This window comes from Spermophilus citellus (genome assembly GCF_964194105.1).
Source record: "Spermophilus citellus genome assembly, chromosome: X".
Taxonomy (NCBI): Eukaryota; Metazoa; Chordata; class Mammalia; order Rodentia; family Sciuridae; genus Spermophilus; species Spermophilus citellus.
Genome location: NC_138190.1, coordinates 122,468,730 through 122,540,818, shown reverse-complemented (window position 1 = coordinate 122,540,818; position 72,089 = coordinate 122,468,730).

Sequence of the window (72,089 nt, the reverse complement as noted above, 5' to 3'; positions counted from 1 at the left end):
GAATGTTTGGCATACGGTATTTGCTAATAAATATTTCTTGGGTTGATGTATACATGGGTAAATGCAAATATCTCTATATGAAGCCATTGTCATTCAAATCATGAAAATTATTCTCTTTTCCAATCACTAGCATTTCCAGCATCTCCAAATATAAGATATGGAGGCAAGGGTGTTCTTCAATCATGTAATGCCATTTCACAATACCTCAATCACATCTTAATTATTCTTATAGTATGCTTTTTTTGTGTGTTCCATTTTGCAGTTGTGTTCCCTTTACTCTTTATCTCTTCCAATCTATTGGCTTCTTTCCTTGGGAAACTATTCCCCTATTTTAACCCTCTAGTTTTTTTTGGTTCTTTTTTGATTATATGACAGTATAATCCATTTTACACCTTCTTTGCATATTCTTTTATAATCTGTCTACTGTATACTATATTTTGGAATACTGTATACTGCATTTTGAAATTCAAAATGGTAAATTGTTTGATAAATATTCAGTCAACCCCAACTGAATGGAAAGATTCTTAATAGCAAAAATCAGTCTACTTTTCTTTTTCTTGAGTTTTTTATTTTATTTGTTCCCTTTAGATATACTTGACAGTAGAATATATTTTGACATATTATACAGATATGGAGTATAACTTATTCTAAATTGAATCCTATTCTTGTGGTTTTACATGATGAAGTCATGTATGCCTTGGTCATGTATTCAAATACAAGTCTAGAAAAGTTGTGTCCAATTAATTCTACTGTCCTTTCTATTCCCCATACACCCTCCCTTCCCTGTTCCCCTTTGTCTAATCCAATGGACTTCTATTCTTCCCTTCCCCACCCTTACTTGTTGTGGGTTAGCATCCACATATGAGAGAGAACATTCAGCCTTTGTTTTCTGGGGGGAACTGGCTTATTTCACTTAGCATGGAATTCCAGTTCCATCCATTTACTGGCAAATGCCACAATTTCATTTTTCTTTATGACTGAATAATATCCACTGTGTATATCTACCATATTTTCTTTATCCATTCATCTTTTGAAGGACACCTAGATTGGTTCTAAAACTTGGCTATTGTGAATTGAGCTGCTATAAACATTGGTGCAATCACTACAGAAAGCAGTATGGAGATTCCTTAGAAAACTTGGAATGGAACCACCATTTGATCCAGCTATCTCACTCCTCGATTTTTCCTAAAGGATTTAAAATTATCATACTACAGTGATGCAGCCACATCAATGTTTATATCGATCTACTTTTCATAACACCTCCCTATTTTTCTTAATGACCTTCAATTTCCTTGTTGTCCTGGAGACATTCACAGAGAACTTAGCACCTGTAGCCCTTGCCTCTTGGAATTTCTATTACTTTGCATGTTTTTTTTCCTTCTCTCTTATTCCATAAGATCTGCACTTTCTTACTTTTTCATCTGTTTTCTACTTTTTATTTTATATTCCTCATGTCCCATTCTTTCACCAAAAACCAGCATTTTTTAAACATATCAAAAAATTAAATATACTTCAAAATTAAAATGTACTAATATTTTTCACTAAATATAGCAATACATGTTTTTATATAAAATTGAAAATAATATAAAATGTAAACATTATTCATAGTTTTATTTTGTAAAATATTATACATTATTTTTCCATATTCCAATCTGGTGTTAAAAGCAAGATCAGTTGAAGTTATATTTTGTCTATATAAATTTTACCTGAGAATGTGAAGATTTTTCAAATTAAAAATTATCATTCTTACAATTGCTTTATACCTTCTAAAGTGTGCATGTCTAAAGCTTCACTATTTATCTTAGAATATAAACTTAAAGATAGTATTTTTTCATCTTAAATAAAACCTAAACTAAGTGATCAAAACTTACATATTGTTTTATTGTGTTTTTGTGGCAATGAAGAAAGAAGGGAAATGTAATGGTATAAGTTACTTAATGCTGAACATTGAATTATGTCTTAAATTTTCTAGAAAAATGTTTGTTATTATATAATATTTTCTTTAGAATTAACGAATTTGTTCGAAAAAATAGTAAAATAATAGTATTATTCTCCACATCTAGAAACCTCTAGAACTTCAGCCTCAGAAAGGTACTGGATCATTGTTCCCTTTCTTTTGTTATGAGGCTTCAGTTTCTTAATCTGAGTACCTATTCATTTCTCTGGCTCTCCAGCCTGTGGGCAATCATCATAGGAATATCCAGCCTCTGGTCATGCAAGCCAATCTAAGACGTGTATATATACATATACATTGTGTGTGTGTATATATATATATATATATATATATATATATATATATATATATATAAAATGAGAGAGAGAGAGAGAGAGAGAGAGAGAGAGAGAGAGAGAGAGAGATGGACAGATACATATAATTTGTTTTGTTTTAGCTTTACATCGCTGTAACCAAAAGACCTGACAAAAGCAAGAAAACTTTAGAGGAAGAAACATTTATATTGGCTAGCAGTTTCAGAAGTCATAGCTAGGAGACAGCCAAGTCCATAACTCTAGGCCAAGGTGAGGCAGAACATAATGGTGGAAGAGTATGTCAGAAGAAATCAGCTTGGGACATGGCAACCAGGAAGCAAAAAAATTGCTCCCCCCAAGGGTACAATATAAACCCCAAAGGCACACTTCTAGTGACATTCTTCCTCTAGTCACACCCTAACTTCCTACAGTTACTATCCAGTTAACCCACTGATTGGTTTACAACTACCATAATCTAATCATTTTACCTCTTGCATTGTCTCACACATGATATTTGGGGGGACACAATATATCTAAACCATAACAATTTTCTATTGGTTCTTTTCCTCTAGAGAACCCTCATTAATTTACATGATTATTTACATAAATATGACAAAGAAAGGTTAATGTAAGGTAAGCTTCATATTTCATAATATTTTACTCTGTAAAGTTGACTGGAAAGTGACTAGTTGACTTTTAAAAGCAGAATACATGCCTATGTCAGCAGTGAGTTGATTCATTAAAGGAAAACTCGCTCTTAATCTTAGTTTAATGTCATATTTTGAAGCATTGTACCTCATTTGACCCCAATATTAGAATGCTTCTTCTATCAGAAGACTTGAACAGGTTTTGGGACATTATGATGGACTCTTCATTTCAGCCACTGGTTATAAAGCCTCTCCCTTAGTCTTTAACTTTAATCCTGTCTCCCATCTTCTATGTTTGGCTCAGTGTGTTGTTGAGCTTTATGCTCTTTTGCTCATTTCCTTTTTACAGATTTTTCTTTTCCTGAACAATGAGATAATAAAAATAGTTCTGGGATTTTTGCCAGACATTGCTTCCCACTTCCACATGGTTCAGAAAATATCTTTACTTTTGTTCTTTCCTATGTTTTGCTATTCTTCTGAACTCAGATTGCAATTTGGGATGTCTGCAGTACACGTAAAGCTTACTTCATAGACTAAGGATATTTAGAAAGCAGACTTTATTCTGGCTTTAAAAGATAATTGTAGATATAGGTCCAAGTTTGCCAAAATGATAGATTGTCTGAAGACTTACCAAACCAATAGGAAGGAGCCAATTTGTTTTATAACTTCTTGCAACAGAACCCCAACATCATCTGAAATTTCAGAATGAATATTTTCAAACACTTCTTTCTAAAACCTTCTCAGATATGAAAATTTATCTTCCACTCAAGCATTTTCTAGTCCATAATGAAAGACTTAAGATAAACCTAGTCTTAAATGTCCTAATAGTTCCAATTTCTTCTTGCTTTTCAGGAACTAATATTTCTGCCATCACATAATCTTTCAATACAGGTGTATAGATCAGGAAGAATGAAAATTAAAAGTTACCAATGAAATCCCTAAACATTTTAAAAGATCGCCCCTAGCTTTCACCATATATTTATCATCATGTTGACTGTAATTATTACAGAACTTGAGGAAATATTCTCATTTGAACTGCAGAGTACTGGTGGGTAATAAGGCTCTACAGAGCATGTAACTATAAATATTCTTATATGCCCATCTTAAAAATGAAATTAAACCCCTATCTCCCTCCAAGCAAAACACTCAACTCAAAGTGGATCTAGGACCTAGGAATTAAACCAGAGACTCTGCATCTAATAGAAGAAAAAGTAGGCTCTAATCTTCATCATGTGTAAGAATTAAAACCAAGAATCAATAAATGGGATGAATTCAAACTGAAAAGTTTCTTCTCAGCAAAAGAAACAATCAGTGAGATGAATAGAGAGCCTACACCCTAGAAGCAAATTTTTACCCCTCACACATCAGATAGAGCACTAATCTCTGGGGTATATAAAGAACTCAAAAAGCTAAGCACCAAAAAAAAAAAAAAAACAAATAACCCAATCAATAAATGGGCCAAGGACCTGAACAGACACTTTTCAGAAGAGGATATACAATCAATCAACAAATATATGAAAAAATGTTCATTATCTCTAGCAAGTAGAGAAATGCAAATCAAAACTACTCTATAATCTCACTCCAGTCAAAATGGCAGCTATTAAGAATACAGACAATAATAAGTGTTGGCAAGGATGTGGGGGAAAAGCTACACTCATACATTGCTGGTGGGACTGCAAATTAGTGCAGCCAATATGGAAAACAGTATGGATATTCCTTGGAAAACTGGGAATGGAACCACCATTTGACTCAGCTATCCCTCTCCTCCGTCTATACTCAAAAAAACTTAAAAACAGCATAGTACAGGGACAGAGCTACATCAATGTTTATAGCAGCACAATTCACAATAGCTAAACTGTGGAGCCAAACTAGATGGCCTTCAGTAGATGAATGGATAAAAAAATGTGGTATATATACACAATGGAATTTTACTCAGCAATAAAAGAGAATAAAATCATGGCATTTGTAGGTAAATAGATGGCATTGGAGAAGATAATGCTAACTGAAGTTAGCCCATTCCCAAAAATTGAATGCCGAATGTTTTCTCTGATTTAAGGAGGATGATTCATAGCAGGGTAGGGAGGGAGGGCATGGGAGGAATAGATGAACTATAGATAGGGCAGAGGGGTGGGAGTAAAAGGGAGGGGGCAAGGGGTTAGCAAGGATGGTGGAATGTGATGATCATTATTATCCAAAGTACATGTATGAAGACACTAATTGGTGTGAACATACAATCAGAGATATGAAAAAATGTGCTCTATATATGTAATAAGAATTGTAATGCATTCCACTGTCATTTATTTTTTAAAAAATCAATTACAAATATTTAAAAAAAATAGTAGTGGTGTAAGGAACCTATATAAATGAGATATAAAAATTTACCTACTTGATTTATGTTATTATGACAAATGAACCCAAATTATAAATAAAATTTAATTTAAATGACACTTATTTTTCTTATAGTTTGTAATACTTATGCCACTGAGTGCATTTTTCAAAAAAAACAAATATTCCTTCACAAACATGCTGAAAACTAATCAAAACATTTCTTCCTCTTATGAAATAATTGTATTCACCATGTCAATTTTTTTGATAATATAAAACATGGATCACTACTTTCAGTCTACTTTACTAGGATGAGTCAGGGTGAATTCACTATTTGTGCTACAAGCAAAGGGGAAAATTGCACCTAGGAGTTAATTTATTTATAGTCAGTCTGTGCTCCTTATGGATAGGAGCAATCCATTGAAATCTCTGTAACTGGTGCATTTTTCAGTAAATCACACCCTTTCTATTTTGCAGTTATTATCTTTATAATGCATTGGATTTTTAGTTCCAATTTAAGAAAAAAATCACACTTTCAAAATGTACTAATAACTAGTACTTGACATTACCCAGATTATATCAGATAATATTTAAAATATATTTCATATCAAAATTCCATTCAATGGAATATTTTGAAACATTTTCTGTGTACATTATAATTAATTTACCTTTTAGTCAAAAATTAATGTTCATTCTACTGTATAGTGTCTTCTCTCCAGACCCAACTTTGTTTAAGCTAATCTGCAACTTTAGATCAGAAAAGAAACATATGTAATTATTATATTAAAATTAATTCATTATTATTCATTTTTGTTTTTTCTTTTTAGTTACACTTATTAATATTTTAGTAAAATCATGAAGTTCAGAAATATAATTTTCAGGATTTTTCTCTCCTTTTAGAACTTTATCTGATTTACAAACCCTTTACACTCAAAGTGAACACATTTAAGCTATAATTAACACCCTTCTAACTCTGAGGATGCAAATCACTAGTGTCAGTTTTGATTAGTTGGAAACAGATTGTAAGTCCAATGCTTCAGCCTATCCTCGCAGTCCAGTCTAAGAAAACAATGAATTTTCAAAATTAGTCAATATCTCAAATTAGCATCCATTCACACTGGTTAAACAAGACTGCTATCCACCAAGGGATATGTACTGTTCCTTCTGCATACACGCATACAGACACACACACACACACACACACACACACACACACACACGCATTGCATTTTTTTCTGTACCCAAACTAATAACACAGAAGGATTAAATTAAAATAATTTTGAATATTTTATTTTAACATGAAATTGATAGTTTGTTTGCTAAGTGATTTTTCAAAAACAAAACAAAATAGAAAGCACCATAGGACAATTAGGGGGCCTTGGATTTTTATCCTAGGATTACGGGAGAAGGAAGGTAAGGGCAAGCTGTGTAGACATTTTGGCTTATTTAATAATTTTTCCTAAGATCATACTTTAGAAATGAGATACAGCTAGTGATATGTTCAGGCTATATCTTCTTTTGAATTCTATATTATTTTTCAGTCTACCAGACCATAATTAAAACCTGCAGTAAGCACTAGAATACAATACTTTAAACGAACCTTGAAGAGTTAATTTATTCCCTTTTATACAAGAAGATAGCAGATGCCATTCCACAATTCAAAATTTCTTTTTGTTGTTGTTCTAAGGAAAAGACTTTCTGACCTAATTGGAAATTTTCAGCTCTAATGTGTCCATGAGTTGAGCGTCAGCTAATAAAGAATGAAATATTAGCTTCGTTTTTGAATTTCTTTGCCTTCACTGATTTGTTTCTACTATAATGTCATTTTAAATGTACTTTTAGTATGTTAATTATCATTAAGATAACTGACCAGCTGTTAAAATTAGAACAGAGTGGAATAAAAAATTTAATGTATGATTATGTCAAGTATATTTATAATTCAGTCATCTAAACCTCAATAATGAGGTGTTATTGAGCAAAACTAAATATTGTTCCCAGTTTCAGGTTTTGTTGTATTTTCTTGTTTGTGTTGAAAAGTATCATTTTGTTCTTATTTTTACTCTAATAAGACTTAGATTATGTCCATGAAAGTACTATCTCTAGATATTTAATTCAACCCATTAAATATCAGAAGACCAGAAAATAGTAGCTATGTGGAAAAACACTATCATCTCATGGAGGAAAGCAAGTTATAAGGCACATTGGACAAAATAAAGGACTTTCCTTGCTCTGGTATTTCTCCAGAATCAGACAGTATTGTGTTTCAATCAGAAAATTTATTATACATCACATGATTTCAGGATATAGAGATTTAAAATAATTCAAACACATGGGCAAGGAACTTACACTAAGCATTTCCTTATCTGAAATTCTGTATTATATATCATATCTTTGGTATTATAATTAATATAATATATTACTCATGGATATATAATTACATTACATATATTACATTAAATTATAGTATTGTATATATGTATATTGTATAATGTATGTCTCAAATAAATTATTATTTTCACCACAATTTACAGTGATAGAACATTCCACAAACCTTCCAAAACTCCTATCATCTAAAATGTCCTTGAGGGGCTGGGGATGTGGCTCAAGTGGTAGCGCGCTCGCCTGGCATGCGTGCGGCCCGGGTTCGATCCTCAGCACCACATACCAACAAAGATGTTGTGTCCGCCGAGAACTAAAAAATAAATATTAAAAATTCTCTCTCTCTCTCCTCTCTCACTCTCCCTTAAAAAATAAATAAATAAATAAAGAAAGAAAGAAAGAAAGAAAGAAAATGTCCTTGAAATTAAATCACATCTCTCCACTGAAGATTTCATCATCCATAAGTCACAGTGTTTTCCACCAATATAGATACAGAAATCATGTAAGTCTCATCCCTTGAGTTTACCAGTAAAGAGGTTAAATTTTAAATTATCTTAAGTTAATAGCTACTTAAAGGTACTATAGTGGATCAAACCTGCATGTACTCAGTCTACCATATCATCTTGTCTTTCCTCATTTTCCTGCAGCTTTGCAAACTTTTAAATCTCTCTTACACCTTTGGTTACTGTTTAAGTAAAGAAAAAAACAGGAACTGTTTTGTCCTTAAGAATACCCAGTACCTCAATTTCCCAAATACTGAGAAGCACTGAAATGTTGCCTTGTTTGCCTATCTATTCTTTGCTCTACCAATATAATTCCTATCATTGAACTTAGATATATTACTTAGTAGAAAACTATTATCATCATCAATTAACATCCTAAATCAAAGCATCTCATCATATTAGGCAACTGGATTCGTTGTATATTGCTGTGTAATAATATTATTTCCAAGTCTTTAGCTTAAACCAACACAAATTTATTATCTTACAGTTCCCATAAATCAGGATTCCAGGTTAGTTGGGTTAGCTCTCCTTCCAGTCTTACTATGCTGAAATAAGGGTATTGGCAAGAGGTTACAATTCCACATGAATCCTAAGGTCCTCTTCCAAGCTTAAATGATTTGGAGCAGAATTATTTCTTAGGATTGTAGACTAAAATTCCCATTTTCTTGCTGTATGTCAGCTGGAAGTCATTTTAGTCTTCATTAAACCATCAACCATTCTCTATCAAAAGGATCTTTTCACATGATGGCATTTTATTTTTTCAAAGTCAGCAGAAGAACTTCTTATATATTTAAAAACTTTCAAGAAGCACACAGCTCCTTTCATAGGCTCACTTCATTGAACCAGTCCCACTCAGGAAAATCTATTTTTAATTCATTTTTCAACTGATTTGGGACCTTTACTTACATTAAGAAAAGCTTTTCCCCTTGTTATACACACATGCTCTAGTATGGAATCAGATAATATATTGTATATAAAATTATAGGCTATATATTACAAGAAAAAAATCTATCATATTTCCAATCCTTCCTGACTCCAGGAAAGGGGATTATATATACCATGAAGCAGGAATTTTTAATTTTTATTTCTTCTTTTTAGTTATATATGACAGTAGAATCTACCTTTATATATTTATTCAAGCATGGAATATATCTTATTTTAATTAGGATCCCAGTCTTGTGGATGTACACAATGGTGAGATTCACTGTAGTGTAATCATGTATGCACATAGGAAAGTTATGTCAGATTCATTCCACTCTTTCCTATTCCTAATCCCCCTATAGGGCAGTACATTTTATGTCTCAAGAATTCTAAGTACAACAAGTATTCACCTAGCAATGAGAAAGTAACTATTGGATGAGTAAAAGAGAAAAACAAATAGCACATATATGTTTAAGGAAGATGTGTATAAGACAAAGCCTAACCTGCTGATACTTCAAACTAAGATAAACCATTTTTTTAAATGATAGCTTTTTTTTATCTTAGCCTAATTGCAATAGATGAAAGCTTACTATAAGGATATTTATTAGCACTCATTATGTGCTTTTGCAAGTTTATTTCATTTAACCTCCACAAAGACCTAAAGAGAAATATGTTTTCTCATCATTCTGAGATTATGCTTATGAGTACTCAAAGTAGCACATAATTAGGGAAAGAGTTCAACTAGTCTTAACTCGGGTCTTCTCTTTCTTAGTCCACTACATTTCTATTAAAACATAGGTCTTTCAACTTATCTGCTCTCTACATTAGGCTTCACTACCATAGTTAAAGGTAGTATTAAAGCATGATGCAATCCTTGCCCTCATAGACTATAACATGTATTTGATCAGACAACCCTCTCATTAGAAAACATATGAAATAATTAAAAATACTAAGTGTTAATAGTAAAGTTTCAGACATATTCATAGTACTATACAATATAAAGCATACTTTTATTGTAGATTTCATCATTCTTCCATTCTCTGTTTCCATACTAGAGCATGAACTACTTGAGGTCAGGGACTGAACTGAATTCTATTTTGTATTCACAAAAACTAGCACAGAACATAGTATATAATAATATTATAGGCTATGAATTATGTTTTTAAAAAATTTTTTACACAAAGGGTAATTTTACTCTGTGATAATTGCAGTAAATCTTTTACTAAGCATGTTCTTTTATAGCAGAAGCACTAGATTATAACAAGAACTAGTACGAATTTTAAAGTTGATGATGAGATGGTATAAAGAAATGGGTTTTAAAACCTAGAATGAAGTTGCGTTCAAAAAGGAATACTAAAGAAAAATAAGAAAACAATATTCTATATATTAATGAACTGAGAATGATTAATATGACAGTTGTGTCTTTGAGAAGCTTGTAGTTTCATGGGAGAGAGCGCACTAAACAGAAATTGTGAAAGAGTATTAAGAATGTGCCAATAGAGTGTCTGTTATGATGGCATTGAAGAAGTGACTAGCTCTGATTGAAAGAGTATGAACAAATATAACTTTGCCAGTTCTATGTTAGTATTTAATAGAAAAAGACATAGTCACTTTAATTAAATTACTATGGGTAGAAGTTTATTCGGGAACAAAGAAAAATATGTCCCTTTGTGTTCAATTTCTAAGACAAGGGAACCATAATTAGAAATTAAATGCTGAATACACATAGGAAACATTCATTCTCTTAGTTTAAAATTACTTGAAATGTCTGCTTTATTACATCAGTTGAGAAGATAGTTGTCCAAAAGTAGTGAAAATTTTATATACCAATGTAAAACATTATATATGTACATATATATAATAACTGAATATATATTCTATATACCATGAGGAAATAGAGATTTTTATCAACTAAATATTTACTTCTTAAATAATTTTCAACATAAATGCTCAAGTTGTAAAACTTCAATCCTAATAACATTTTTAAAAATATCTATCATATAGAAAGGTCTTTAGTAAAAGAAGGTCATATAAATTGTATAATAAAAGGCAAATCAGATATTCTGCTATGAATATGACACAAGAGGTTTTACATGGAAATAAATCCATGCATTGTTACTGATCCTAATAAGCCATCTCTATTTTCATTCTGAAATGTTTTTAGTTTGTAATTAATCATTCTGTAAAGTGATTTTTTTTTCTTAAAGCCAAAAGAAAATGTTTCTTTTCATCTATCTGGCAATTCATCAATACCATCTGATCAAATCACTATTTCCATAAGATTCAGAGACATAGCAGCATATTTACATGCATTAAATGTAATTGCTATTGCTACAATATAAAAATAAATGTGTTTTTTCCTTACTATTTACAGGAAAAACATTTTTAAAATTATGTTTGGATATAATGAGCTTGGTTGGACCCAATAAATCTGTGAGTACAAGATATTTAATTCCTCCCTTGCATACAGCAAGGTAGCATTGGTTTAAATTATAACTGAACTCCAGATGGGCTTGTATATATAGTTTTTCTGCTGGTGTATTTTAACACCTTGCTGCTTTAGTTAACTTTGAACCACTGTAACAAAGATCTGACAAGAAAATGAAGAGAAAAACTATATTTTAGCTCACATATTAAGAGTGTCAGTCCATAGTCAGCTGACACTGCTCTGAACTCAAGGTGAGACAGAATATAATGTCAGAAGGGCATGCAGAGGAAATCTGCTCAGTTTATGAGATCCAGGAAGAGAAGGAACTCTGCACTCTAGGAACAAAATATTAATCCCAAAGTCATGCCCACAGTGACCTACTTTGTTAAGTCACACCCTACCTACCTCAGTTGCTGCCCAACTAATCCACATCAGTGGATTAATCCATTGATTAGGTTATAGTTTTCATAATCTAGTCATTTTGCTTCTGAACATTCCTGCTTGGTTTCACATATAAGTTTTCATCTCATATTCAAACCATAACATTTTTCCCCTGGCACCCAAAAGTTTATGAAAATCTCAAAATGCAAAATACATTTACTGCATTTCCAAGATCACCAAAATTTTAACAGTTCCAGGATTACCCAAATGTCTAAACCAAAATCTGTTCTGAAACTCAAGGAAAACTATTTTCTATGAGCCTCTGTGAATATCAAAAGCAAGTTACATATATATCCAATACATAATTGCACAGAGTAAACATTTCCATGCCAAAGGGGAAAGATAAGAACATAGAAAAAAGACATGGGACCAAAGCAAGACCAAAATCAAGCTTGGCACACAGTTCTGTAGGTCTACATCCAGCATCTGGACACAAGGCATTGTGATGTTCCCTCCAAAGGACTTATATAGATCTGTAGATAGAGAGATCCTCTCCATATCCTTTCTGGTAAACCACACATGGCCTCTCTCTTGGCTTGTTTTTGCTTGATTTATTCAGCTTTCCTCAGCAGACATTCCATGATACTGGCATATCTTAATCTCAAGTATCTTCACTGCAGCTTTGGATTGCTTCTCACATATCCATGCATTACCCCCTCAGGTGTACCTGCATGGATTTAAACTATTTTACTCTTTGCCTGGCCTCCCAACTCTTCCTTAGAAATCTAGGTGGAAGCCATGATGACCCCCTAATTCTATCAGTCAATTCTTACAGAACCAGCACAACCACATACATGACACCAAGTTCTGCCACCATCTCAAGCAGTAGCCAGACCTCCTGGGACCATGACTTCAGTGGCCTCTTAGAGCCTGCGTGGCTGAACATGGTGAAACAACTTCTTAGGCCCCCTAGTGCAAGTAGAGTGCCCTGCAGTCTCTTTGAAAAATAGTTTTTACTTTAATACCACTGAGCCTATGATCAGTGTGGACTTGCCAATCCTGAGATGCCCTCAAGCCAGCTTTATTATTTTCTCTGTATAACATACCTCCTTAGAGGTTATAATCTCTTCAACAAAATCTTACTTGGCCCCAGTTTTACATGCATTTTTCTGGCCAAAGTACAAGCTTTGCATATCTTTCTGCTCTGCTTTATGCTACTAAAAGCTGCCCACTATATCCATGCTGCTACCTGAATTCTTTGATGCCTTGAAATTTTCTAGACTAACTATTCCACCAGCTTTAAATTCAGTCTCACAAAACATCTTAGGACATGGACAAATTGTAGACAATGTCTTTGCCAGAATGTAACATGAATGGCCTCCAGTACAATTTCCAATAGAGTCCTTCACCTCTAAAACTTTATGAATGCAGTCTTTACTTCCACAGTAATGCGATTGGCATTCTGGTCTTTTGAACTCCTATCAGAATTGCCAAGTAAGCTCTGCTTTCAAAATTCTAAGGCTTCCCCAGCCTGACTCTCCAAACATTATCAAACTCCTTATGCAAACTGGTTCTGAATGCTTCCAAACCATGTAGTCAAGTTGGTCACAGCACAGACCCCTATTTCTTGGTACCAGTTTCTGTTTTAATCAACTTTGCTTTCCTGTGACCAAAAGACTCAACAAGAACAAGTTACAATAAAAGTTTATCTTACATTGAAGTTTCAGATTTTCAGTCCATGGTTGACTGACTCCACTATTCTTGTCCCTATGTGAGGCAGATTATCATGGTGGAAGTGTATGGTGGAAGAAAGCTGCTTGGTTCATGACAACCGGGACACAGAGAGAGCTCCAATCATCAAGAACAAAATATAAACCCAAAATGCATGCCACTAATGACCTATTCCTTCCAGTAAAACCTTACCTGCCTAGAGTTACCTCCCAATTTATCAACTCAAGTGGATTAATCCATTGATTGGTTTATAGCTTTCATAATCTAATCATACCACCTATGAACATTCTTGCATTGCCTCCTGTATGAGTTTGGGGGGAGCAATTCATATTCAAACCATAACACTCTAATACTACCTAAGTTTTCTCAATGAATATTTTGTTTAGTAAAGAATGAACAAATGTGTTCGTGGTTGACCAATCCATAATCAATTAGTCACAGATTAGATTTTTAAGAAGTCAGAGACATTTTAGATACACATATCTCTGAACTTGTAATTAAGAATATGGAAGATAATTACTTGCTCTAATACAAAATAGCAAACCATTATACTGACCCTTTTTTTTAAAAAAAAATTAGTTGTATATGAACTCAATGCCTTTTTTTAAAAAATGTGGTGCTAGGATTGAACTCAGTGCCTCACACTTGTGAGGCAAGTGTTCTACCACTGAGCTACAACTCCAGCCCCTGAACCATTTTTTTTCATTGTTCATTTCCTATATTCTTATCAAAATGTTTCTGAAACTTAAGAAGGAATAAAAGTGCATTGTATCAGAACTATGCTAGACCTTATCTCACAGTGCAGGAAATCAATGTCAGGGTTTTGCCATCTCCAAAGTATATACACTGTAATTATAAAATTACAGATCAAAGAGCTTGACCAGAGTAGTGTGTGGATACAGTAGGCACACTATTATTGAAAAATAAGAGAGAAATTTCTGTATAACTTGAATGCTATGTCCCACCCTAAGCAGTGATTTACAATAACTATTGAATCCTCAGTTACCAATGTCAACCTGTATCCTAGGTCCAAACTTGAAATGTTGGATATTCCCTTTTTCCTCATGTGCAACTACACAAGAAAATGGTTGTAGATTCCTTTGGATAAAGATTAAAGAGCAAATCCCTTATGCACTTGTCATTGTGTTACAGAGTTCTTCCTCATAAGCACCTAGAATCTTCAATCAATGGATCTGGACCTGTAAACGGTCTCACATTCCAAATTTAGGCATGAGGTCATGACTTTCTATTGAAGAAGTTAGTCTCACCTTCATAATCATTCATCCTTTATTATTTTTGATTGCATAGAATGAGCAATGTCTTTTTTGATTGCTTATCTGTATTGTCCTTGGGCATGGTAAATATTAAGCATTTCTATAGCTCTCTGCGGGCCAGGCTATACAAGGTACCTTTTATTTTCTTCCTTCTTTTTTGTGTAGTGGGGATTGAACTTAGGGACACTTTATCACTGAGCTATGGCCCCAGTTCTTTTCATTTTTTTGTTTCTTTCTTTCTTTATTACATACATGACAATAGTGGAGTGCATTACATTCATAATTATCCATTCACAGCACAGTTTTTGTAACTCTGTATATAAAGTATGTTCACACCAAATTATGCCATTATACATGAGCTCTCTTATTTTTTTTGCATTACAATCCTTAATACACCCTTATACCACCATTTATCATATCTTTGTTTGTATATAAGGTATGTTGACACCAAATTCACATCTTCATACATGTATTTTGTATAATGATGACTGTCTCCTTACACTTTCCTACATATTCCCCTTCTCCTTCCCTTTCCCTCTCACCCCTATTCCCTATCTAGAGGTAATTTTCCTCCCATGCTCTCCCTCCCTACCCCTCTTTGAGTCACTCCCCTTATATCAGAGAAGACATTCGGAATTTGTTTTTTGGGGAGGGGATTGGCTAACTTCACTTAGCATAATCTTCTCTAATGCCATCCATTTCCCTGCAAATGCCATGATCTTATTCTTTTTAATGCTGAGTAATATTCCATTGTGTATAAATTTTTCAATTTTTATTTCATAACTGTTGCTGACAGTTATGCTAAGTTCCTAAGGCTGGTCTCAAACTTGTGATCCTCCTGCTTCAGCCTGCAAGTTGTTGGAATTACAGGCAAGCCCTGCCACACCCAGCTACAGGCTACCATTTCTACCTTGACTCTTCCTTTTGTCTATTAGTATTACTATTATTACAGTTATTGGCTCTTATTACTTGTATAAATTATTGTATTTCACTGTGGCATTTCCATCTATGCATATAATGTCCTTTGAGCATATCCACCCTTTCTGATACCCTCATTACCTGACCCATTCTTCCCTTATAATTCCATTTCTACTTTCATGTCTTCTTTTTTTGCCCTAGATTTCACATTTTAGAGAAAATGTGCTCTACCTGTCTGAGTCTTGCTCATATCATGTAACATATTGATCTTGAGTCCACCTTGCTTGTATTTTTTTTTTTTGTGGTACTAGAGATTGAACCTAGGACCTCACCCATACTAAGCTAGTGTTATGCCATTTAGACACATCCCTAGGTACACCTTGCCTCTTCTTATTGTAATTGTGCCCACCACACTTCTGATAAAAAATATCTCTACTTTGCACTTATTAATTTGGAATTCTATATTTTTCACTGATATCACAGTAAGTTCTATAGTAATATCTCATATATTCAACATGTAATTTTAGAGGACAGCCATAACCGATCCTTAAAAAGATATTGTCACAACACCAATGCATTCCTTCTCTCTCTCTTATCAGTGGAGGATTTGCTCAGACATCCTACGAAATAGGGATACCTGGAGGGTTTTCTGGTCTTTCCTTAATATATCCACACAAGCATGCCCACTTTTCTGAGCCTCTGATTTCTTTTGTCTCCTGTTTGCCAGATAAGTTCTGCCATTTCTACTTTATTTTATGAAATCCAAAGATGTTTTCAAGCCTACAAGTGGCAATTTAATAATATATCAGCAGCATATCCTTTAGTCCTTACTCATTGCCAAGTTATTAAATCTGGTATCCAAGGACTGTGCCCTTATATTGATTCACTCTTCCTTATCTAACTTCATATTTTGTCTCATTTGAACCATAACTCATGAGCTTTTGATACACGCACACAGAGAAACACACACACACACACACACACACACACACACATACACACACACTTGTTTTACTCTGGTTGGTATGTGCTGGAAAGATCTTGCAGCAATTTCAGGGTACAGCAGACTTTTTTGTTTGGGGGACCCATCGATTTTTCAACTGGTTTATGTTGTAATTTGACTTTGACTCAAATTAATGTATTTTTACCCTGGGGCAATTAAATAGACATAGAAGGAACAGATCTTACCTTTAAGAAAAGAGTCCTGTGTATCTATTGAGATAATCATGTAATTCTGTCTTTAAGTCTATTGATGTAGTGAATTACATTTAATGATTTCCATATGTGGAACCAACTTTGCATTCCTGGACTGAAACCCATTTGATCATGGAGTATTATCTTTTTAATGTGTTTTTGTATGAGATTTTTCAGTATTTTATAAGAATTTTTGCATCTACATTCATCAGGTATATGGGCCTGAAGGTTTTTTTTCCTTGATGTGCCTTTTGTCTGGTTTTGGTACCAAGGTGATGCTAGTTTCATAGAATGAGTTTGGAAGGGTTCCCTCCATTTCTATTTTATGAAATAATTTGAGGAGGTTTGGCATTAATTCTTCTTTGAAAGTCTGGTAGAACTTTATTGAGACTCCCTGCAGTCCTGGGCTTTTATTTTTTGGGAGGCTTTTGATGATATATTCACTTTCATTGCTTGAAATTGATCTATTTAATTTTTTTATGTCCTCATGGTTCAATTTTGGTAGGTCATAAATCTCTAGAAATTTGTTGGTGTCTTCAAGATTTTCTGTTTTACTAGAGTATATGTTTTCAAAATAGTTTCTTTTTTTGAGAGAGAGAAAATTTTAATATTTATTTTTTAGTTCTCGGCGGACACAACATCTTTGTTTGTATGTGGTGCTGAGGATCGAACCCAGGCCGCACGCATGTCAAGCGAGTGCGCTACCACTTGAGCCACATCCCCAGCCCATCAAAATAGTTTCTTATTATCCTCTGTATTTCTTTTTTTATTTTTTAGTTTTTAATAGATCTTTATTTATTTACACATGGTGCTGAGAATCAAACTCAGTGCCTCACACTGTAAAGGTAAAATTTCTAAGCTGATTCTAAGCTGCAAAAGCCTGAGTTAAAGTGTAAAAGACTGGGCATTGTAAAGTTTCTAAATTGCAAGGCCTGGGCTAAAAAGTAAAAGACCAGGTATTGTTAAAATTCCTCTGCTACCCCCAGAACCTGTAATCCCTGTAGCTGTTAGGATAATACTGGAACTGCCCAGTAAATATTTCCATTGATTCCCTGGTTGTTTAATAGCACGTAAGCATCCAGGCCACAAAATCAATCAGTTTAAATGTGTACCCCGCTTAGGAGTGACCATCACCCCTGCTCAGACTGTTCCCGCCAATGAATGTACTAATCATGCCTCAGAGTTGTTGTTCAATTTTCCCGCACCTCATGATGATTTGTTCTGATGTATGCAAAGCCCCCCGCCCTCTCCAAAAAGTGTACTTAAGCTCTGCTTGACCTCTGCTCTGGGCTCTGGGCTGCTTTCCCTTCCTGAGTGAGCCTTGAGCCCCAGCATGCTGATTGAATAAAATTCCCCCCTGCTTATTGCATGAAGTTGGTCTCTTGTGGTCTCTTTCTCCGACGCTCCACCGGACCCTTACAACACATGGCAGACAAGTGTTCTACCACTGAGCCGTAGCCCCAACCCCTATCCTCTGAATTTCAATGGTGTTTGTAGTGATATTTCCTTTTTATCACAAATTTTAGAAATTTGAGTTTTTCATTCTTTCTCTTGGCTAACATAGCTATTTATCAGACATTTAATAAAACACAACCTCCATTCATGTCCCAAACATTAGAAAAGCTATAGATAGTAGAAAAATACCTCAATATTGCAGAAGCTATATGCATTAAATCAAAGGCCAACATTATTCTAAATGGAGAAAAACTGAAAGCATTCCTGCTAAAACCTGGAAAAATACAGGGATGTCCTATTTCACAATTTCCATTCAACATAGTTCTTAAATCTCTAGCCAGAGCAAATAGGAAAAAGAAAGAAATTAAACACTATACCTATTTGCTAATGACATGATCTTATATTTAGAAGGCCCAGAAAACTTCTAGAACTCATAAATGAATTCAGAAAAGTAGCAGGATATAAAATTAACACCCACAAATCAATTTTGTTTGTATACACCAATGATGAATCAGCCAAAAGAGAAATTAGGAAAACTACCCCACTCACAATAGCCTCAAAAAAATTAAATAAAATACTTGGGAATCAACTTAACAAAAGAGATGAAAGACATCTACAATGAAAACTACAGAACACTAAAGAGACAAATTGAAAAAGACCATAGAAGGTAGAAAGATCTCCCATATTCTTGGATAGGCAGAATTAATATTCTCAAAATGGCCATACTATCAAAAGCACTATACAGATGCAATTTCTGTTAAAATTTTAATAATATTATTCATAGAAATAGAAAAAGCAATCATGAAATTCATTTTGAAAAATAAGAGGACCAGAATAGCCAAAGCAATCCTGATCAAGAAAGGTCAAGGAAGAAGTATCACAGTACCAGACCTTAAATTGTACTACAGAGCTACGATATAAAGCTAACAAAAACAGCATGATTTTGGCACTGAAACAGACATGAAGTCCAATGGAATAGAATAAAAGACACAGAAACAAACTCACATAAATACAGTTTTCTGATACTAGAAAATGATGACATAAACATTTATTGGAGAAAAGATATCCTCTTCAACAATTGGTGGTGGGAACACTGGAAATCCATATGTAGTGGAATGAAATTTAAACCCCTATATGTCACCCTGCACTAAATTCAACTCAAAGCAAAGAAAAGGCCTAGACATTAGAACAGAAACCCTACATCTACTACCAGAATATGTAGGCCCAACACTCTATCATGTTGGCTTTGGAACTGACTTCTTCAACAAGACTCCTACAGCTCAAGAAATAAAATCAAGAATTAATAAGGGGCATCATGTCGAACTAAAAAGCTTCTTCACAGCAAAGGAAACGAGTGCAAATGGAGAGCCTACAGAATAGGTGAATATCTTTGCCACCTGCACTTCAAATAGAGCATTAATCTCCAGGATATATACAGTACTCAAAAAACTTAACATAAAAAAAACAATTAACAAATGGAAAAAGGAACTGAAGAGATAATTCAGGGAAGACAAAGTATGAATGGTGAACAAATATATGAAAAAGTGTTCAAGATTTCCAGCAATTAGAAAAATGAAAATTAAAACTACACTGAGAATTAATCTCACTCCAGTCAGAATTGCAAAAACCAAGAATACAAATAACAATGTTGGAGAGGATGGGGGGGGGGAGATCCATTCATACATGCTGGTGGGACTGCAAATTGGTGCAACCACTCTGGAAATCAATATGGAGATTCCTCAGAAAACTTGGCATGGAACCACCATTTGACCCAGCTATCCCACTCATTGGCATATACCCAAAGGACTTAAGGACAGAATACTATAGTGGCCTGGCCACATCAGTGTTTATACCAGCTTGTCGAGAGCCACAGCCAAGTCGGGGTGGCACCTGGCATTTTGCCAGAGGGAGCAGTTGAGAGGTGATGCCAGCGAGCCATTGAGATGATGATGGTTAAGTTAAGCTGTATATTCAGTTGTATATAGACCTTTGCTGTCCAGCAATAGGGTGGCTCCTGGTGCCTCGGGCACCCGCTACTTTGGAGTTCCCGTTGAGTTCTCGTGGGGTTCCCAAAGAGTTCACGCGGTGGAGGGTGAGAGTGTTCCCGGGGAGCATGTGTGGAGTGCTGGTGGAATTCAGGCAATAAAGGAGTTGCTGTTTGAACCTACAAGTGCTTCGTGGTGGCTCGGTTATTTGTGCCCAGCCAGACTGCAGCATCAGCTCAATTCACAATAGCTAGGCTATTGAACCAACCTAGGTTCCTTTCAACAGATGAATGAATGAAGAAAATATGGTATAGATACACAGTGGACTATTATTCATATATAAATAATAACTTTATGACATTTACATGAAATTGGAAGGATCTGGAGACTATTATGCTAAGTGAAATAAGTCAATTCCCCAAAATCAAAGGTCCATGTTCTATCTGATATGTGAATGCTAACACATAAAAAGGGAAGCAGGTAAGAATAGAAGTTCAGTGGATTAAATAAAAGGGAATGAAGGGAATGAGGTTATGAAATAGGAGAGTTAGTGGAATGAATCTGACTTAACTTTCCTATGTACATATATGAATACACCACAGTGAATCTCTATATCATGTACAACCACAGACTGGGATCCTAATTAGAATAAGACATAATCCATGTTTGTATAAATATGTCAACATATACTCTACTATCATGTATAACTAAAAAGAACAAATTAAACAAATGAAGAGTCATCTGCATTTTCTTTTAGAAAAGTAGTGAGCTAACCTTCAGAGGGGGCTATTTTAATACATGCAGAAGGTTGAAGATAACATGGTGATTTAAGATTTTTAAGGTCACAATGCAAATATCTCAATCCCAAATCCTAAGTCCCAAGATCACAACATTTCCCAATCAGGGTCCTGACTTTGGCATTTCAGATTTTCATTAGATGAGAATTCAACATTCTCTGGAGTGTTGATTCTATTATAATTAAGTACTAGGCCTGATCATCACCATTTTATATCCTCTAGCTTCAGGAGATGATCTTCTCTAGATGCTGCCAAGGAAACCCTCCAGCTTTCAAATTTAAATTTATACTGTTAATTAATCACCCTCAGCCTTTCATTGTCTTTCTCCAGTGCACAGATACAGCAATCTACTTCAAAAGTTCTTGTAATTACTCTTCCTCACTGCTTCCCCAAAACTTTTAAAATACCTGAAATATCACACCCTTCAGGTCATTTCTTTCCTTCAGTATTTAGTCACAATTAGTTCATTATCAACGGAAATTTTATTGTACAACAATCACAAGCCAGAGGCTGTCAGTCATTCATCTACTACCATTACCTATAACATTGGAGAATCTCTTCCTAGGACACTTCCAACTGTTATATGTTACATTCTTCAAGAAACAGATTCTAATATTCTCAGATCTGCATGTAGGAGTTTATTTCATAACAAAAATTATGAGTGGGGGAGGGAAGTAAGTTTGGGAAGAGGGAGATAAAGGATTGTGAGAAAGTTACAACAAAAACCTCAATTGATCCTATAATAGCAATTCATAGTTCTCCTTCCTTGAGACAAGGGAGCCAGGACTTTATGCCCCATTATTGATTAGTCATTGAATGTGGATTGATTCCATGTAGGAAACATGAACTTCAGTTAGACATTTTTTTTTTTTTTGCCTGAGAACATTTTTCAGAAAAGGATTCAGGTGAGAGCCATCAGTCACAAACACCCCAGACAACCAGGGTCATTGTTTTTTCATCCTAAAGGGGAGATAGGGGTGGATTAGCCTGAACCCGCTAAAACTTCCAAAAGATTTACCATATTACAGAGATGATAAGGAAGCTTTAGGATTTAACGCAATGAAATAGCTTACAATGGTGATTCTAAGAAATATGGTAACTTTAAAGGAAAGATAATTTTAGGGCAGGTGGTATATATGATCATCCTTGACCAGGATAGGGTGCCCTGCTCATATTTAAAACAGGCCAATGTTCCTGACAGCTTTGTTACATTGTAAAATCTTCAATATTGTGTAAAGTATAATATGAACCTATAGTTGTCATTTAAAGGGCTTGTACTGGATTTGACTTAGGTTTTTATAAAAGATTTTGCTGGGGAAAAATGTCCTTCTCCAGATTATCATATTCCAAACAGGCTCTTTGCTAGCCAGGCATTTAACAGCACTTAATGCTATGCTTCAGGCCCTCCTTAAAGTATTTCTTCAACCCTTTCTTCTTGCAGTTACCATATTTCAACTCACCATACAATACGCACTAGGTATATGTAATAATTTTCTGAGAAATGATTATTAAAATTCCTGAGAGAGGAGATTATAATATTTAAAAAGAAAAAAACTTAGATTAATAAACTGGGCAAACTTTGCTCTTTCTCAGGTGAATATATAATTAAGGAATTAGCCTTATTCTTTAATGTAGCAAGGTGGTCTACCATATCTTAAGAACAAGTAGAAAGAGGAAATAGAAGCTAATTTTAATCTGTGTGAATAATAGAATCCTAAATTGTTCCCATAAAACAAAAAAAATCCACTATTTGTCTTTATTTTTCCTTAGTTCAAATATCTCTCAAATATTAAGTAATTTGAAAAATCTCTGCAATGGCAATATGGTTATTCAAGTGAAAAATTAGCACTTTAAGGGACTTCCAAGCTCACAATGAAATGTTTCTTATAACAATCTCCTCACCGTTAAATTGGATTCACTTTCAAGTCAGTCTCCTTTCAGGCAAAATTACCACATGTAATTAGCTTACACAGAGACTTGCTCTAGCCAAATTAGGCTGTCACTTTATATACAAAGTATATTCTTACTGGAAGGGTCAGAAACCCTCATAATTATAATTGCAAAAGATTTCTCTAATGATAATAATACTCTTGTCTTTAATAGGACTGAGTTTTAGTTTCAACTAAGGTCTAGTCATGCAAGCTATAATGTATGGTTGGAAATGGGATAGGCAGAAATGAGTACCTTTGTGAAACAAACTACACCTGACCTACTCACATTCAGGATGGTTTGTTAAATTTGTTTTTTCTCTTCCTTCCTATACTTTGAATTATTTCCACAACCAATAAGTAATAACTACAAAAGTCCATAGCAGTTGAACATAAGTGTTCCTAAACTTCTGACTAGGACAAAAATTCCTTGGGATTAACTGACATCAATAAATTAAATATTTCATGATAAAAGAATACAAACCATGAAGAGAGAAGTGTAGGTCTAGAGGGAGAATAACACTGCTAAATGAAAACAATATTCTCAAGCAGGTTATACCTTAATTGGGATGTGTAAGACTTAAAATAAAATGATTCTATGAAGGCAGTAGAACCTATGCTTTTATAGGCAATAAAGAATATCTTCTAAATAGTTCCACTTTGGGAGACTTATAATTACTTTTAAAAATTAGCATCAATTTTAAATGAGACAGAGAAACAGAATCATCTGTACAATTTAAATGGGAGCAAACACATAAATATGAGAGTGATGATGTCATTCAATAGAAATAAGTACACCCTAAAAGAATGACATATTTACAAGGATAAATAATGGTGGTAAGTTAATGAAAAATCACACCTTCAATTTATTGCTGGAATGGCCCATGATGCCAAATCTACACAATATATTGATGGCCATGATGTCCCTGCTTGTTACAAAAGCACTTAGGCTGTTATGGTTTGGATGTGAGTTGTCCTCCCAAAAAGCTCATGTGTGAGACAATGCAAGATGGTTCACAGGAAAAATGGTTGGGTTGTGAGAGTATTAACCCAATCAGCGGAGTAATCCCCTAATAGGGATTAATTGAGTGGTAACTGAAGTAGTAGGGTGTCACTGGAGGAGGTGGGAATTGGGGCATTGTTTTGGGATATATATTTGTGTCTGGAGAGTGGAATCTCTCTGCTTCTTGATCACACTGTGAGCTGCTTCCCTCTGTCACACACTGTGCCATGATATTCACCCTCATCTCAAGATCCAAGAAATAGAGCCAGCTTTCTATGGACTAAGACCTCTGAAACTGTGAATCCTTAAATAAACTTCTCCTCCTCTATAATTGTGCTGGTTGGGTCCTTTAGTTACAGCAGCTTAAAAAGCTGGCTAAAACACATGTTAACACGTTTACTTCTACATTCCAAAACACATTCTGACACATCTTCTTAGTAGAAACTAGTTACATTATATATATAAAATTAATAAATACAACATTATTCATTATTATAGATAGATAGATAGATGATAGATAGATAGATTGATAGATTTTTCTCATTGTGAAAGGAAACTGAGAAACTCTTAGATTTGGAAAGGGCATTTAGAAAATATGTTGGATAGCCTAAAATTATAAAGTTCCTCTAGGGCAGAAAAGATGATTTTGAGGCCAATCATAAATTAAAGTTTCTCAACAAGATCTCAGCAGGAATCTTCAGAAAGTACGGTTTGTATAGGAAGAGGAGGATAGGGGATTTCAGGAAAAAGTTGTTCACTAAAAAAAAAAAAAAAAAAAAGAATAAAAAATTGAATAATGAGATTGATGCTTTTTTAGAAATGGGAGAAACTTTAAAATTTCTGTTGAATTATTTTACTGGAAGTAATAGGTATGCAGATAATTTAGAAAATGTGAAAAAATGAGATAATATTTAATATTGATGACATTTTCATTGTAGAATAAAAAGGTAAAATCATAATACAATATTTGGTTTTGCAGTAAATAACATTTAAATAGTTGCAACAATGTAAATATTGAATGATGACTTAACAAAATGTGATTATATATGGGGAGGATGGATGGAAGACAATTGATGAAAAATAAGTGAAATGATTTAAGAATAATAAGCTTTAATCATCTAAAAATGACATTATTGTATTTCTAATGAAGATATTAATAAATATAAGAAAATTGTATAATTTATAAATACAAATTTTTAGCCCATAGACAAAGTAGAAGATATGAGTAAAAGGTGGGACTACTGGCTTCAGGGATTCTTTTAAACTTTAGTGTATTATTTATCTTTTAAATCTAACTGCATGCAATTCTTTAGTAAAATTATGTTTATAGGACTCAAGTAGCAACATCACACACAATTTGTCACAATTTGATATAAAATATCATAAAACTACAATATTAGTTTAAGTAATTACTACTATTTTAGATCACGTGCTCTTCACAGCTTTTCCCCAAATGTATTTATTTATTTCATTGAATTAAAAATATACATTTAATATAATTCCATGCTTTTCATTTATTATTACAGCCCAAGAAGTAATCTGTTTAACCTGTCAATATTCAGAATATTTAATATCACTTCATTGAGCATATGTTCCCCAATCTATTTAAATATTACATTATCCATGATGAACAAATTTATACTCAATATGCATCACTATAAATAACAATTAAACAATTTTGTGTGCATGATTTTTATATTCTTTATATTTTACATTTATCTGAAATGATTATTAATATGTCTGAGAGAGGAAATTGTATTTTTAAAAATAAAAACTCAGAAATATTAATAAACTGGGCAAACTTTTCTCCTTCTTGGTTAAGTATTTAAGTTAAGAAATAACTGCTCCCTTCAATAGAGTAAGGTGGTCCATCTTACCTAAAGAACAATTGGAAAGAATAAAACAGAATTTTAATGTGTAGAAATAAGTCAATACTGAATTGAAACCTACATGATTTGATACATCGATTAATGAGAATTATGAGTAATAAACTTATTGTCTTATCTGACAAATTTTTAGAGATTGCTAAATATTTACTCACATTCATAACATTCATATATATTATGCACCAAACAACAGAGCCCTAAATAAATGAATAAAATATTGACAGAAGTAAATGGAGAAATATACAATTTTACAATAGTAATGGGATACTTTAATACCCTGCTTTCAATAATAAATGGAACATTCTGACAAAAGTTTGTAAGAAAAGAGGATACAAACAACACTATAAAACAATTAGAACTCATATACATCTGTGAAACACTTCATCTAAAAGGAGCAAAACGTTCTTCTCAAGTGCACACAGAACATTCTCCAAGAGAGATCAAAAGTTAAGTCAGAAGGCAGGGCATAATGACACATACCTATAATCCCAGCAGTTTATGAGGCTGAGGCAGGAGGATGGCGAGTTCAAAGCCAGACTCAGCAAAAGTGAGGCACTAAGCAACTCAGTGAGACCTTGTCTCTAAATAAAATACAAAATAGGCTCCTGAGTTCAGTTCTTGGTACCAAAAAAAAAAAAAAAAAATTAGTCACAGACTTGGTGAATATGAAAGAAGTGAAATTTTACACAATATCTTCTCTAACCACAATAGAATAAAGGAAGAAATCAGAAAAAAAGGAACCCTAGAAATTTCACTTACATGTAAGAAATAAACAAAATAATCTCACACAAACAATGGGTCAAAGAAGATATCAAAAGGAAATTTAGAAAACATTTAGAGGTATGAAAAAGAAAACAGCATACTAAAATATATGGGATGCACTGTAAACAATACTCAGAGAAAATTTCATAGCAGTAAAAAAGTTTTCACGACAATACCTTAAAGAAAAAGAAGAGTAAGCTAAAACCAAAGATAGCAGAATAAATAGAATAATAAATATAAGAACAAAGAAAATAAATAATATGAAAAATAGATAAAACAAAAACTGAGTTTATTCATTGAAATGTGATTAAAATTAATATTTACTGGACTAAGGAAAAGGAAAATAAATTTTTAAAATCAGAAATGAATGTGGGAATAAGTGTTGTGGACTTTACAGAAACCAAAAGAATTATAATAAAATACTATATACAATCCTAGGATAAAAAATTAGTTACCCTAGGTGAAATGAACAAATTCTAATAAACACATAAACTATTATATGTGACTCAGCAAGGAATGAAAAAACTGAACAGACCTACACCAAGATTTTACCAGTGATCAAAATACTTACAAGAAGGAAAATCTCATCAAAAGATGGTTTTCCTGGAAATTATACTGAATATTTGAAGAAAAATGAACATCTTTTTAATATATAAAAGAGGAGAGAATGCTTTCTAAGACATTCTATGAAGCCATTAATTACCATGATATCAAAGACAAACAAATATTTAAAAACTACAGATTAATATATTTTATGATCATAGATGCAAAAAGCCTTATCAAAATACAAGCAAATATCCAGCAGAATAGTATATAGATTTTATATCACAGTCAAAGTGGATTTACCCAAATGTTGAGGATGTGGAGAAAATGAAACTGTCATGAATTGCTAGTAGGAAAGTAAAGTGAGGAAAACAGTTTAGTTGTTTCTCAAAAAAAAAAAAAATGAACATAGAATTTCTTTATGCCCTAGCAATTTCACTCCTACAAATGTACTCAATAGAATTAAAAACAGGTACTCAAACAAAAGCATGCACATGCACATTTATAGCACTAATGTTCATAATATTCAAATGGTGAATAAAAGCCCAAAGTTCAGCAAAGTATGAATAAATTGTGATACATGCAATCTAACCTAAATGAATTTATCAAACAAATTTTGATACATAAAATGTAATAGCAATTCATCCACATAATGGGATAAAGTAATGCATGCTGCCTCATGTAGGATCCTTACAAGCATTTTTATAATTAAAACAGCTTTGATGCAAATATCAGAAATTATATAATTTCAGTCTTATGAATCATCTAGTATATGTAATAACATAGACACAATAGTATTCATTTTTAGGGAGTGAGAGAAGGGTGAACTAGGGAGTGATTACTTAAGGTTGTGTTTTGGGGTGATTAGAACATTTTGGAACCAGATATAAAGTGATGTTTACAGAGAATTGAACATTTTCAAATGATAAATGGTTAATTTTATGCAAAGTTAGTATATCAATTTAAAATATTCTGACATTTTTATTCTTTCAGATTAATTCAAAAGAGTTTTGCCAAAGTGCTTCCCCTAAATATATGACTAGGTTTTTTAGAAGTGAATTAAAATTATATGTTGGTTATGTAAATATTAATATATTTTCTCTTCCATAATAAGTTTTCCTATCCAAAAATATGGTATGTTCCTTTATTTTTCAAGTGTTCTTAATATTTTCATAAATTTTATTTTACTCACTACAACTAAAATTTATTTTTCTCATTGCAACTTTTCCAATATAAAGAGTTTAATTGGTAATTTGGTAATTTTTAAATTTGTTTATTATCCATAAATCAAAAAGGATGCCATACAATTTACTTATGCAAGGATCACAATGATGAATAACAGAAAAATAATAAGAAAAAATTTGTTGTTCAGATCATACTCACAGGAGAAAAAAATGTCTAATAGTAATTTAACCTGTCAGGATGTCTAAAGTATGGAGATGATGATTAGTGGTCCTAACCCACAGAGAAATGGCTTTTCACCAAATATTATTTTAAAAAATAACCTCATGACAATTTAAAGAAAAATACAAACTCTATTTCCCTGCATAATACAAAGTTTCAAAATACACTGAATATAGAAAGATTGACATATAATTCTATTATGTCATTAAAGCTCAAGTCCTTTTCCATATTTTTATTCTGTCATCTTGACTATTTTGGATTCTTTCTTTGGATAGTTACAGGATGCTATCAAAATATAAGACTTTATCAGAGAAACTACTCTATCCCTTTGGTTTCTGTAAGAATGAGTAAACTTTTCCAGGAATTAACACATATGTACATATTATCAGTACAATTTCTTTATACAGCTGGAATTGTGTGGTTTGCTAGATTTTTAAATGATCTCTGATTAGTGGAATGGAATTCACAATGATTGGCTTAGTTATTATGCATGGCCCTGTTGATAAAGGTAAATACTAAAAAAAAAAAAAAAAAGTGACACTGATAACCAAAAAAAAGTGTGGGAGCAGATTTCGAGTAACATTTAATGGTGTCTGCTACAGAAGAAGGCCCCTATTAGAAGAGAAAGAACCCATATTAGAAAATGAGTCAACCAAGATTCACATTATCAATTCCCATTAGAACTATATTCAACTAAAGGAATAAAATCTAAGGTAATACGCATTTTACATGTTTCTAAATTTCATCTATGTTGTGGGTAATTGTATTTCCTTTCTTTTCTCTGCTGTATGATATTTCATTTTATAGCTATATTATGACATATGTTTGTATAACATTGGAGAATGGTTAACTCATTCTCCTGATGAATTTTTTGGGTCACATCAAATTCTGGGCTATTAGAAACAATGCTGCTATGAACCTTTAGTACACATATAAGAATTTCCAATATTTAAATAGTAAGTTTCTGGGACATTGAGATGTGGATGTTCAAACTGATTACATAATATTGTATACCTGGAATACTGCTTTGCTATTTTTGTAAATTTCTGAAGCTAACAAAAGTGTATAATATATTTTAGGTTAATCTTTCACATATCATACATATAGTTTTAGAAAAAGTAATTAAAAGACATTTTCAAAATCTTAAATGGTGATTATCCCTGGTTGAGCATAGAAAAGTGAGCAGAAGGAAAGGGTAGAGGACAGATAGGTAGAAGTAATTGGTGATATTCTATTCTCGAGATTGGGTGATAAATTCACAGATGTTTATTATAAAATTGAGCATAATAACATCAAATAATACATATGCTTTATTATATATTTTAAATATTACACAGTTTAAAACTAGTTTTTCTAAAAAATCCAGTGATAAATGCGTCAAGAAGAAGCAAATTTAAAGACATGTTTCCAATTTGAAATTCACTAAATTTTAGAAAATTTGTTTTCAAAAATAGAAATACAGTGAGTCGTCCCAGAAACTTGAATGGACCAGCTCTGTTGAGTCAGACCCATCTATCTGTCAATACTAAGCCAGCCACGAGTAAATAAAGAGGTTATTTGGCCTCATCCATTCATGCTCCAGTCTCCTTTATGTTTTCCTTGCAAATAAGGTGTTGAGCATGAAAAGAGGAAGATGCAACTGTCAAAATTTAAAGCTCATTATTATTTCCTCTTATTTTATTTTTGACTAGAATTAGTTCAGAAATTTGTACTAAAAAGGAAAGTCAAAGAGCCTGAGTTAGAGCTTTAAATTTAAATCATGCATTCCTAATTTGTATTATCTGTACTCACTTGTTTTCTGTTTTTTATCTGTCCTTGCTATATCTTTGCATTGATTTTTCTAGGTTACATTTTATTTACTTATAAATCACACTAAGATGTATTTATACAACCTGTGTATCTATAGTATGTGTCTATCTACACTCCAGGATGTATATAGGTTATATTTCATGTACAGCTATTTCCCTCCCTTAGACTTTCTAGTCTGAAATATTGATGAAAATTCTATGAGTGATAATAATAAAGTTTTTCAAAGCACTGCTAAGCCTTTATATATAAAATTTTAAGACTGAAGTAATAACTCTTATTTCCCTTTTTTGGAAAATGAAAAATTTGTTATGCTTTCATTCCCTCCCTCCCCTGTTTTTACTAATTGAATAAGTGATTGGAGGTTCTGGGGATTTGACTCCGTGGTAGAATGCTTAGCTAGCATGTGTGAGGCACTGGGTTCAATCTCCAACACCTAAAATAAAGCAAAATAAAATAAAATAATGGTCAAAAACTCCCATAATTTAAAAGTGAGAATATACCACTGTTCTCTCTTCCTTCTTTTCAATTTCCTCCTTGCTACTTTATTTATTACAATACTATAATGCTTATTTAGCTATTTCAGTATGGACATATACTCGATGAGGTCAAGTGTTTTCATACAGTAGTTTATTAATTTTCAGTGTGTTTCAATGTTCAGTAAATCCCTCTCCTGAAATCTTATTTTGCCACTTTCATAGACCTAGTACACAATTTTATATTCTTTCTTATTTTTAAGTATTTGCAAAGTGGTGGACTATTTTCTGAGACCTCAGCTATTTTAAAATAGTCTTTGAAATAATTTTTGATTTTTGCATTGATTGTAAGCTGGTAGTCTTTAGAATGCTTCTGAAAATTATTCAAGTTTCTTTTTCTTTGTCTTTAAAGTAGGGATAATGTCTACCTTATAGTATTATCTGGAGGATCCTGTGAGATAATCACTGTAAATTGCTACTACATTACCTAAGGTATAGTTGTTTCTCAATAAGTACCTCATTTTTCATTCTCCTTTCCTTCTTTTATATTCACTCACACCTGAATGACCACAAGATGGAGAATTACAGTTTCTTTTTTTTTAAATGAAGAAGCATATTTATTTAATTTGTTAAGAGCCATATTTTTTTTCTTTTTTAAAGAGAGAGAGAGAGAGAGAGAGAGAGAGAGAGAGAGAGAGAGAGAGAGAGAGAGGAGAATTTTTTTAATATTTATTTTTTAGTTTTCGGCGAACACAACATCTTTGTATGTGGTGCTGAGGATCAAACCCAGGCCGCACGCATGCCAGGCGAGCGCACTACCGCTTGAGCCACCTCCCCAGCCCAGAATTAAAGTTTCTTGATCCATAATATTTTTCATGCACAAACTGTTCTGGCAGCATATTTGCCTCTTGATAAAAAAAGTTATAATACAGAATCCAGAGGCCAATTATATTTGTAGTTCTTATCATAATTTATGTTTTTTCCTTGATTTCTTAGAGAAGATTCCATTTTCCTCCACAATTAAACATTCTATTAGACTATATTTTGATGATTTTGGGGGAGGATATTGAATGTTGAACCCAGGGACACTCAACCACTGAGCTACATCCCCAGCCCTATTTTGTATTTTATCTTGAGACAGGGTCTCACTGAGTTGCTTAGAGCCTCACTTTTGCTGAGACTGGCTTTGAATTCGCCATCCTCCTGCCTCAGCCTCCGGAGCTGCTGGGATTTCAAGCATGCACCTCAGTGCCCAGATATTTTGATGCCTTTTAATCTTTGTCCAAACATAACATTTGGGAATAAATATCCAGGTGTCTTCAAGATTTCTGCTGTTATTCAGAGATAAAAGGAGGCCATTTCATCATTTCATTAAAAGCCATCATCCCTAATCATCAATATATTTAAATTAACTTAACTGTACTAAACCAAATATGGAAATGCCAAGTAATTCTCTAAAGATATCTAATAGCAGTATATTTAACTTTCTCATGTTTAGGGTAATCTGCTGATTTATCAACTCCCATTACTGCCCCAAAATCTTGGATATCAAGTATTTAAAAATCTATTCCTAAATAAGTATGGAAAGGAACTAGAATCTGTGCCCTTTACCTCAGCCACATGATTTATGTCGACTTATTTTTCTTTCTTTTTTTTAAATGTTTTTTTAGTCATTGATGGACCTTTATTTTATTTATTTAATTATACGTGGTGCTGAGAATCAAATCCAGTTCCTCACGCATGCTAGGCAAGCACTCTACCACTGAGCCACAATTCTAGCCCAACTTATTTTTGTTTTTGCAAGCTGAAATTCCTGGGGCTATTTCACTTTTATTTTTCCATGTTTCTTGTGGATTTCTTGGAATAGCCTTGACATAAGTATAATTTAAGTTACAAGTCATCATTTTCTTCTTACATCATCTTTATGTTCATACAACATTTCAGGAACATATTACGATAGCCTCAGGTTTTACTGTGAAATTCACATAGAATTCACCATTTTAAAGTGTAAATTTAGTGACATTTGTTATAGTCACAGTGTGGTTCAAAAATTATATCTATCTAGATCCTAAATATTCTTTTTATCCACATAGAAAATTCCATTCCCATTCACAGTTGTTCCCAATTTCCCCTTCTTCAGCCCATGATAAGTAATAAGTTACCCTATGTTGCTCATTCTGGATATTTCACATAATGAAGTCATATGATATGTGCCTTTTTTGCTTAATTTTTTTACTTAGTTTAATATTTTCAACATTAATTAATGTTGTAACATGTATCAGTATTTCTTTTCTTTTTTTTTTTTTTTTGCTGAAGAGTATTCTGCTGAGTATATGCTCTGAAATACACATCCACTGATAGACATTTGATCTGTTTCCACTTGTGGCTCTTGCTAATAGTGCTGTTAAGCTCATATATGCACATTTATTTGTTTAAATTAGAAATGATTATTTAATTAGAGCTTTGGGGGAAATCAAGTGTGCACATGTATACCATTGAACTTGTCTAATTATTGTGTTGAGGGGGGAAAGGTCCATATGATGTATTATGGTAACAAAATAAAATGACTTCTAAATGAGAGGAAAACATGAAGAATGACTTGGTTACCAAAATATAAACTTTTATAATATGTGCTAATAAGTTACAAAGAAATTTAATAGAATGCACAATTTCAGGTATAGCTATTAATACAAGAGAGCATATGTTTGTAAGCTCAATAGCTGGCTAAGATTCATTTTATACAATGACTCTTCAAGTAGGAAATTGACTTACAACGGTAATCAGTATAAGTTACCTTAGAATATTGGTATACAACATCAGGGTACAAAAATATCAGAGAAATACACAAAATAGGTACATACTGTATGACTTCATTTATATGAAATATCCGTGAATTGAATAATCTGTATGAATAATCAGTAGCAACAGAGGACAGATCAATGGTTCTCAGGGGCTGAGGTAGGGGAGAATTAGAAGTGACTGTTAAGGAAAATGGAATTTCCTTTGCAGATTTAAAAAACTAATATTTAGTAACTGTACAGATGTAATCATTGAAAAACATTGTGATAGTTTGGGGGGTAGTTTTGGGGGGCTAAAAATCCTTAAAATATAAAATAAAAATTATGAACTCAAATCCTAGAATGTTATTTACCCTGGAATATTTTCTGTTTCTTAAACCTTTCAGAGCTATTATTTAATATTGTCAGATTTACATAGTGCATTGGAGCAAAAATGCAGCTTAGCAGTCATGCACTAGAGAACAAGATGAATACTATCTCCATGGCCACCCTGACCTTCCTTTTGGTGTTGTAGCAGACACAGAAGAATGTGAGTCAGACACCACAGAACACCAACATGCAGAATGTCAGAAACTTGGCTTCACTGACTGTGTCAGAGACATAAATATACCAAGACACAGTAGAAGCCAGTGAGCAAGCCCTCACTGCACATGATGATATAACAACGTGTAAATTCTGTATGTCAAAGATGGGAGAAATTTCAAGCCAAATTCTACAGATAATCACTTGAATCAGGAAGCAGTTTGTAATGATAGTTAGAAGATCCTAATACCAACATCTGCTTCTATTTTTCCAGGTTTCACAGCCTTGAAAGCCAGAAACAGAGCAACAGTACAGGTGGAAATAGCCACTGTGAATCCAAGTTCAAATGTTATTTGGTGGAGGAATTAGGTGGTTGTATTATCCTCAGTAAAGAGTAAGGAGCAGAGAATTCATAGGGGGAGTGAGATAAACAGAATGTAGCTGAGAGTCTAGTAACTGGTCCTGAGTATGGGTATGTCTTTGTGCTTTACAAAGAGCCCCCAACCCACTGATGTCACAGTAGAGAAGCATGGCATCATGCAAGCCAGAGCCATCCCAAAATTTCCTCAAATGCAGAAAGGACATGACATTAGGGAGGCAGCAATTTCTCTCACTGTTTGGATACTTTTGCTCTGGACACTGGATACACTGAGATACATTTCAATTAAACATCTGCAGATAACATCAGGTGCTCAAAGCATGTCTTACTTCGGGAGTATATTTTCATATCTCATATTTGGACTTCAAGTTAGGTTCTTAGCAGGCGATAAAAAGGTGGAAGAGAACAGCTCTGGAGTTTAATATTTTAGGAAGGATTTTTACCATACCTTGGTTTTGACTATCAGAATTTCAGTCATCATATAGAGTTTTATTTTCTGGTTTTCAATGTCATATTTTTTATTTGTGCTTTCTGGTTTGAACAGCTTTCCACAATACTGTTAAGTTTACTTTGGGGACTTCATTTGTGGAATAGTACCAGCAGCACACAGTGCCAGAAGTCACCCTCTCCTATGTGCAGAAAACTAGGAGAGTCTTGGTGGGGTCAGTCACCCACCCAGGGTCCATAAGATTCTGTAGATGTTTAAGGCCTAGCACTTGCTGGGCCTCCATATTTAAGTACTTGTTTTCAATTTGGGGGAGGGGGGATATACATAAGTATAAAATTACTGTTCATATGGAATTTCTATGTTTAACTTTTCAAAGAGCCTATTTTCAGCTGCGGCTGAAAAATTTTATATTCCTACCAGCAATATGTGAAAGTTCTAGTTTCTCCACAACCTCAACATATTATTAATTTGCATATTTTGGATTCTAGCATCCTAGTAGGTATAAAATTGAATCACAAAGTGTTTTGATGTGCATTACTTTATTGAATACTGATGTTTTCATGTATTTATCTTCTTTGGACAAATATTTATTCAGGTAATTTCCCTGTTTTTAATTGGTTGTTCATCTTTTTATTAAAGAGTAATGAGAGTTCTTTGTAAATTCTACATACCAGATGCATATCAGATATGCATTGCAAATCTTTTCTCTCATCCAGTTGTCTTCTTACTTTATCAATAGTGTTATTCAATGCAATACATATATTTTTTTTTTATTTTAACACAGTTCAATTGTTTGTTTTTTCTTTTGTTGCTTAAATTTTGGGGGTCATAAGAATGAATTATTGCTAGTACAATGGTACATGCTTGTCACCCCAGCAATTTAGGAGGTAGAGGCAGGAGGATATCACATTTGAGGCCAGCCTCAACAACTTAGCTAGGACCTATGCAATTTAGTGAGACTTTGTCTCAAAACAAAAATAAATGAACAAATAAATAGGGCTGAGAATGCAGCTCAGTGTAAAATGACCCTGAGTTCAATCCCCAGTAGCAAAAAATAAAAAGAATGAATTATTGAATACAAGATAATGAAAAATCATCCATTGGTTTTCTTCTAATATTATTATAGGTTTAGCCCTTATATTTAGGTCTTGATTCAATTTGAGTTAATATTATATATGGTATGCTGTAGGCGTTCAACTTTGTTCCTTTAAGTGTAGACACCAGTTTTCTTGGTGCCATTTAATGAAGGGACTCTTATTTCCCAAAGGGAATAGTCTGGGCTGCTTGATTAAACTTCAATTGTCTATAGATATATGGATTTATTTTAGAATATCAATTCTATCCCATCAGTGTGCACATGTTTATTTATACCAACATCACACTGTTTCCAACCCTGACATTTTGTGGGAAGTTTTGAAATCAGAAGCTTGGGCTCAACAACTTTGCTGTTTTTTATCCAAATTGTGTTGATTGGTTAGTATTGTATTAATTCGTCTTACTTCACTGTGACCAAACACCTGATAAAAACAATTTGACACAAGAAAGATTCAATTTGGTTCAGATTTAGAGTTTCTGTCCATGGTTAGCATGCTTCATGTCATAAATATCATGGCAGAAATACGTGCAAGAGAAAGGTGCTCAGTTTATGGCAACCAGAAAGGAGAGAGAAATGGGAGAGAGAGAGAGAAAGAGAAAGACAGAAAGAAATTGAGAGATGGTAGGGGAAGGAAGGGAGGGAGGAGGAAAGAGAAGCCTTGAACAGATATAGTCCCCAAGGCCATGGCCCTAGTGACTTACATCCTGCAGCCATGCCCCACATGCCTACAGTTTTTGCCACCTCCCAGTTAATCTATTCAAATTATTCATCAATCAAGCATATTAATCCACTGATGTGGTCAGAACCCTTATGATCCAGTCCAGTCATTTCATCTCTGAATATTTTTGTATTGCCTAACACACAAGATTTGGGAAATGTTCAGTATCCAAACCTTAGCAGTATTCCTTTCAAATACATATGTATTTCAGGAACAATTTTTCTATCTTCATCAAAAGACCCTTGGGATTTTGAAGCAGATAGCATTCCATCTGCAGATGGCTTCAGGAGTATCACCATCTTTACAATATTATCTATCAATCCATGAAATTTTATGTCTTTCCTTGTATTTAACTATTGCTTAATTTCTTTCAGCAATGTTTTATAGTTTCAGCATATAAATTTTATATGCCCTTAGTTAAATTTATTCTTATGTATCATTTCTGATACAATGTTTAATGAAATTGTTTTATTAATTGCATTTTGTATTTTTCACTGTTAGTGTATAGAATTACCACTGTTTTTATTGTGTTGAGTTTGTACTGTTCAACTTTGCTGAATTTATTAGTTCTAACAGTTTTTATGTGTATCTTTTCATAGAATTTTTTTGTAAATTATCATTTCATCTGTGAAAGACAGTTTTGCTTCTTTTCCTATTTGTGTGCTTTTAACTACTTTTTTCTTGTCTGAATGCTTTGGATATAACATCTTATAACCTTTTGAAGAAAAATGGCCAAAAAATTATCATTCTTGTTCAAGATATAAGAGGGAAAGGTTTCAGTTTTTCACCATTATTAGATTAGTAGTGAGTTGGTTACATATGCTCTTTATCATGTGGTAGAATCTTAAATTTTAGAATTTGAGTATGTTACTGGATTTGATGTGATCGTATTTTAAATCAATATTCAAAAAGAATATTGTTCCATAGTATTATCTTCTCATAAAATCTTTGTTTTGGGAATCAAGATAATCCATGAATTTGGGGTTCTACAAATGTTATAAATTTTTACTTCATTAAGATTGGTATTAAAGTCCTATTTCCATTCTCTATTTTAGTTATCTGTGATTTCACTCTTTTTTATGGTATCAGAGATTAAGCCCAGGGTCATTTTAGCACTGGGCTACATCCCTGCTATTAATTTTTTTTTTTTTATTTTGAGATACGGTCTCATTAAATTGTTTAGGGCTTCACTAAATTGCTGAGACTGTGTTCAAACTTTTGATCCTCCTGCCTCAGCCTCCTGAGCTGCTGGAATTTTTAGGTGTGCACCACAATACTTGGCAACTTCATTCTTTACTCACAGTCATTTTAATTGAAATTTTATCGGTTTTACTGAACTATTCTAAGAACTAGAATTTGATTTTGATTAATTTTATTTATTGTATTTTCTCTTTTGTTTTTTCCATGCTAATTATTCCTTCCTTTCTTTCTACCAAAGTTACCTTTGGGTTCACTTTGCTTCTATTTTTAAGATACCATAAGGAGTAACATTAGGTTTATAATTTGAGATATTTTTCTTTATTAAGGTAGATGTTTACAATAATACATTTCCATGTTAATGTTATCTTTGATTTTTCCTATAAGTTTTGGAATGTTGAGATTGTTTTAATTCATCTTTATGTATTTTGAAATTTTCCTTCTGATTTCTTCTTGACCCATTGGTTATTTAATAATGTATTTTTAACTTCCTCTTATCCTTGATTTTTTAAAAATTCCTAGTGTTAATTTCTATCCTTGTTTCATTGTGATCACAGAAAATAATTTTGGATGATAGTAGTCTTTTTAAATGCATTGAGACTTGTTTTTTGAGCTAATACATGCTCTGTCCTTCAGAATGTTTTATAGGCCCTTGAGAAGAAAATGTATTTTGCTTATTTGGGGTGCCTATAAAGACTATTAGGTCTATTTTTGTTTATACTCTTGTTCAGTTTCCTTACTGATATTCTTTACGGTTGTTCTATCATTGAATGTGAGGAATACAAATATCCAACTGTTATTCTAGAAGTGTTTCTTTTAACACTTCAATTCTATCAATGGTAGCTTTATATATTTGGGGTCTCTATTCTTTGATATCTGTATGCTTATAAACATTATTCTTAATGAATTGAACATTTTATCACTATGTGATATACTTCTTGTTCTCCTTTAAAACTTCTTACTATTTTTCCAACATTAGTATAAATATATAGCTCCCCTTTGGTTACGATTTGCATGTAATATCTTTGTCTTTTCTTTCAAAGGTATTTGTATCTTTGGATCTAAATTCAGCATAGATTGATTATTTTTTATTTATATTTACTAATCAACACCTTTTATTTTAAAATTTAATGTACTTATAGTCAATGTAATTACTATAAAACGTAGACATATCTGTCATTTTGCTATTCATTTTGAATACACGCTATTTCTTTTTGTTTGTTTGTTTCTAAAGTCCAACATTATTCCCCTTATATGTGTTTAATTGATTTTTGTAGTGTACTGTTTGAAATACTTTTAATTTCCTGTTCCATATATTTTATATTATTTTCCAATAGGTATCCTAGAATTACAGTTAACATGTTAAATTTAGAAAAAATGTAAATTAATATCAACTTAACTAAAATAGTATATAAAGTTTTACCCCATACACTTTTATCATTATAATGTTGTTACTTATTAAACGTAGTTATATTGTATATTGTTGTCTAATTATTAGCATAGGCTTATATTTGTGGATTTTATGAATTTATTTTTCAAATCGCATAAAAGGAAGAGTTGCAAACTATAAATATAATATTACTTGGCATGTGTCCATTGTATTTCTTGTATAGCAAGTATGCAATGACAAAATCCAATTTTGTTTTGTCTCAATTTCTCCTTAACTTTTTTTTTTTTTAATTTATGTGGTGCTGAGAATCCAACCCAGTGCCTCACATGTTCTAGGCAAGTGCTTTACCACTAAGCCACCAACCCAGCCCTCTCCTTACCTTTTTTTTATTAATTAAACAGGCAATTATTGAGCATCCTATCATGATATAAAATCTGGAGATAATAAATACACAGACATTTTTACCCTCTGAGAGCTTATATTCTAGTGGAAGGAATAGGCATTAATTAATTAAGCATAGACCTTGTGACAATAAGTGATATGGAGAATATTAAAGCCAAATATAGGATACAGGAGTATTGGAGTTGGGGGACTGTTTTTAATATCCTAGCCAGGGAGGGTCCTCTGATTTAAGGTGTCATTTGAGTATGAGGAAGAGAACAGTTCCAAGTAGGAGAAACAGCAAAAGCTAATATAGGAGCACATTTGAATTTCTCAGAAAATGCAAGAAGTTTAGTATGAGTGGAGCACAGCAGATGTAAGGGAGAGGGGTCGGCAAGAATGTGGAAAAGAAAGTCATGGGGTAGCCTCTGGGGATATGTCAACTCTATCGAGGGATATATTTTTTACTCTTAGAGTAAAAAGGACCAGTTTCCATAATTCAGGCAAGAAATGATATTAACCTAGGCATTAGCAGTGGTGGTAAGGTGATAAAATCGGGTTCTGGGGGCTGAGATTGTGGCTCAGTGGTAGAGTGCTCACCTACCACGTGAGAGGCCCTGGGTTCAATCCTCAGCACCACATAAGAATAAATAAATTAAATAAAGGTATTGTGTCCAACTACAACTAAAAAATAAAAATTAAAAAAAAAAGATCAGGTTCTGGAGAATTAGGAAAAGAAGCCCAGCGGGATTTTCTAGTTCTCCTTAACTTTTCAAGTAAATTTTTACTCAATATAGAATTCTTCATTGACAGTTGTGATTTTTTTTTCCTTTCAGTGCTTTAAATGTCTTCTTGTTGCCTTCTGTGATTCATGGTTTCTGATTAGAAAACAGCTGACAATCTATTGAGGTTCCCTCGTATCTTAACAAATAATGTCTCAATTTCTCCTTTCAAGAATTTCTCTTTTGTCTGGTTTTGACAGTTTGATTATAATGTTTCTAAGAGTGCATCTTTTTATTATTATCTGCTTGGATTTTATACAGTTGTTTAGGTGTATAAAATCATGTATTTTATCAAATTTGGAAAATATTTGGACATTAATTCTTTACCTAATCTTTCTGCCATTTTGTCTCTCCTTACTTCTCTTCCCTGTGACTGTCACTATGCATGTGATAGTATTTCTAAATCTTTCATTTTTCTTCATTTTTTCCTGCTCATTACAAAGCATGATTTAAATTTACTTTTGTTCACTTTAGCTGCTTCTTTCTATGTTTGCTCTAAACTCTGGTTAATCTCCCTAATAAATTTGTCACATTATTGTGCTTTAAATATTCAATATTTCTATTGGATACTTTTCTGTTTTATCTCTCTTGATATGCTCTTTTAGTTGAAATAGTCTTTTTTCTTGTTTTTATTTATTATTTTTCCATACCTTTATTTAACTCTTTGAGCATATTAAAGGCAAACAATTTCATGTCATGGCTAGTGAGATCAATGTCCTTATTTCTTCAGAGAAATTTCCATTAATGCTTTATTTTCCTGTGGTAGTTCCATATTATCTTGTTTCTTTTCCCTGATTCACAAGGTTTTGTTGGCATTGGAAATTTGAATATTCCAATTTGTTACCTTTAGGAATTGGAATCATTCCTCTCCTCAGGGTTTGTTGTTGCCTTCTGTGGGCTATGGTTTTGGGTTGCTTAATTTTTTAACTTCATTTAAAAACCATATTCTTATGATGTTTGGTTTTTAAAGTTTGGGTCCCTTCAGCTTGTTGTTACTTAGTGATTTGACAGATATTTACTTATACGAGTAGATGACAAATGAGGAAGATAAAAACCAAGGAAAAGAGAAGAAAAGAAAAAAAGATAAAGGAAATGAAAGGAAAAACTGTTTGGCCTTCGCAGAATGCCTCTATTTTAAAGCACTCCTTCCATGCTTAGTCATATCTTTTACAAATCTACCTTGGACTTCACTTCTTGGTTGCAATGAGACTAAATCAGCCATATGTGAAAGCTTAAGGTCATCTCAAGTATTTTCTGACCATTCTTCCTGCCCTTTGCATTTATTTGGTTTCTTGGTTTCATGTAACTCATAAGAATTTTCAAAGCCCTTATTTCTAAAAGTTACTCTTTCTGCTAACTTTCTCCTAGGTTTTCATCATGTCTGTTGTTTTCCTCTACTACAATCTTTGTTCCAGGTAGCAACAGATTATTCATTTTATTTACAATGTATTCAAGAAATTAACTCTTTTTAGCTACCTTTCTGCCCAGGAGAGTTCCCAGTTCTATGAAGCAAAAAAGAAATGTCTTTTGCATAAAGCCTCTAAGGAAACCTTAGACATGTTAAATCAAATATAATTTTTTGGAAGTAAGGTCCTCTTTGATTCTCTTTAAGAACCAGATACCCACATCCATAATATTGATTTCCATTTTACAGATATATCAATATCATCAGCATTTTATAGATATGGTCTAAAGTCTAGAAAGGGAAAGTAAATTTCTAAGTACCATGTCAAAGTGACAATATTCTAAGTTGGAACTCTTATTCGTAGGATTGTGATCTTGCCTTGCTCTAATTTTTTTTAGAGAGAGAGAGAGAGAATTTTTTAATACTTATTTTTCAGTTATCAGCGGACACAACATCTTTGTTTGTATGTGGTGCTGAGGATCGAACCCGGGCCGCACGCATGCCAGGCGAGCACGCTACCGCTTGAGCCACATCCCCAGCCCCAACCTTGCTCTATTTTTTACATGCCCATCTATATACCTTTTTGGTCCAAGCTGGATTCAGTGTACAGTTTTTCCCTCCTCTACAAGTACACACTTGCTCTATGGATAAAGTTATATCCTCAATACCTATTCATTGCTATCATCATACTATATCCACCTGTTCCTACAGGTTTTATTCTTAGCACGCCTGTGGCATTACTGAACTACTCTTCAAAATTATGCTGAAAATATTACCTAATATAGATTTCTTTTAGTTCATTTTGCTTTCCTTGTATGTGTCTTTCTATGCAATATCATTTTTATTCCCTGATTATTTAGTTATATGCAGTTTACCTTCTTCATAAATATTTATTATTTGGAAGTTAGATCTCTACAGTCTTCCATATCCTTTTTTTCCTTAACAATCCTAAGTCCTTACTGTACTGTGCATATAGAAGATACTAGTAGGTCAGCTTATATAGGTATTGATCTGTTTGTTACCTAAGAGACACTGAGAATTGGCATTTGCAATTAATGTGCATCACAGATTTTATTGTTTATCTCATTCCTCTGCTTATTGATTTTTTTATGTATTATTATTTATTAGTTTATTATAGGTATATACATAATAGTGGGGTTGATTTTGATATTCATAAATTCATATGACAAAGTTTTCTCCATTCTAATCTCAAATAATTTATTTTTCCCTCCCCTCCTCCTTCTTCTTGATCCCTTCCCTCTACTCTACTAGCCTTTCTTCTATTTATTTATTTATTTTTAATTATAACATTGTAAGTTACATATATAAGTGTTTACATACACATATATGCATTCTTTTACTGGTTCTAAAGTGTTTTCTTTTCATCACTGATTCAATTTTTGCTAATATCAAGCATGGTATTTATTGATATCAAAGCAGGAATTTGTAGTAAGCATAGATTTTTGGTACAAAAAATAATTAAACAAATAGCAATGATTGCCTCTGTGTGTGAACCTATATTTAAGTTCTCCAAGCAATTCAAGGGCACATTTGGATATGGTCCACTGGAAACATCCTTGATCATTAATATCTCATTTTAAATAAAAACAGAATACTGGTTAAGGGCTTATCCACAATGCCTAAAATTTTGTGAAATAAATCAAGCTCCAGAGCATGAATTGTTACTGGTCTCCAAAGTACTATTATCATAAACAATAGAGTAGATCAATGCAGAAACCTGAGTACTTTGAGTAGCTGAGAGAATCCTTATGTAATATATAGAGAAAAATTGAACTCAACCTACTAGAACAAAAGATTGTATACATTTATGCCAGGATCAGAAATAAGTTTCTAATTTTTTTCAACTTAGTGGGAATATGTAAAACTTTTCTGGCAACAATTTTACAGAGAACTCAGTTAAAAATTTTTTTGCAGAAGAATATGTAGTTGATAAAAACAGAAAGCATTTAAGTACACTTAACACTATAACTAGAATAAACATAAATTTCTTGTGACTCACAAGGCACTTCAGAGTCATACAGTGCCTCATAGTACTAACTGTAATCCTAAAGTCTTACTACTCTATTAATATAAAATTACTAAGAGTTCAATTTACATCATCCTGACTTTTTGTAATCACCTTAGAGACTCTAGGAATTAGCATTTATAATTAGGGTGCATAATAGATTCTTTACAGGACATTTGTCTCATTGTTGTTAAAAATCCATTTATTTCAATTTTTCATAAACTGGAACTTTCTTTAATACCACCTTAATTAAAATTCATGAATGTAACTGGCAAAGAAAACTTGAATGAAATTTCCAATCATTTCTACTGTTTCCTTAAACTAAAAAAAAATGAAACATTGTTAATAAAAGGGAAAAGAATGTAGGCATACTATATTTGCAATAACTACTAAAATAAGAAAGGATATTTACTTTGGTATAGTTTGAAAATGAGCTGATAATCTCCAAGGGTTAATGTGTTGGAAGCTTATATAGGTAAGCACAGCAATTGGGAGGTGGTGTGGAACCTTTAAGATGTGGAATTAATACAAAACAAAACAATTTTTCCATGGGTGGTGCAGCACTTGGAAAAATTTAAGGATATTCTCATAGCACCTTTGTTAGGACTCATGACAATTTTGTTTTAAAAAAAGCAACTCTAGTACCTTCTTGTTCTTTAGCTTCTTGTCTCACTAGGCAATCTCATCCTCTCACATGTTGTCCCACCATGATGACATGCCATGGTGGGATACAGCCAGATGGGCCTCCACCAGAGCTGAAATCACAACTTTGGACCTTCAGGCTCAAAATCTGAGCTAAATAAACATATTTTCTATTTAAAGTACCCAGCCTCAAGCATTTTGATGTGGCAACAGGGAACAGGCTAAAACAGGAAATTAGTGCTCAAGAATAATAAAATTAAAACTATACCTGAAAATGTGAAAATGGCTTTCAAACTTACTAATGGACAGAGGATAGAAATATTTGGAGGAAAAAAACTACTAAAAGCCTAGATTTATGTAAGCAGAGTGTTATATTTTCAAGAGGGCTTCAAAAATTAGGACATTATGGAACTAGTCTCAGATGGAAATGAGGATGTGATTGAAAATTGGAGTAAGGGCAGCCTTGTCACCATTGAAAAATATTTAATGAATTGTGCCATACCCTACAGCTTTATAGAAAGCTAACTTTAGAGTGATGATGTAGGATAGCTGGTGGAATAAATACACACACACACACACACACACACACACGCACACACATAAACACATACATACACCTTTTGGGCTGCTTTAAGCTCAATTCAAAAGGAAATGGAGAATAAAGTTGAAAAAATCATAGTCTGGCCAGGAATAAAGCAAAAATGGGCTTGAGGTGAGTCAGAACATCATGGTGTAAGGGAATTGCAGAAGAAAGCTGCTCAATTCATGACATTCAAGAAGCAGAGAGAGGACTCTGCTTTCCAGAAACAATTGTACTCCCTGTGGCCTACTTCTTCAGCCACACCCTACTTGCCTACATACTACTCAGTTAATTCACTCAGATGGATTACTACACTCATTAGATTACAGCTCTCATAATCTAACCTTTTCACCTCTGAGTATTTCTGAGTTGCCTCATACATAAGCTTTTGTAGGACAGCTCCTATTCAAACCAAAACGATGAGTAAAAGCAAACCATGTGCTAATTAGCAAAGCAATAGTAACGCATCCTGCAAAGCATCTCAGAAATATTTGAGTCTGGTATAATTCCTAGGTCCTTGATTCACTTTGAGTTGAGTTTTGTGCAATGTGAGAAATAGTGGTTTGATTTCAATTTGCTTCATGTGGATTTCCAGTTTTCTCAGTACCATTTTCTGAAGACACTATCTTTTCACCTATGTATGTTTTTGGCATCTTTGTCAAGTATGAGATAACTGTATTTATGTAGATTTGCCTCTGTGTTTTCTATACTGTACCATTGGTCTACATGTGTATTTTGGTGCCAATAACATGCAGTTTTTGTTATTATAGCTCTGTAGTATAGTTTAAGGCCTGGTATTGTGATATTCCTGCTTCACTCTTCTTGCTAAGGATTGCTTTGGCTCTTCTGGGTCTCTTATTTTTCCAGATTAATTTCATGATTTCCTTTTCTATTTCTATGAGGAATGTTGTTGGGATATTAATTGGAATCACATTAAATCTGTAAAAGGCTTTTGGTAGTATGGCCATTTTGGTAATATTAATTCTGCCTATCCAAAAGCATAGGATATCTTTCCTAAGATCTTCTTCAATTTCTTTCTTTAGTGTTCTGTTGTTTTCATTGTATAGTTCTTTCACCACTTTTATTAAATTTATTCCCAAATTTTTTTGAGGCTATTGTGAATGGGGCAGTTTTCCTAATTTTTCTTTCAGAGGGTTTATCACTGATGTATAGAAATGCACTTGATTTATGGGTATGGATTTTATATCTTGCTACTTTGATGAATTCATTTATTAAATCTAGAAGTTTTCTGGTGGAGTTTCTTGGATCATCTAAGTATAGAATCATGTTGTCAGCAAATAGTGATAGTTTAAGTTCTTTTTTTCCTCCCAGAGACCCTACACCTAATAGAAGAGAAAGTAAGCTCAAATCTTCATCATGTTGAGTTAGGTACTGCCTTCTTTAACAAGACTCCTAAAGTGCAAGAAATAAAATCAAGAATTAATAAATGGGATGGATTCACACTAAAAAGCTTCTTCTCAGCAAAGGAAACCATCAAGAATGTGAAGAGAAATCCCACAGAGTGGGAGAATATCTTTACTACATGCACAACAGATAGAGCACTAATTTCCAGGATATATAAAGAACACAAGAAAACTCAACACCAAAAGAATAAATAATCCAGTAAATAAATGAACTAGAGAAATGAAAAGGCACTTCACAGAAGATATACAATTTATCAACAAATATATGAAAAAAAACGTTCATCTCCTCTAGTAATTGGGGAAATGTAAATCAAAACTACTCTTAAGATTCCACCTCACTCCAGTCAGAATGGCAATTATTAAGAATACAAGTGACAATAAATTTTGGCAAGGATGTGGAGGGAAAGGTACACTAATACATTGCTGGTGGGACTGCAAATTGGTGCAACCACTCTGGAAAGCAGTATGGAGATTCCTTAGAAAATTTGGAATGGAACCACCATTTGACCCAGCTATGCCACTCCTCGGTCTATACCCAAAGGATTTAAAATCAACTTACTATAGTGATGCAGCCACATCAATGCTCATAGCAGCTCAATTCACAATAGCTAAACTGTGGAACCAAACTAGATGCCCTTCAATATACAAATGGATAAAGAAAATGTGGTGTATATATACACAATGAAATATTACTCAGCCTTAAAAGAGAATAAAATTATGGAATTTGCAGGTAAATGGATGGAGTTGCAGAATATCATGCTCAGCAAAGTAAGCCAATCCCCAAAAACAAAGGCCAAATGTGCTCCCTGATAAGTGGATAATGGGGAGGGGGGGAATGCAGGAACTTTGATTGTGTAAAGGGGAGGAAGGGGAGGGGAGGAAACATGAGGCTAATAAAGACGGTGGCATGACACAGACATCATTACCCTAGGTACATGTGTGACTGCACATGTGGTGCAACTCTACATCATATACTACCAGAAAAATGAAAAACTGTGCTCCATTTGTGTACAATGAACCAAAATACATTCTGCTATCATGTATAACTAATTAGAACCAATTTTTAAAAAAACAAAACAAGGAAATATTACAGGATCAAGCACAATCATTTCAGGGAACATTAATAGGCAGACTTTTCATGTTGCTGCTGCCAAGGGTTGCCTCATGATTCTGCTACGTTTTCTGTCAACCTACAGCTGAATTAATGATTCAAACAGGAACATCCAAGCTGTGTGCCATGGGCAGATCTTAGTGGCACCCACCTGATGCTGATTTTTCAGGTATGCAAATCTCAAATCATGTTGTTGTGATAGTTTCCACCAAGATTCCAAAGGCAAGTCTAGGAGGTCATGTAGAAATTTTTTGCTGTGGAGTCAGAACTTCCACAAATATCTCTATGGGTGATGCCTAAGGGACCCATGAGAGTGGAAGCCCAGCTAGGACTCCAGAAAGGTTGAGCAACCAGCAGCATTCCCTGATCAACTGGGAAGACCAAAGATACCAATGTGCAACCTAAGAAAATAGCTATGTGCAAGCAGGAAATTTCTAGAGAATGAGCTTCTGAACGGTTTGGGGGCCCATTCCATGTCACATAGTATAGGATGCCAGACTTGGAGCTTTAATATTTAATGTCTTTCTTTCTGGGTTTTTGTCTTCTTTAGAGCTAGTTATTCCTTTCTACTTCCCTATTTCTCTCTTTTCAAATAATGATGTTTATCCTATTCCTATCCTGATGTTGTATCTTTGAAGTACATATTTTTTTTGTTTATTTATTTGTAGTTTTTTACAGAGTCACACCTGAAAGTGATTGCTTCAAGTCTCAGATGAGACTTTAGACCTCCACTTTTGAATTGTACTGGAATGAGATAACACTTAGGGACAATAGGGATGGAATAAATTCATTTTATATTGTGAAACAGACACAAAACTTGGAGTCCAGGAAGAGATGTTGTGTTAGATATAATATAAGTGTGTTCCCAAAGGACTCATGTGTTTGAATCTTGGTTCCTACCATGGCAATATTGGAACATGTGTGGAAAGTTTAATAGGTGGCACATGGGACTGGGGATGTAAATCAATGTAGATCAGTGGTAGAGCACTTTCCCAGCTTTCACAAGATAATAGGTTTGATCCCTAACACTGTGTGTGTGTGTGTGTGTGTGTGTGTGTGTGTGTGTGTGTGTATATATATATATATGTGTATATATATATGTGTGTGTGTGTGTGTGATATATATATATATATATATATATATATATATATATATATATATATATGGCTGCATTTAAGTCTTTGAGATTGTTTCCATTGGAAGGGACGACTTTGGTAGTTCTTGTGAGATCCTGGTTAGATCTTGAGAAAGAGATCTTATGAAAGATCAAAATTTGTCCCTATCTTTTCCTGCCTCACTATGTGATCTCTCCCTCTTGCATATGATCCTGTCATAATACCACACACCATGTTCTGAGACAGTTGGGGCATCTTTCTCAGAGTTGGTTCCATGCTATTTGAGCTTTCAGCTATTAAATCTGTGAGCTAAATAAACTTTTATTTATAACATACCCAGCTTCAAACATTGTGTTATAATAACATAAATTGGATTAATACATCTCCATTACACTGTTAGAGAAAATTCTATACTTTCTTAATTAAAAATTTAAATTTTATATGTCAATTTATTTGTTAATAGTTTCCTAATTAAGCACTCAAAGTGATTATTCTGGCAACTCTGTTATAGAAGCATGGTATAAGTGTTCATTTGGATTACTTAAAACCTATGCAAAATTTTACTTGAACTCTAATGCTTACAGGAGACACATGTGCACAAGTATAACTTTTTTTTAATAATGTGAGGAGTCATAGTTAAAAAAAAAACTCCTAAGAACACACGTTAGTTTTAATATACAGCAAATAAATAAATATAAGAAAAACAGCAAAGCATCATCTGATAATTTGAGTGAGATTATAATATTATACTAGCCAATAGCAATTTTGTTTTACATTTTTAATTTTATGTGTGCCTTTATTTATTGGATTATAATTTTTCTGTTATGGGATGTTTCCATTTCACAGTGGTAGAAGGCCATGCTGATACAGTAAATGGAATTGGGAATGCTGCAGTTTAGGAAGGAGGTTGTGCAAGAAGGATTCAGTGGGTTTGAAATGCCAACTAATTAAACACCTGGAGATGAAGTGCACTGCCCCTGACTGAATTCTGGCAAATGTGTCTTATTTTAATAATCATAGAATCATATCCAGGTCATGGGTGCATGGATTTGAAGAAATAGTAATTCTGCCAAAACCGAGAATCCTCTCCCCTAAAAATGTAGAAAATAAAACACAAAATCTCAAATATTATATAATTCAATGTATATGAAATACCAAGAATAGGCAAATATATACAAATACAAAATATACTAATGCTTGTCAGGAGCTGTGGCAAGGAGAAATGGGGAGTGACTTCTTAAGGACGTAGTGTTCAATTTAAGGTGATGAGAATATCTTGGAACAAAATAGAGGATGTGGTTTCACAACATTAGGAATTCACTAAATTCCACTGAATGATTCTTTTTAAAAAGACTAATTTTATGTTGTATGGATGCTGTTTGTTTTTAAAAAATAATGAAAAACTGACTAATGCATTTATTTTTTTAGTTGTCGATGGACCTTTGTTTTATTTATTTATTTATCTATCTATCTATTTATTTTTATGTGGTGCTGAGGATCGAACCCAGTGCCTCACACATGCTAGGTAAGCACTCTACCACTGAGCCACAACCCCAGCCCAGACTAATACATTCTTAAAGTGATTAGAACACCTATGAAAGTTATCTTTAAAGAGTGATAAGAACATAAAGACATTTTCAAATGAAGGAAACCTAAGAATTTGTTGCTTTGAGAAATAATCATGAATAATGACTAAGAGAACTTCTCCAAAGAGAAAGATAATGATAATAGATGAAAACTTGAAACTTTAGAAAAGAAAAAAAAAAAGCAATAAACTATATTGAAATGAGGAAAGTTGTATTTGGGCTCATGGTTTTAGAGGTTTCAGCCCATGGTTCTTTGTCCCTATTGCTTTTGGGCCTAGAGAAGCATAGTACATCGTGGCAGAAGTGCAACACGGAGAAAAATACTCAGTTTGTGCTGACCATACAGAGAGAGAGAGAGAGAGAGAGAGAGAGAGAGAGTGTGTTAGTTAGTTCAAATGGGACCAGGTTCTCAATATCCCTGTAAAGGGCACATTCGGAATGACCTAACTTCCTTCCAGTAGGCTCCACCTTCTAAATGTTCCACCACTTCTCCATACCATTCAGACTGGGGGTCAAGCCTTTAAAGCCTGTGCTTTTAGAGGATATTTCAGTTCCACAGACTTAAACTTAATAGACTATACCTTATTAATATTGTTTATAATTGTTTGTTTAAAGAAAAATTTCCTAACACCATTTTATGTGGTATTCAATGTATGCAGAGGAAATAACTAAGATAATTATATCTCAAAAGTTGGGAATTTATACAAACCTATACTTTTCCTCCTTTAAAGTAAAGGAAGTGTTATGGTTTAGATGTTAGTTGTTCTCCCAGCGCTCATATGTGAGACAACTCAAGAAGGTTTAGAGATGAAATGATTGGATTGTGAGAACTTTCACCTAAGCAGTGTGTTAATCCTGAGTAGGGATTAACTGGATGTAATTGTAGGCAGGTAGGGTGTAGCTGGATTACTTGAGTCCCAGGGGCACTCCTTTGTGGTTTATATATTGTCTTTGTTGAGCAGAGCTCTTTCTGTTCTTCTTGATGGCCATGTCTTGACCTGCTCTCCTCCACCACACTATTCCACCACAATATTCTGCCTCCTCTTGAGGCTTGAGGAATAGAGACAGCTGTCTATGAACTGAGACCTCCAAGATGGTGATCCCCCAAATAAATTTTTCCTCTTCTGATTGTTCTTGTCAGTTTTTTTTTTTTTGGTCACAGCAGTGAAAAAGCTGACCAAAAGACAAAGTAAAATTTCTACACTTCATTTGAAGTGCTAAGACATGGAAACCAGTAGGCAGTGATAAGGCATATATTTATAGGGTGATACATGGAGCAACTACAAAGAAAGTTATATAAATAGATATACTCAAAAAAATCTTAAGTAGAATAGCAAGTAAAAAGATATTTTCATGGTCAGAAATAAGAAATGGAAGGAGTTTGCCAGTTTGACAAAAAGTTAATGCTATTTAATGAGATAAACTACTGAAATAACAACAAATAAACAATAAATTAACCTCAAATTGATAGGGTCAAATAGAAAAGACAGAAACTAAAATTGAACTATAATGGTGTGATGGTTATAAATTTATGATTGGATATGAAACATCACATTCTTTTCCAAAAAGTATAGTTTTTGTGGAGAATCAAATATATTCTGAATATCAATTAGTAAGTCCATGGGCTTGTTATGTTGCTTATGAATCGTGAACATAAATCTATTGCCACTAGTATCATAGGTAAACTTAGAGATGAAAATAAATCTGAAGACAAATAGTAGTTGAGGTTCTTTACCTCTCAGTCTGCACAATTATTCAGTAAAGTTCCATTAGACCTTATGATAAGCTGGAAATGAATTAGACTTCAATAAACTATAAAGTTTTGTACATTTTATCTACTTTATGGCTATAATGATAATAAAGTAAATACATAAAATAGATCAAAATTGGGGGGTGTGGTTAAACAGATTTTAAAATGGAGATACCATACTGTAGTTACTTCAGCTATAAATATCAAATACTTTAATATCAAATAAAAGATTCATGAATAAATAAATATGAATTGAAATGGAGTCTACAGAACAATATCTATAAACTTTTAAGAAACATATATTGACATTTTCAGTAAAGTTGTATAAAATAGTACTTCTTAAACTATGATTTTCTCACAAATAGCATGCCAAACTCGGAGTGGGACTAAAGAATTTGCATGGCCAGAAAGTTTCTAGGTGATACTTATGACTAAAGTTTTGAACCACACTTTAATAGCAAGGGTCAAAAATATCAGGAATATAGTATTAATAATGTCAAAGTTATAAATTCTATCTCATATTGGTCAATTAGCTTGATGAAAAAAATTTTAAAAATCATAGGACCTGGAGTAAGATTGAGAAATTTGATGTGCCAGATCATCTACTTAATAATTTTGTGGTGTATACAAATGTTTTAGCCAGCATATTTGTCACCATGACCAAAAGACCTGACAAGAACAATTTCAAGGAGGAAAAGTTTATTTGGGAGCTCACAGTTATAGAGATATTCCTTAGAAGGCCAACTCCATTGCTCTGGGCCGGAGGTGAGACAGAACATCACAGAAAAGGAGTTTGGCAAAGGAAAGTGGCTCAGGCATCACATTGGGAAGTAGAGTTTCACTTTTCAGGGACAAAATATGTCCCCCAAAGGCACATCTCTAGTGATCCACATTCTTCAAATACATCCTACTTGCCTATAGTTAGCACACAGTTAATCCCTATCAGGGGATTAATGTTCTGATTAGGTTGAAACTCTCACAAACCAATCACTTCACCTCTAAACTTTCTTGCATTTTCTCACACATGAGCTTCTGGGAAATACTTAATATCTAATCCATAGCAACAAGTTTTTAATCTCTCTACATTAGTTTCCTCATCTGTAAATCAGAATACCTCTTCCCACTTCTAGAATTTGTTAAATAAAGTATTTTCAAAACACATAAAACATACTTGATTTTGAGTATAGATTAATTAATCCCCTTCCCTACCCAGACACCAAAAATTTTTATCCCTAACTCCAATTTACAAATCATATGTACAAAAATGACTGAAACAGAGATCATGAAGAAATATTTGGTAGCAAGCTAACATATCAAATAATCTCAAAATGGAAGTTCAATTCTATAAACATGTTAATTAGAATAAAATATGACTTCTGCAGTTTTGCCTACTATTTCACTAATCTCACCCCTTCACAGACTTGCATTCTAAGTCCATTATTTTTGAGGCTTCTTCATCTTTTGTCCATGGGTCTGTACGCTTCTCCAGTGTGAAGAATTAATATTACTGTTTTTAGCTACCCATATTTATTAAACAAGGGAAGAATATATGAATAAAATTGTTTGGCCAAGAAAATCATCAGGAAAACTGTACTCATAAATTATTAGGAAACAATAAAGAAAAAACAAACAAACAAACAAGTGGTTAATGAAAGTTGATCAATATTTATTTACTAGATGAAGAAATAAATGAATGCTTACAGGTACTATTTGATGAAAAATTCAGGCTTTCAGAGCTATTTGGGTTGCAAAGGACTTTCAAGAGTATTTTAGTAAATAGGGTACACAAATGAGAGGTAACATTTGATGAGCTTTGTCCTTTTGTTAGTGAAATTTTAATTCAATGTTGTCCTTTTGTTGTTGGTTGTTATTTCTCTGTTTGCAATGCTCACCAGCCTTGACCTTGCTAATTTTGTTGTTAAAAAGAAAACTGAGGACAATATTAAATGGCTTATACTTATTATTGTTTTTCCCAAATCAAACACTCTAGAAGAAAAATCAAATGGAGTTAGCCGTTTGTACCAATAAAATATACATATATTTTGAATAGCTACAATAAAGAAAATCCAATATCCTGCTTCATAAATCCCATTTATATTAAACAAAATATATTTTTTCTTCTGAGCAACTACTACTGAGAACTCTTTTAAATGAGATTAATTTTTCATCTGCACATTTTTTCTTGTATATAGAAATCTTCCTGGCCTGATATTTGATCCAGGAAACATCTGGAATAAACTTGACAAAGCCCTTAAATTGGTTACAGTATAGAAAACTTTGTCCCATTAAAATTAAATTTTTTATTTAGTTGGCTTCCAAGGTCAAGTAGATTGTTGATCTTTAGATTTATGGACAGACATGCCCCCTAGTGGTTCCAATGGAGGATAAAGAAACTGGACATCTCTGACTACTGTCATTTCTAGTAAATTACTCAGTCTTCAAAGAAGCCTTCTTTAATCCCACATACATATGCATTGCTCTTAAATTTCAAAAGTGGTGTTATTGTTAAGTGCTAACCTATGAACATGTGAAACTTAATATTCTTATTAAATGCCTATGTCTCTATATCCCTATTCAAACACTTTATTGTGTGTGTGTGTGTGTGTGTGTGTGTGTGTGTGAGAGAGAGACAGAGAGAGAGAGAGAGAGAGATACCAATATTGTCTTTTCAGATGAAGAGGATGCTGCTGTCCATGAAAATACCTTTAGCAACAATGTTGCAAAAATACTTAAGTGTTGTTTCTCAAAGGAACTAATCTTATTTCACTTTAAAACTGCCAAATCATGTAACACATATAATGTGATATTTACTAGAATTGAAAAGAAAGTAAAACAGAGCGTACATTCTTGCACTTAAAGTGTTAAAGTTCAATTAACACTGTCAAGAATATTTAAAAGATATTTCTTCCATCGTGTAGAAAGTCCTGTAGAAAGTTGGTCTTATTTTCATGTAACTCAAAGTTTGGATACTGATGTGTCTTATGTAACATAAAAGTCTTACTACTAAAGGGAGAATAATGGTGCAATATGTATATTCATTTTGTGCACTATGTGAATCCTACAGTGTGTAATCTTGAGAAGTTGACACACCCTTCTGTAATATGCACAGTTAACCCCTAATATTTTATAACCTTGTTTGTGTTCCTCTTCCTAATGTTGTATATTGAATATTTCTTAGAATTTAGTAATTAAAACACCATCTTGGACATCTAGTGAAATATTCTTCTCATTCCTCCCACATATTTGCGGAATTCAGATTTCAAGCTAAATAGCTTTACAAATGTTTTCTATACCAGTACCATTCCATATTAAATTGAATAGTTGGGTTAAAATTTGAAAGATAAAATTAAGGATTAGTACAGTGCTATACTTGATAGATACTTGTTGAATGATTGATAGAGAATACAATTGATCAAATTCATGTCTCTACCTTCTTAATCAATCCCAGAAATAAAGTTAATACCTATAATAAAGAAGTTATATTTTAAAAGAATATGCATTCCTTCATTACACAAGCATCCCCTAAGGGAATATAATCCTTATTGTAAAGTTCTCTTCTTATTCATTAATAAGGTGCATTTCAATCTATATGTGCCTTCATTTTTCTTGTTATTTGGACTCTGATAAAATGATTCATCTGGTCTTCTTTGAACATAATGCCTTGTAGGCACTAAAATGCATCTTGATTGTTTGATTAATTAAGGTTCCTATCAATAAATTAAATTACTCAGGTGAAGAGAAAAAAGAATCCAAGTCAACAATCAACATTTCCACTAACATGAGGAATGAGATGGAAACAAGGTTTGAAATACTAACCAAAGCAAATATATATATATATATATATATATATATATATATATATATATATATCAATGTGTAATGTTTTAGGTCCTCATTTTAAATAATCTTACAGATAAACAGCATTTATAGTTGAACCCACTACTGGTGACAGTAAGAACTATTAAAATCACTTAGGATCTAAGTGTGCATCTTCAAACTCTGTTTCTTTTACTGATTTCCCCCTTTATAACAGGTTACCAGAATTTAAAATAGGCTTAATTAGTTTGCCTTGAAGTGTTGTTTCCCAAAAGTAACTATTTTCTTTTTAAACATTTATTTCTCAATTGCAGTTGGACACAATACCGTTATTTTACTTATTTATTTTTATGTGGTGCTGAGGATCGAACCCAGGGCCTCGCATGTGCTAGGCAAGCGCTCTACCACTGAGCCACAACCCCAGCCCCCAAAAGTAACTATCTTTAAGTATGTTACTTATATACGTGCCAATACACTCTTAAGACAATTTTTTAAAAATTATTTGGAGAATAGAAGTAAAATATATCACCATTAGACCTTGACATAGTTGAAACAAATAAAGCAAAACAAAATTATACTCCAATATCCTTGAAATCATTGTTGTTTTGTAGTAAATGTTGATTGTTTCTTTAGCTTTGTATTTTGAACAGATGTGTATTTGCATAATGTGAAGATTTAGTTAGACTTGTGAAAGGAAAATCACATCTCTATTTTACAGTGGGACTAATATATGTATAAAGGATTAGATAAAGCAATCCAAAAACAAGCATATGATTTACACTTTAGTTCTAACCCACTCTTTGTACTTGAGGAGCTACAAGACGTATCATGAATGTATAACACTATGCCTAATTTTCAATAGAGTGCATAAAGGTATGCTTCATCTGTAGAAAATTATTCTCTTTGCATCCTTGGGAAAATCAACTTGTACTGTTGCAGTTCTAAATTTTTTTAAAAGATTTGTGTGCTTGGTTACTTCTTTGTGAATGTTAACTCTGAATCTTAGATAATATCCAAACCAACAGCAGATAACTAAACATTTAATATAATATAATACAAAATTTTAAACAGTTGGGCTGCTATTGTGCCCTGAATTGCAATATCTCATTACTTCAAGTCATTTAGTGCCACGAAGACTTCCATGCACCAATGTATCATCTTTCTTCTATTTTCTGCCCTAGAATGGAAGGGTTGATTGTGTACACAGCATGGTCATATTACACATTTTTTATGACAAGCACGAAAGGCAGTTTTCCTTGCATTAAGACTATATTTCTTATAATAGTGCTATTTATTGGTTGGATCGGTAAAGAAAAATAGATACTTACTAACCTATTAGCAGCAGATAAGATGATATGAGACTCATATTAAAATCTTCTTTAAATAAGGCTCAGCAAACCTGTTGTAATCCAGAGCTGAAGAAAGTATATTGCTTTGATTTTAAATCTATCACATTTGGATTTAATATAAAAATAAAGGTCTATACTGAGGTCACAAATATCTGAACGAAACTTGGATGTTTTATCCTTTCCTTGTTTGGTGAAATAAAGGGTTTTAGTGCTGAGTTGTCTTTGACCTTCAGTACTGAAGATCTTGGATCCTCTCAACTGATGACATGGTAGAAACAGAGAGCTTAAAGAAAAATATTCATCCATATCACAACTGCAAAGAAAAATAAACACATTCAACCATGGTAACTTTTTGAACTGATCTAAATGCATTATTATACCAATCTTCTTTATTTGCAAGTACAATAGTCCAAAGGTTGAAAACAATGACTAATGTTAGGTTATCCTTTGATTTATCTTAAGAACCCTTGTGGAACACTTGGGCTGCTGAGGTGAGATTTTGCAAAAAAGAAGGAAATAAGATCATAAAGAAAAAGTAAGATTACTTCATATTTTTAAATAATTTATAGAAATCAAAATTCTTTTAATGAGAATTTTATTTTATTCTTTTTTTATTTATTTTGCTTTGCAATTATGTACTGTTAAGTTAAACAAGCTTTGGTATTTCTATTCTAAAAATTGCAAGTAAAAATTCCAAACAGTCTTAAATTAATATTTCATCGAGTATTATCTTGATTAAACCAAACCCTTTAAACCAAACATTTCAAAAATGTGTATCAAGGGTCTGGGGCTGAAGCTCAGTGCTAGAGCACATGCCTTGCACATGTGAGGTACTGGGTTCAATCCTCAGCACCACATAAAAATAAATAAAGACATTGTGTCCATCTACAACTAAAAAATATTTTAAAAAGTGGATCAGAAATTCATCTGATATTGTGTACTCAAAAGTCCACTGATGTCAAAACCACAAAATATAATAGTATTTTATAGAATCTTGAAAATTTGGGGGTAAACATTAGTGTAACAAATTTATTCAATTTTTCAACTTTGATTAAAAATGTTTTTTTTTTAATTTTGTGTCTAATTCCGAAAATCTTAGTAATATATTTGGTTAATTTTTCTTGCAGTCTAAGAGAAATAAAATAATTTAAACTGGTAAAGAATTAGAAGAAAACTACAAAACAGTCATGACATACATGCAATGTATGTAGTTTTTAAATTTAATTTATTTATTTTATAGATCTTTTTTACTGAGCATCTTGTTTTTAGATTTTTGTGTTACATATTAAAACAATATTAATATGCATGATTTCACAAGCATTGCCTCAATTTTCTAGGACATATGGAACATTCAAAATAATGTATATTGGAGGGATCCAAGATAGAGGGCCAGAGGGAGGCAGCATTCTGTCACTTGATCTGATACTCAAGTAGTGAGAATACTGCTTCTATGGAAGCAAGATTCCTGCTCCCGAGTAGGAATCACAGTACCATGCCTGTCCAAGCCTCCAGGCCTCAGGGTCTGAGCAGGTCCCCCAACTACTCTCACATGCAGGACTACTGGGTACCCGAGAGAGACTATAGCTGGCAGCAGAACCCATGAAGAACTTTAAGCCACCCACCTGAACAGAAATCACGGATACCACTTTCACGCAGAACACCTGGCAGCTTCCCTTGAGCAGGAACTCCAGCCGCTACACCTGTGTAGACCCCCATCTGCCAACGTGGGGCTCCCCCTGGTTGCTACCATCTTGAGACTCTGTAGCATTGAAGATAGTCCCCTATGCACAATAGCCTTCCTGCACCCAGGAACTTCACACAGGCTCTGAAGTTAGCCGACAGCCACACACTGAAAACCACAGAGCTGCTCCTCTCTGAACTTATCATCTAACACCATCGCTCAGTTCCCCCCACCTGACCTGACACCCCACTGCTGAAAGCAGGTACCACCATCTTGGGCCACCTACATCATCACCATCTTCAGTGGGGACAACTCCCAGTTTCTAACTCCCCACTCTCCCCAGCAGCCACTAAGCTGGCACAGTGACACCCTGGTTACCTTCACCATCCTGGGGGCGGAGATACCAGCCAAAAACAAACAACCCCACCTATTGGATGAGAAGGGAAACAGAAAAAATACTGATCTCCAACCAAAACAATCCTTGTTTCTTCCATTGAGATTTTTCTTTCCTCTCCCTCTTTTTTCCCCTGCCCTCACATACCCAACATATGTGAAACCAAGTACTTTACATGAATTAGGATTTTGACAACTGGGACATCTGAATAGCATATTACAGTTGTGTTGTATATTCTCTTTTTTTCTTAATTCCACCAATTTCTACTATTATAACATTTTTTTAAATTTTTCCTCAAAAAAAAATATATATATATATATATGTGTGTGTGTGTGTGTGTGTGTGTGTGTGTTTTATATACTCTGTCTTTTGTCTACCCAAAATTACTTCCTCTCCCTTCTTCTGCCACTAATCTTCCTCTTTAGATTTCTCTTAAGATATAATAACTCCTAAGATATAATAACTCTATATCCTCACCTCCTACCTCCTCAGCATATCATTCTACTCCTCACTCCTGGTCCTGTGTCGACCATCAGATACTGTAAACCCCTTTTACAAACTTACTGAGTATATTGTAGATAATAATTGAATTAACCATTTCTGTACATTGTGACCAAACTGTAAATGTCTTAATAACAAACATTTGTTTTTTAGGGTGTATATTATTTATATTGGGATCTGTTAACATTGTCCTTCCCCTCAAAGGAGAGATATTGGAACCCTACAGGGGCACTATAATCCTATAGTGTCAAAATGATATTGCCTCAGATCCACAGTGCTAGAAGGGAAGACACACTAGCCATATGAAAAGACAAGGGAAGAAAGTGCCTTAAACAAATCAAGGTACCACATTATTAGAACCCATGGCCAGCACAGCAGAAGAAATGACAGAGAAGAAGTTAAGTTCAGGATTTACATAATTAAAATGTTCTGTGAATTATAGGATGATAGAAGACAGCAAACAAAGGAAACAAAAATCATTTTGATAAAGAGCTACATAAGCAAATATATGAAGCAAAAGATTACTTCAATAGGGAGATAAAGATTCTAAAAAAAACAAACAGAAATTTTCAAATAAAAGAAATATTTCATCTTTCAATGAGTGAATACACTTTCTTCTCATCAGCACATGGCTCCTTCTCTAAAATAGATCACAAACTATGTCAAAAAGCAACTTTTAGCAAATACAAAAAAGTAGAGATACTACCCTGCATTCTGTAACATCATAATGGAATGAAATTAGAAATCAATGATACAATTAAAAACAAAAGCTATTCCAACACCTGGAGACTAAATAATGTGCTATTGAATGAACAATGGGTTGCAAAACACATCAAGAAGAAGATTACAAAATTCTTAGAGGTGAATGAGAACAGAGATACAATGTATTGAAATATCTGGGATAAAGTGAAGGCAGTACTAAGAGGAAAGTTCATTTCATGGAGTACATTCCTTAAAAGAAGAAAAACTCAACAAATAAATGACCTAACATTACATCTCAAAGCCCTGGAAAAAAAGAACAAATCAACACCAAAAGCAGTAGAAGACAACACATAATTAAAATCAGAGCTGAAATCAATGAAATTGAAACAAAAGAAACAATTGAAAAACTTGAGAAAATAACAACTTGGTTCTTTGAAAAAAATAAAATTGACATACACTTAGCCATGCCAATAAAGAGAAGGAGAGAGAAAACTCAAATTACTAGCATATGTGATAAAAAAGGAAATATCACAACAGACACTACAGAAATACAGAAGATAATTAGAAATTATTTTGAAATCTTGTACTCCCATAAAATAGAAAATATTGAACGCGTTGACAAATTTCTAGAGTTATATGATTTGCCAAATTGAATCCGGATGATATACATAATTTAAACAGATCAATTTCAAACAATGAAATAGAAGACTCCATCAGAAGTCTATCAACTAAGAAACACAAAGGACTGGATGGATACATAGCCAAGTTCTACAAGACTTTTGAAGAAAAATTAATACCAAATACTCTTCAATTTATTTCAGGAATAGAAAAAGAAGGAACACTTCCAAACTCATTCAATAAGGCTAATATCACCCTGATTCCAAAACCAGACAAAGACACTTCAAAGAAAGAAAACTTCAGACTGATATCTCTAATGAACATAGGTGCAAAAATTCTTAATAAAATCCTAGCAAATCAAATACAAAAACATATCAGAAAGATTGTGCACATTGATCAAATGGGATTCATCCCAGGGATGCAAGTTTGGTTCAACATATGGAAATCAATAAATGTAATTCATCACATCAATAGACTTAAAGATAAGAACCATATGATCATCTGCATAGATGCAGAAAAATCATATGACAAAACACAGCACCTCTTCAAGTTCAAAACACTAGAAAATCTAGGAATAACAGGAAAATTTCTCAACATCATAAAAGTTATCTATAATAAGCCCCAGGCCAACATCATTCTACATAGAGACAAATTGAAAGCATTCTCTCTAAAAAACTGGAACAAGAAAGGGAGGCCCTCTTTCACCACTTCTATTTAACATAGTTCTTGAGACACAGCAAAGTAAGAAGATACAAAATCAACACCCATAATTTAAAGGCATTTCTGTATATCAGTGACAAATCCTCTGAAAGGGAAATGAGGAAAACCACTCCACTTACAATAGCCTCAAAAAAAAAAATGGGAATCAACTTAACAAATGAGGTGAAAGACCTGTACAATGAAAACTACAGAATGCTAAAGAAAGAAATTTTAGAAGACCTTAGAAGATGGAAAGATCTCCCTCATTTTGCATAGGCAGAATTAATATTGTAAAAATGACCATAGTACCAAAATCACTATACAGATTTAATGCAATTCTAATCAAATCCCAGTGACTTTCCTCATAGAAACATAAAATCAGTCATGAAATTCATCTGGAAAAAATAAGAGACCCAGAAGAGTGAAAGCAATCCTTAGTGAGAAGAGTGAAGCTGATGGCATAACTATAGCAGAACTTAAACTATACTGCAGAGCAATAGTAACAAAAACACCATGGTGTAGGCACCAAAATAAACTGGTAGGCCAATGATACATAACAGAGGACACAGAGACTAACCCACATAATTACAGTTTTCTTATATTAGACAAAGGTGCCAAAACATGCATTGGAGAATAGATAGCCTCTTCAACAAATGGTACTGGGAAAACTGGAAATCCATATGCAACAAAATGAAATTAAACCCCTATCTCTCACCATGCACAAAACTCAACTCAAAGTCGATCAAGGACCTATGAATTAAACCAGAGATACTGCATCTAATATAAGAAAAAGTAGGCCCAAGCCTCCATCATATTGGATTAGGCCCTGACTTCCTCAATAAGATTCTGATAGCACAATATTAATAAATGGGATGGATTCAAACTAAAAAGCTTCTTCCCAGCAAAAGAAACAATCAGTAAAGTGAATAAAGAGTGTCGAGTTTGGGAGCAAATTTTTACCACTTGCACATCTGACAGAACACTGATCTATAGGATATATAAAGAACTCAAAAAGCTAAGCACCAAAAAACAAATAACCCAATAAGTAAATTGGCCAAGGACCTGAACAGGCACTTCTTAGAATAAGGTATACAATCAATTAGAAATATATGAAAAAATGTTCAACATCTCTAGCAATTAGATAAATGAAAGTCAAAACAACTTTGAGATTTCATATCACTCCACTCAGAATGGCAATGATTAAGAATACAAACAACAATAAGTGTTGTTGAGGATGTGGGGAAAAAGGCACACTCATACATCACTGGTGAGTCTGAAAATTAGTGCAACCCATATGGAAAGCAGTATGGAGATTCCTTGGAAAACTGGGAATGAAACCACCATTTGACCCAGCTATCCCACTCCTTGGTCTATACCCAAAGGACTTAAAAACACATACTACAAGGACACAGTCTCATCAATGTTTTTTGCAGCACAATTCACAATAGCTAAACTGTGGAACCAACCTAGGTGTCCTTCAGTAGATGAATGGATAAAGAAAATGTAGTATATACACACAATGGAATATTTCTCAGCATTAAAAAAGAATAAAATCATGGCATTTGTAGGTAAATGAATGGAGTTGGAGAATATAATGCTAAGTGAAGTTAGCCAATCGTAGAAAACCAAATGCCAAATGTTTTCTCTTCTATAAGAGGTTGATTCATAGTGGAGTTGGGAGGGTGAGCATGGGAGGATTAAACAAAGTGTAGATAAGGAAAAGGGGAGGAAGGGGAAGGGAGAGGGAATGGGGTAGCAAAGATGGTGGAATGATATGGACATTATTACACTAAGTACAGGTATGAAGACATGAATGGTGTGACTATACTTTGCATAATACTTTCTATACAACCAAATATATGAAAAATTGTGCTCTATATGTATAATATGAACAGTAATGCATTCTGCTGTCATATGTAACAAATTAGAATAAATAAATAAATAATAAAATGGACATTAGAAACTGTTGGTGTGCAGGGTTTCTCTTCATGTTTTCATGTTTTAGAAATATTTTCCCTTCTGAATATTTATTGTGAGCACAAAAACCTCACAATGATAAACATATTTTTCTTAAATTTCTTCTTTTTAGCAGGAAAATTTTTAGATTTTATATCCAAACTGATAACAGAATTTTTAAATTATATTTCATAAGAAAGTATATATTTATGCTATAGTCTCTTATGGTCAGCACTACCTACTGTCTAAAAGTAAATAATATCTTTACTATGCTTACTCAAGAACATACTTAGGCTATTGTACCTCTTCTATGGATACAAGCTGAATAACCTTACCCGTCTACCTTCTTGCAAATGCATTTCATTTTCTCCTTTCCATATTTTGTCTTTTCCATGATAAAAAGATATGAAGAATGAACCTGTTTGAACATCATTTTTGTTTATAGTCTACTATGTCTTTCACTGACTGACTGATCTTCATTTATTCTGTTCTTTGGCTTATGTACAAGTATACTTCTTGAAATAACATTATTTCTACAATACTGCACTTTGTAAACCATTTTATTTCCTTCAAGCTCTGGTAGCTTTGGAGTGATGGAACTTTTCAAGATGGATGTAAAGCTAATCCACAACCTCATATTTGTTTAATATATCTGTAAATATCATAATGCTAGGTCAACAAAATATATGCAGAGTAAAAATAATTCATTGCCCTTTAAGATGAAATAAAATTTTCTGCTTCTTTCTTAGTTATTACACTGAAATTAATAAGTGTCACAAGCCACTATATCAAAAATGATATAAACAAAAATGACTAATTTTCATCTAGCCCTTTTTTTCTGTACCAGGAAAAAGTAAAGCTTTTCATATAAATGTCTCATTTAATCTTCAAACTTACTTAAAAGGTAGGTGCTATTATTCTAATTACTTTGTGGATAAGAAAACTAATATAATGATACCTGTGAGAGTTTTCAAATCACACTGACTGTATTTGAATACCACCTGTATGACTTGGGTATACTTAATCTAACTTTTCTAAACCTTGTGTTCTTCATTGCTTCAAAAATAACAGACAAGTTGGGCATGGTGTCACATACCTGTAATCGCAGCACCTCAGGAGGCAGAGGCAGGCAAAGTTCAAAGCCAGTCTCAGCAATCTAGTGAAGCCCTAAGCAACTTAGCAAGTCTATGTCTCAAAAAAAAAAAAAAAAAAAAAACAGGCAATCAAGTTTGGTTTCAGCAACAGTGACATGAGGTTGAGTTTTGGAAGACTGTAAGTTCATTATTCAGTCTTAAACATGCAATTGAACTGTTTATGCCTTTATAACATTTGAATATATGATTTGATATTTATTTTTGATATTTTACATGTGCACCAATGTAATAACAGCTCTATGTGGCTATTTAAATTAAAATTAGAGTAAATATAAAAATTGGCTCCTCACTCATACCAGCTATGTCTAATATTTACGAGACTATATTGGTCAGCACAGTTTAACCCCATCATTTCCAAGGTATTATCTAATTATTTTTGCATGTGCTCAGAAGGGTACATCTTATATTACTGTATGTCCCTTAAGATTACTGCACTATACTTCCCTTTCTGCTTTACGTCCCCCTAGTCAAGGTTTCCAGCACTTAAATACTTCTGGAAAGGACTCTGTTGCCAATACAATGCGTTTTAAAATGTAAAGTGTTAATAGACGACTTGAAACCTTATATTTAAAAACTACCAACTTCCTTAACAACATCGGAAAACATCATCAGAATTTGCAATATGATTCTCCTACATGTTTTCATATTCTTAACTGCAAACATATGAATTTTAAGATTATCCAAGACTGCCTATTAGATATGAGATAGGACACTGTATGAACAGAGGTCAGCCAACATTTACTTGCAGTTTCCAAGATCTTCATGTTATATAATTTTTCTTTTATAAGAAAAAGGATTTTTCCCATTCAAAAGAATTATGTGATGATCACAAAATTTTATGATACCACAAATTGTGTGGCATGGTGGTCTGCCTGTAATCCCAGAAGTTTGGGAGGCTGAGGAAGGAGGATGGCAATTTCAAAGCCAAACTCAGCAATTCATCGAGGCCCTAAGCAACTTAGTGAGACTGTGTCTCTAGGTGTCCCTCAATAGATGAATGGATAAAGAAAATGTTGTATATATACTCAATGGAATATTACTCAGCTGCAAAGAAGAGTGAAATTAAGACATTTTGCAGTAAATGGATGGAGTTGGAGAATATCATGCTAAGTGAAATAAGCCAATCCCACAAAACAAAAGGCCGAATGTTTTCTCTAATATGGGGATGCTTGAATGTGTTCCTAAGTCCCTTTGTGGTCAATGGTCACTCGGCTACCTTGTCATGGGGGGGTAGAGATGCGGAATCAACACACAGACTCCAGGAGCTGGTGAGAGAACTGGCTGGATACCCACCTCAGGTCATCGTCCAGTAGCTCAGTTTCTTTTTGGAATGCACACAACCATTATAGGGTTTGAGTGGGGCATGCCCATCAATCATACACAAGCAAGATAGTATCCATAAACCAATCATCGTATGCCTAATGTAACCACACTATGAGGATGCTCCAAATATTGCTGTCATGCGGGAAAGCAATCTGGAAGGGTCTTTGGCCCTTACTGAGTCAGGGGTTTCATGTCCTGAAGCCTCTAACTCTCAGTTTCCTGGCTGGTAGTTTGGCAAGGCTAACCCCAAGTGCTGAGTATGTGGTTTCACCCCATCCTGCAGGCCCTCCTGTCAGGCCCAAACAAATGTGGGTATTTCAAGCACTTCCGAGCTGCTCCTACTGCTAGCTGCGACTGAATGTTATTCCAACAGATGCTAATTCACAATAAGGCTGGGGGCACTAGGGAAGAATAGAATTACCTTAGATTAGGTAAAGAGAAGTGATGGGAGGGAAGGGGAAGGGATGTGTGGTTAGGAAAGATAGTAGAATGAAACAGAAATTATTACTGTATGTATATATGTGACTGCCTGACCAATATGATTCTGCAACATGTTCACTCAGAAAAATGAGAAATTATACACCATCTATGTGTGATGTGTGATATATCAAAGTACATAAATGCATTCTACTGTCATGTATAACTAATTAAAACAATTAAAAATTTTAAAAGGGTCTAGGATGTGGCTCCATGGTTAAGCACTACAGAATTCAATCCCTGTTATAAATAAATGAAGAAAGGAAGGAAGGAAGGAAGGAAGGGAGGGAGGGAGGGAGGGAGGGAGGGATACCACAATAAAATGATGTTCCATTCTCAAATTAACAAGGATAATAAAACAAGAGATGATAAGAAGTGTTGGCAAGAAGGTAAAGAAATAAGAACTATCATATACTGCTGGTGGGAACAAAGAATAGTGAAGGCACTTTGGAAACCAGTCTGGAAGTTCCTCGAAAAGTTAAAAATAGAATGGCCAAATGATCTAGCATTATCACTCCTAAATATATAGTCAAGAGAACTGAAAACACATATCAACAAAAAAGTTTGTGAATGTCCATAGAAGCAATAATCATAATAGACACAAAGTAAAAACAATTAAAATGTCAACTGATAAATGGATAAATAATAAGCAGTATATGTATACAATGGAATATTATTGAATCAAAATAATGGATTAAAGGATTGATAGATGCAAGAGTAGGATCTTGAAATTATGCTAAGAAGAAGCCAGTTGCAAAAGACCATATATTTTAGATTATATTTATATAAAGTGCCCAGAATAAGAAAATCTTCTATAGACACACACAAAAAAAGTTAGTAATTTCCTAAGGTTATGGGAGTTAGAAATAAATAGGGAACAAATGTTATTGAGTATAAAGTTTCTTCTGAGATTCATACAAATGTCCTAAAATTAAATAGCTATGCTAGATGCACAGCTATGCAAACATATTTTAAATGTTGAATTTTACACTCCAAATGAATGAATTATATGGTATACTAGTGAAGTTTTTTAAAGTTTATGAAATAAACGTATACCTTATAATGTCCAAAAAAATATACAAGTGAACAATTATCCTCAAACTAATATATACATTTGGTAAATTGCAAATCAAAATTCCAATAGGGCATTTTTTTTAGAAAGTGACAAACTAAAGTTGGAAAATTATGGTTGAAATTTTTAAATGAATATTCAAAGATTAAAAATAAACTTAAATAAATATTATTAAGAGATATTAGATTTTATAATGATGTAGAATAAAAAGCCCAGAAACACAAGTATAGGATGTGAATTTATTATATGATAATATTGCATTTCACATCATTAATAACAGATTAGCCAATAAATAGTATTATCTAGCCATTTGTAAAATATCAAGTTAGGTCACATTTTATATCAAAATAAATTTGAATTGGATTGAAGATTATGATGTAAACTTTTGAAATAAATATATTTAATACTTTTAGAAGTACAAAAATAAGATTAAAATAACACATCAACTTTTTTATCTTATTACTTTGTCAAAAATAGAAATTTATATTAATAAACTATTATCAATGATGAGGAAACGATAACTTTCATACATTGTTGTTGGGTTTGTAAATCTGTATGTTCTGTGAAACTCAAGTTGGTATTGAAAAAAAGAAAAACAGCACTTAAAAATGTTTGTTATCTTTGATACAGCTATTTCTCCTCCCCAAATTTATCCTGAACATGGATTTAATAGTGAAAATTGGAAGTAATAATTACCTACCAACTTATCCAAGTTATATAAAATTTGGGACAACTATATAATTGATCATTATTCAAATATTAAAAGAAAGTAGCAATTCTTTTAAACATGCTTGTGATAGGGAAGAGGAAGAAGGAAGCATTGAAGTGAGAGATACGGTAGGACACATGAGGGTTGTAGGGAGAGTAGATAGGATCAAAGTACACTATATACATATATAAAAATGTCATAGTTGAACCCATCTTTGTATAATTAATGAGTTATTAATGATAAAAAAGAAAATGGATGACTATGATAGATTGCTGAGCAACAAAGACAGGCTTAACCTCTTAGAGAGAGAAATATAACACTCTTCAATGTCAATAGTCTATTGTATTTATATGGTGGAATCGAACATTTAAAATTACACATTTTTCTTAATTTGTATTTTCATCAAGGACCAAATATTGATATGATAATTTTGCTTTCCACTTATATTCCTTCCTTGGAATTTATGGAATTTTACATTTATATTTTAAATATATATTGAATAAAATTTGGTATATATGTAATATAGAATTCTAAATAAATTTCTAACATGTTTATCCAACTTTCCAACATTTTTTGAGACATTCATACATTTCTGTGTAAAGAGTGATAAGTTGATCTTATTGCTGTGGAATTTTGAAACAGCTACTGTGAATTATCACTGAATATACCCTAAGTTTTGCGAATCAATGGAGAAGGCAAAAATGATTCCTCAAGTTAAGGATAAGTTACAGTAGCTTTTTTGATCTTGTCCTTGGGAAAATGGTGTAGTTATCAACAAAATACTGCAATTAAGTGTGTTAGGCCATTTGGAGTGCTATAACAAAATACCTTAGACTGAGTAATTTATAGACAACAGACATTTATTACTCATACTTCTAGATACTGGAAAGTTCAAAGTCAAGGTGCCAGGAAATTTAGGGTCCCCGTGAATGCCCATTCTTCACAGACAGTGCCTTAGTCTATATACCATTACACAGAGGAAAAGGTGAATAAACTCCCTCAGACTTTTTCTATAAAGGCACAAATACCATATATGAGGATTCTTCCCTCACGACCTAGTCCCCTCCTGAAGTTTCAATATTTGAATTTTGAGGTGAAACAAACATTGAGACCATATCACTAGGTAATGGTGTCTCATTAGGGCTATCTAAAAGAAAGTGAAGTCTGAACTAATAGTCCAATTGGATGTCTACATAGGAACAAACTTGTTGCTCTTCAGTGTGCCTAACAAAACAGAATACAGTTACTTGGGCAAGTAAATAGGCCTGAGATTCCACAGGATAAAGGCAACACTGAAGAAAATAGGTAGGCTTGAGGGAGCTTATTGGTGCTCCAACAACAACAACAAAAAAAAAGCTATCTATATAGATAGGCACAGAGTTCTCACGAAGAAGAAACTCTGGGCTGTAAAACAGATGGTAGAGCTAAAGGAAGTGAGATAATAATTCACATGGGAGCTATAAATTTTTTAATTAGGAAAGTATATAGAGGAAAAGTTCATTAAAAATATCACAAAAAAATCTCACCAATGGACCTCTGAAGACATTCAACATTTGGACATTTGACACATAGAAGGCATAGTTCAATTAGGATTAACCAGAGTAGCAACAACAGATAGCAGAAGACTATAACTATGGGGATTTTAGTAAAAAAATTTGCCCTTCTTCATGACAGAAGTTAAAGCTTTAAAATAGATTGGAAATTTTCAATTCTTTACTGGATTGAACATTCAATATCTAAACTTAACATCTTAATATTTAATTTGAAAGTATTATATATTTGATTTATGGATTCAGTTCCATGGTCCATAAAAATCTCACTCACGTACCTCCTTAAAGTAAATGTTAAGTCTACTAAACTTTTAAAATTTCATAATTCCAGTTTTTATACCCTAAATATTTTATCTATACAACTCAAATACTGAGAAAGTATGCTGAGACTTAGTATTGTTATACTTTATTTTATTGTTTTTATTCTATATATATTGATGTAGGTATGTTTATGTATTTTTGTCTCTACATATAAGCTCATGAAAACTATAACTTATGGACTATACACCTCATCAATTAAAAAAATTTACAATCATTTATTTAGAACTTTTAATATTAATTTATCTTTATAATTGTCTATAAAATTATATCTTCTTATAATCACTACTCTTATTTCTCTTGTTTGCATTTTTATTTTAGTTATTAGTTTGTTATTCTAATTGAAAAATAAAATTACATGTATTATGGTGTACAGCACAATGTTTAGACTTTGCATAAGTTTATGTCAAGGTCATTGTCATATGAATCACCGCACATAATTATTGTTTCTGTGATAAGATTTAAAATCCACTCTCTTCAATTTTCAATTACACAATATGTTATTACTAGTAATATATCATGGTACTATGCAGTAGATTTCCAGAACTTATTTCTCAGGCCTACCTGAAACTTTGTGATCTTCATCCAGTATATTCCCTTTCCCCATGCCCTCTCTATCCCTAGACTCTGGTACCACTACTCTATTCTGTTTCTATAAGTAATTTTCTTAGGTTCCACATATTAGTAAGATATAACTGTATTTTCCTTTCTATGCTTGTTTTATTGCACTTAAAATTCTCCAGTTTTATCCACATAGTCACAAATGATGGGATTTCTTCTTTTTGAAGCTACATTTATATATATATCAGGTCTTTACCCAGTCATCTGTTGATTGACTTAGATTTATTTTATATCTTCACTATTCTGAATAATACTACAATAAACATGGGAGGTCAGCTACCCTTCAATAAATTGATTTAATTTTCTTAACATGTATATCCCCCAAAATTGTGATTGCTGGACCATATCATCCCCTTTTTTTTTCTAGGTACTGGGGACTGAACTCAATGGTGACCTACCATTGAGCTACATTTCCAGCCCTTTTCATTTTTTTTATTTTGATACAGAGTATCACTAATTTTTTTAGGGACTGGCTAAGTTGCCAAGGCTGGCTCTGAACTTGAGATCTTCTTGCCTCAATTCCCAGTTCCTGGAATTACAGGCATGTACCACCATGTCTATTATTTCTCTTTTTAATGTTCTCAGGAACCTCCAAACAATTTTCCAAAATGCTTATGTGAATTTACCTTCCCACCAACAGTACACAAAGTTTCTAACTTTTTAGTATCCTTACCATCACTTGTTATCTTTTGTCTTCTTAAAAAAAAGAATTATTCTTATAAGTGCAATTTTTGTCATGTTACCTAAAATGTGAATATATGATGTTTCATTTTCAATTTAATATTTAAATTATCAGTCAATGGGAA